The 72,089-nt window shown below is 36.9% G+C and overlaps 4 protein-coding genes and 1 pseudogene across 6 annotated transcripts; 2 read left to right on the top strand and 3 right to left on the bottom strand.

Moving 5' to 3' along the window:
- Window positions 1–3,698: 3,698 nt before the first annotated feature.
- On the bottom strand, window positions 3,699–6,288 carry LOC121795846 (scarecrow-like protein 6). Of its 2 annotated transcripts, none has more exons than XM_042194479.1 (2): window positions 5,366–6,288; window positions 3,699–5,287 (listed from the first exon to the last, which is right to left on the bottom strand). In XM_042194479.1, exons 1-2 carry the CDS (start codon window positions 5,940–5,942, stop codon window positions 3,966–3,968), a joined length of 1,899 nt encoding a protein of 632 aa, XP_042050413.1. In that variant the 5' UTR covers window positions 5,943–6,288; the 3' UTR covers window positions 3,699–3,965. The 2 variants fall into 2 exon arrangements, with proteins under 2 accessions (XP_042050413.1, XP_042050412.1); XM_042194478.1 differs by having other exon boundaries at window positions 3,699–5,950; window positions 6,215–6,274.
- Window positions 6,289–37,098: 30,810 nt separating this feature from the next.
- LOC121795845 lies at window positions 37,099–40,057 on the top strand (annotated as a pseudogene).
- Window positions 40,058–42,712: 2,655 nt separating this feature from the next.
- Window positions 42,713–46,373, bottom strand: LOC121797399 (vesicle-associated protein 1-3-like). Of its 2 annotated transcripts, XM_042196153.1 has the most exons (8): window positions 46,313–46,371; window positions 46,109–46,184; window positions 45,747–45,817; window positions 45,570–45,651; window positions 45,386–45,501; window positions 45,140–45,301; window positions 44,465–44,542; window positions 42,713–43,156 (listed from the first exon to the last, which is right to left on the bottom strand). In XM_042196153.1, the coding sequence occupies exons 2-8, from the start codon at window positions 46,158–46,160 to the stop codon at window positions 43,034–43,036; spliced, it is 684 nt and encodes a 227-aa protein (XP_042052087.1). In that variant the 5' UTR covers window positions 46,161–46,184; window positions 46,313–46,371; the 3' UTR covers window positions 42,713–43,033. The 2 variants fall into 2 exon arrangements, with proteins under 2 accessions (XP_042052087.1, XP_042052086.1); XM_042196152.1 differs by having other exon boundaries at window positions 46,109–46,373.
- Window positions 46,374–47,296: 923 nt separating this feature from the next.
- On the top strand, window positions 47,297–48,730 carry LOC121796940 (protein GRAVITROPIC IN THE LIGHT 1-like). Its single transcript, XM_042195698.1, has one exon. The coding sequence runs from the start codon at window positions 47,297–47,299 to the stop codon at window positions 48,728–48,730; it is 1,434 nt and encodes a 477-aa protein (XP_042051632.1).
- Window positions 48,731–52,060: 3,330 nt separating this feature from the next.
- LOC121793482 (axial regulator YABBY 1-like) lies at window positions 52,061–54,342 on the bottom strand. The gene is made up of 7 exons (XM_042191493.1): window positions 53,952–54,342; window positions 53,701–53,862; window positions 53,518–53,614; window positions 53,092–53,140; window positions 52,940–53,015; window positions 52,425–52,499; window positions 52,061–52,342 (listed from the first exon to the last, which is right to left on the bottom strand). Exons 1-7 carry the CDS (start codon window positions 54,057–54,059, stop codon window positions 52,271–52,273), a joined length of 639 nt encoding a protein of 212 aa, XP_042047427.1. The 5' UTR covers window positions 54,060–54,342; the 3' UTR covers window positions 52,061–52,270.
- Window positions 54,343–72,089: the final 17,747 nt, after the last annotated feature.

The following is a 72,089-nucleotide window of genomic DNA, read 5'->3' as shown; positions in this document are numbered from 1 at the left end:
TCAAATTAATTATGTAAGAAAACTTTTCCTATGAGTATAACATCTTATTAATATTTCTTCCGTCCCACATGAATATACATTCTTTCATTTTTAGTCTATTTAGAAAGATATGAACTTACTAAATTTAAAAACTTTTTTTATCTCTAATAGGGTGGAACAAATTCCCAATCAACAATATTTTAATTATTTTTTCTTTCTTTACCAATTGTATATTAAAATTCCTACCCAAAATACATATCTTACCAGATGGAGGAATAGAACTCTATTTTGTTTTATTATAGAAACTGAAGAAAATATGAATGAGTGGAAAACACTTGAGTGAGATGAGAGACGGGGACTAAATATGACAGTGTATTGTGTGTCAGCAAAGAGTTGTTTAATCATATGACTATGTTTCTTTAACAAAGCTGTGCTCCTTCTTAATCATTATAATTAATGCAGGGCTGTTTTGGACTTTCACCATTAATGGGGATAAGCAAAATTCTTTGGATACCTAGACCTTTCTTGATATCCAATATACTAGCATTATAAAATCATATCGAAAAGATTGCCAAATTTTCCACAATGTCAAATTTTAAGAACACAAAATCCACAGGTTTGTAGTATTATCGTGACATATTTGTGATTTTGTATTTGGTCAAAGTACTGGAAGTGAACAGACCTTTTTTAGCAAAATCTACTTGGATTTATTAACCTTGATTAAGAGCATCCACAGTGGTACGGATATCCCAGCGGACATTCCCGCAGACATACAAAAAACACCTTCTGTCACGTCATAAGGATTTCCCACAGCACTGTTACGTCATAAGGACATCCCACTGAACAATGGCGGACATCCCCAAGGACATCCCGACGGACTTCCCACAATAATAAAAATTCACAAATTCACCAAATTAAACAATTTACGGAATTAAAATTTCGACACAAATACGGAGAAATTGCAACCACTTTATTTAAAAAAAACATACATAGTACAAAAAAAACATACATAATTATTAAAAAAAATTACATAGTTAAAAAAAACCGTCGTCTCACTCCTCGGATTCCCCACCGTCAGTACCCTCATCGTCCCCGCCGGTAGTCCCCTCGTCGCCACTCTCCGCCATGTCTCCCAACCCCAAATCGCGCCGCATACTGTTGATGATATCCTTCAGCGACGACCTGTAATGGCGATCGGTCGATGTCCGTCATTCAACCGTTGCACGTAACATGGTTTCATGTTGCGCGACGCGGGCGAGTGAGGGGAGCTCGGGATCGTTTTGGGTAGGAGCTGCCGACTGGGCCTCGGCGGACCCACTGGCGCTTCCACTCGCCATCCGCGCCGCAGACTTTTGCCCCACCGAGCGACGGCGACGGGCCGACGATGAAGGTGTCGAGAACTTTGCCTCAGCGGGGGGAGTTCGTGGGAACCAGCACTGCTACGGTACTCCCCGGAGGCGCTGATCTTCGGCCAGCCAGATTCAACACCCGCAGTAAACTTGGCCGAAGTCTGCACCACAAGATACACCTCCCAATATTTGAATTCCCTGAAGCCCGCCGCAGCGTCTTTGAACTGATGGTGAGACAGAAGCTTCACATCCTCGGCAGACATGCCGCTGGTTGCCGAGTGGAGGTTGTTTGTATAAATGCCGGCGAATCGGCTGAGCTGCCTCTTCAGCCGCTCCCGCAGGCGAGGTAGTGCCCCGTCCCCTCCCCCTCCCTCTCCTTGTCCCCTCCTCCTCCATGTCGTCGTTGGTGCATCTGTGGGAGAATCCCGGATCGGAGATAGCCCCAACTCCTAAAACGAGAACGTCTCGATGCCAGTGAACTGAGTCTCGAGAGGAGTACTCGGGGGGTTGTCCGTCGACAGTAAATCCATATAGGGGCGATAGACATTGTCCACCGGTGATTGGGAGACTCCCTGCTTACTCCCCCGCAGCGACAGGCGAACCCTGCATCATCCTCGGCATCATCATCCCCGCCATTCCGAACATCGTGGGGGACATTGAGGTACTTCCGCCAACGGGAAAGATCGGTCACTGTGACTCGCTCGTGGCGGGGGAATTAGGACGTCCGCGCGGAAGTCCGTGGAGTCAACGCAATGGCAGACATCCGCAAGGACGTCGCGACGGGCGTCTCGTGAACGCCGCAGAACTCCGGTGTCAACAGCGGACGTCCATATCCGCGTCACCACTGCACAATGACTCTGGTACGCCGGTCGGACGTCCACCAGGTCGGGCGCCATTGTGGATGCTCTAAGTAATTTAGGAAATTAAGATTTGGCAAGATTTTGACTATGATTTGGCATGCTATAAATAGTGCTCACTCATCATTGATAATGACCAAAATTGTAGCCATTTTGATTGGACAAGTTATGTAAATCATTTTTAGAACAGACAAAACGCAAATAAACAAACAATTTTGTAAAGGAAATAAATTCAGATTAAAGAACATTATGGAGTAGGACAGATAACAGTTATCAACAAAATTATTCAATATCGCCTTAAGCAAGATAATAGGGAAAACAAAACAAATAAAACAAAAAAACACATTAACTCCTAATGATCTCCCACAAATAATTAGATTACTCAGAAACACACCATCAAAACTCGACATCAACCACTTTAAAGTAGAGATGCCCAACGTTTAGCGAACCGGCGGTTAATCGTGAGACTGGTTACGGTTCCAAACCGGAACCAGACATTAAAATGAAACCAAAACCGTGACATTTTAATTGAAACCATGAAAAATAAAAGGGCTCAAAACCATTCTTGAAATGAAATACTTCTCTCTCTCTCTCTCTCTCTCTCTCTCTCTCTCACACACACACACACACACACACACACACAAAAGAAGCACTCACAAGGAGGGGGGGGGGCAACATGGCCTTAGATCTTATAAAAATGAGGGTTAGGTTTAATAAAAGAATTGGTGAGATTAAAGAAAGATGGATTAAAGTAAAGTAGAGAGGGTCCAATAGTACAAGTCCCATGTGAGTTGATTAGGACAGGGATTAAAAAATGAGGGATTAGCCTTAACAGCAGCAAGTTCGATGGGGATTAAAATATGAAATGTTAGCATGCAAAGTAACGTGATGGACGACAAAGAGGGCAAAAAACCATAACTGAAACAATTAATTAACACCAAAATCAATACTATAATAACCTCATTATAATTGAAAGCGACATACCAATCATAGAGATGCATGTACTAAATAGAATTTCCAGGCCAACATCCTATTTTGTTCAACACCCCAAATGTCCGCCTCCTCTCTCTCTCTCTCTCTCTAGAGAGATTCATTCAAAGATTGCATAATTTTCTTACAACATCAAAGCTTAATCAACAACATCTAGTACATGGAAACATGTCTGGTTTCTTGCTAGTTTTCATATCAGTAAAATGCAGCTTAGCTTATCCATCTAAATCACATACAAAATCAAAAAAACCATGTAGCATGAAGATGCTTCTTCCATCCAAATGAAACCGAGAAATTCACATTTTCCAGCAATTTAGTACGATCGACTCAACCATATATCTTCATGCACAATAAAAGGAGAATAAAACACATCAAATTCTACAATACAGATCAACATGAACATCTATATGGCCAGACCTCAAATATCATCCAACAAGAATTCCTTTTGACAAGGAATTATATTCCCAATTATGATCATGAATTTTAACCTACCTGTCCAATATCAATGAATGAGTCAAAAAGGTTAAATTCTTTTGATTTTTTTCCTTCCCATTCCTGGTTTTGCAATACTGCCAGTGTATGGTTACAAACATAATAAATCAATCACCAAGATCCACAATTAACATACGGCATCGAATAAGATTTAACTATATTAGAACATCCAGTACTAAAATGTGCCTGGTTCATTCGAAAGTTGGAAACTCAGGCAAGATGAATATTCATAAAAATTTTAAGGCAGTAGTTGAGTTTGCGAAAATTCATGGCACCTTCGAGGAGAATTCCAAGAGCTTCAGCATCTCCAGGCCGTAGCAGAGATGAGTTCCTTCCTTTGCCAACATAAAACGAGAGAAGACTGCCTCTTCTCCACTTGAAAACCTCGAACGGGAGTCCTCTTTATCACACACTCCGCTTGTGATTCTGTGAAGTTGCTAAACGTTACAGGGGAGAACCCTGAAGACAAAAAGAGAGCCCTCCAATGCTGCGTCTTTTCAGGTGAGCGAAGACGGCCAATCACAATCTTCTCAATCCCCGGCTGGAGCAAGAATCTCTCAATCTTCTGCAGAGCGTCCATATTCACATTGACAGCATCAAGAGACTCGAGCAGGTTTGAGTAAGACTGGAGGGCGTGAACTATGTGGTTGGCAAAGGGAAGGTCAGTCCTATCACAGCCTCTGTCGACAGAGACAACAATCCTTGGTGAGAGCTGCTTGACAAAGCGCATTATCAATGGCACGGAGAACTGGTGATTGGCAAGAGAGCCAACAGGGAGATTCACCGCAATTGCCTCGTTCTCTTGCACGTGGAAAGGGAGAGACCACGAAGCAGAATTCAAGGAATCAATACTTATAGCCTCAAACTCGAATGCAATGTTAATCTCAGCGGCAAACTGGATGAGATTCTCTCGTGTGAGGCCGAGCTCGAGCTGATCATGGGTGGAAGTAGAGGCGAGGGCAGTAACCTTGAAGGAGGGGGAGCCCCCTCCGCGCAGTGCAAGCTCCTGCATAAGAGAGGCCCACTGGCCGCCATAGCCAATATCGAAATCGACAATATGAAACTTATCAAAGCCTTGGAGAACCTCAAGAATGGCTTGGTTGCAGGTGAAATTGGCAAATTGGACAAGTGGGGAGATCTCAGAGAAAGATTTGTAAGCACCAATCTTGAAAACGAGGCTAAAAGGTGAGGAGTTGGAGTTGTTGAGCTCATTAGCATTAGCATTAGCATTAGTGTGGAGGAGGAGTTGCAAAGCCTCCTTGCAATAAAAAGCAGCCCTGTTGAAAGGCTTACCAATGGGAGAGAGCTGGTGATTGAGCCGCGCCAATATCCCTTGCGCGAGTACTGGATTTCCCGTCTGGACCAGCTCTGCAGCCTTGAATAGCTGGTCGACTATGGCCTGCTGCTGCTGCTGGTGACCTAATTCCTCCATTTTGGGCTTCTGCTGATGCAGGTAATGAGGGAGCTGACCAGTGTCTCTCGAGATCTGCTCCTCACCGGCGTTGTGCCGCTTCGCCTGAGGAGGCCCGAAGAGGTTCTGCTCTTGCTGCTGCGGGAAGAAGAAGGGGGGCTGCTGATTCATGAGCAGCTGCGGGTTGAAAATTGGAGGCGGCTTCATTTCTGCGCCGAGATTGTTAGGAATTGGAGATGGATTCATCAAATTTGGGGAAAGTTTGAAATTAGGGTTGGGAGCCAAACCAGCGCTGGATCTGTAGTTTGAAATTGCCCCAAATTGGTCCCCGCCGAACCCCTGATCTACAACTCCGAAGCCGCCGCTACCGAAATCGAACTCCGCCGCGCCTCCTCCTCCAATTTGGATGGACTTACTGAGATGAGAGTCCTCCACATCACCCATCACCCAACGGAGGAAGGCCTGCTCCTGGCTGGGCGAGACGGCGGCGGACTCAGACAGCACGCTCTCCCAGTCCTCCATGGCGAATTTCTCCGGGTTAGCGGTGGCTGCTGCTGTTCCGATCTCTAGATTCAGCGGCGGAACGGGGAGGAGGTCGGAGTGAGGTGGTCCGGCATTGGAGCTGGTGGCGGTGGTGGAGTCTTGGTGCCAAGGGGTATTGTCGGAAACAGCCGCCACGCCGGGCGTGTCGCCGAGAGAGGAAGACAGGGTTGAAGAGGAAGTAGGCCTACTCGGAATTCTTGCTGAGTCGAGGACAGATGTTGGCTCACCGAAATCTGAGATGAAATCTTTGTTCTTCACTGCAAAATCAAAGTCTAACACACCCTTCCCCTCAAAATCAAAGGGTAAGGGCATCCCCTTCATCTAAATCCCTAGATTCCGAGAAACGGAAAAGGAACACAAAATCAAAGAGTAAACAGAATGCAGGGAGTTAGTATATACATGCATGTATGTGTGTAGACAATGAAGAATGAGAATAGGTGAAGAAGAAGAAGGGGGAAATGGTGGATTGGTATGTGGGAGGAATTGGTTAATTTTGTATCGTGAAGTCGACCAAGGAGTAGTACTCTGTCTGCCTTGTGTTTTCTGCCATGGATGCGTGCAGGTGCAACGTAAAAAAGTAGAAAAGTGCTTACCCTTCATTCATCTCTTTCTCTCTCTATAGTGTATTGTTTCTTTCTTTTTATTTTCTTTTTTGTTTCTTCACCAGTTTTTTAGCTAATTTATTTATGTGGCTTGTCTACTCTTTCTTGCTTGGGTTTCTCTCCCTCCCCACTAACCCACGCGCGCAAACCTTGAGTCTTCCCCACTTGCGCCATGCTTCCATCCCAAAAATTTTAAAAATTCCTCTATCCGTTTCACAAAACAATCATATTTATAGAATGACCTTGTAATTCTAAAAAATTTATTTTATATATCAAATAAAGAAATATATAATTTTTATATTGTTGAGAGAGATTTTTTTCATAAAATAAATATGATTTTTAATAAGATAAACTAAAAAAGAAAAATGAAATATGTTTTACAGTGATAGTAACATTTAAAGGTTAAGTAGAAAGAGAATAAAGTGTTCTCCATCCAAAAAAAAATATATTCATCATTCTACTCAGTTTGGTTCGTCTAAAAAAATAATTTCATTTAAAAATGGAAACTAATAACTGCTTACATTTTTTTTTTCAATCTCCTATTTAATCTATTCTTTTTCTTTTCATTTTATACTTTTCCCACTTTTTCTTCACGTCTCGATATTTTATAAATTTCTGGTCATAACCTGCACAATCTCCCATATGACTATTTGTTGGTCCATTTATACAAATTAATCTCATTTTTTTTTGTAAATATGTTTTTTACTATACTTTTGCCTTTCATATTTTATCTATTTTTTATATTTTTATATTTTTATATTTTTTTAACTACATATTTGAATTATAAACATCCGCAAAATAAATAATTTTTTAACTACATATCTGTTACTAGCCGGATGTTATGTTTTTATTGAAATATTCTCATGCGATATTCAGTATTTGTTTTTCTATATTCATGTTGCAATCTCATACTCCATAATTTAGCCTTAATACTCCCTCCGACCCATAATAATATACTATTTCCTTTTTAATCCATCCCACAAGAATATGCAATTTCTAATTTTGGAAACTTATTTCTCTCTAATGAGGTGAGACTCATCATCCACTAACAATACTTTAATTACTTTTTTTCTCTATTTCTCTCTCACTTTACTAATTTTGCATTAAAACTTGTGTCGAAATTAAAATGCATATTCTTTCGAAATAGAGGGAGTGCTAAGAGCATCCACAATGGTTTTCGCTCAGCCATAGCTCAGCCACAAACTCCTCCTGCCACATCATCAGCACTAAAAATCCTCCTGCCACATCATCAGGACAAACAAATAGACCAGCAATATCCTAGCCACATCACTCCTAATTATATAAAACAAATAATAATTGACAATCACACAAAATACGGAATTAAATTTACGACACAGATACGGGAAAATTCAATAATATTATTTAAATTAAAAAGAGTACATTAAAAAAATACATTAATTTAAAAAAACAGTACATTAAAATTAATACATTAATTTTTAAAAAATTACATTATTAAAAAAAAAAACCGACCTCCGCCTCACTCCTCGTCTCCGTCGCCACCGTCGCCGCCGCCTTCGTCGCTGCCGGTACCCCCCGTGCCGCGGTGGCCTTCAAATCGTCACGCATGCTCACGAGCAATGCGTGAAGAAAGCTCTTCTCCTCGGGGTCCTCTGCCGCCTTCCAATCGGCTAAGATCTTGACCATCTGAGTACGCGTTTGTTGACGCGCGAAGAATTTGAGATCCTCTGTCGACTGGACCTCCTGGTACCCCTCGGAGCCCCCCCTCGCCTCCCGTTGCGCCCGCCTTTGACCAACCGGGCGAGTTCGGCGAGCGAACGATGGAGTGGACGAGAGCTCCTGAGCATCCTCGGGGAGGTCGTGGGAACCGCCGCTGCTGCCGCTGTAATCACCGGTATAGTTCAGTCGTTGCTTCTTCGGCCAGCCAGCGTCGACACCTGCCCGGAACTTCTCGGAGTCGTTCAGCACCTCATAGCAGTTCCAGTAGGTGAACTCCTTATACAACCCGGGCTGGGGGAAGGCTTTCTCCGCTATCCTCATGCAGTCATCCTCCGCTTTGCCACTGCTCTACATGCGGAGGGCGTTGGCGTACAAGCCCAAAAATCGGGAGACCCCAGCCCTGATTCGGTCCCACGCCTTCCGGCACTCCTCCCGGGTGCGCGGCCTCCCCTCCGGGCAAAATGCCTTGTAGGTTGCTGCTATTTTGGCCCACATGTTGACGATCCTCTGATTGTTCGAAGTGAGGGGATCATCGCAAACACTCACCCACGCCTTGGACAGCGTGACGTTCTCCGCATCCGTCCACTTCCTCCGTACTGAGCAGTCGTCCTCACCCGGCTGCGACGACTCGCCGACCCTCTTGCCCTTCCCCTTGCCCTTCTTCTTTGGGGGGGCCCGACCCCGCCCTACTCCCCCGTTTCAACGGGAGTTTTCGGAACACCGAGAAGATCAAACCCCAACTCCTCTAAGGAGAAAGTCTCATATTGCGTGAACTGCGCCTCCGTTGGGGTCGACGTGTGCGAAGAAGCAGTCGAAAAATCAAAACTGGGGCGATAGACGTTGCCCCCCCGGCGTCCCCTGCATTGCCGGTACCCTCCCCCCCCCCGACTCGTCTGCATCCCGGGTGCCCACCCCGGCATCATCTACATCCCGGGTGCCCACCCCGGCATCGCCGGTAACCCCCAGGCATACTCCCCCCGGCTGCCATCCCGGGCATCATCTGCTGCCACGGGTACATATTGTAGTACCCGGGCATCAGACCCATACACCTCCCACGGGTACCAGGGGAGTTTGAGACCCGCTCGTCATTGGAGTACCTTCGTTATTGTTTTCCATTTCACGTTGTTGATCTTGTACATAAATTAAGATAGAGAGTACTCGTTAAAACAAGTGGTGCGAATGAAAATGACGTGCAAAGCGCGTATATATAGTGTTTCGAAAAAAAAAGAAAAAAATTTCTCTCGCCGGTCCGGAGCCTGCAATGGTGACGAGCGGACTGGCGAGTGCATCGGCCAGCCCTCGTGGATCGGCGTGCGCTCGCCGATTTTTTCACCGAAATGGAGTTCCCCGGTTACAATGGTTCGGCGAGCGAACAGGCGAGCGCCGGATATCGGCTAGCCTGTCCGCTCGCCGCCATTGTGGATGCTCTAAAGTTAAGTACTAGTAGTACTTAGTATTTGTATATTGCAGCTCATAAAATTTAGTACTCCTTACTACTCTATACTTTAAAATTGTACACATTAAACAAAGTAGCTATAACTTAGACAAGGTGACCATTGATGCATTGATGCAGTTTATTCTTCCAACGTACGTACTTGATATGTACCTTAGGAGTATTTGTTTACTTTAAGCATAATATGAATTACTCCTATATCATAATAATCGATACTTTTGGTTAATTTTTCAATCCTCCCTCAATAATTTAAGCAATATAGACTAACAATGAATGCATTTGTCTTAGTGGATATGTTATAGGTTCGTACTATCAATCATAGAACTTTAGCCAGAACTACACTATTTACTTATTGCTATAATTGTTACTCATTAATTGAAAACGTTAATAGCCATTATAGTATCAAGGAGTACTATGTAACTACAAATTTTGTACTCCAATACCTAACCAAATAATTATATGCAAATATTAGTAACAATTTTTAGTCTTTTGCAGTTAGAAAATACTAGTAGTTCGTTTTATAGTATCATACTATGTAACTAAAAATTTTGTACTACAATACCTAACCAAATAATTATATGCAAACATTAGTAACAATTTTTAGTCTTTTGCATTTAGAAAATAGTTTGTGGAGCATGCACTCGGAGAGCATGGATAGAGGTAGTGCTTACAAATTGTGAAGATTGAGTCGTTATCTGGTCAACCCGATATTGACTCAACCTAATCCAAAATCACCGGATTCTTATCGGGTCCCAATCCATTAACTTCGTGCGTGTTCGTGTAGATTATTGTGTCATTAGAAAATTGTCATCCTTACCGATAATAGTATTAAATTACTATACAAATTAGTTTAACATGACACGATAACGACCAAATAATGATGTTACACGATTAAATCTTGATATTGCACTATAGCATATGATATTACATATTTAAAACATGTAATATCATGATTAAAACTTTTTCCCAATTTAAATATAAATAACAAAAAAAATGTTGTGTATATTATATTTAACATTTGTCTTATTTTAGAGTTTTCATAAACGAATGGTCCGACATCTTCTACCATCATAGAGAACAGTAACGATGTCAGTAATGATTACTCCCTTTATCCACGAAATATTGTTCACATTTGACCGACGCTGATTTTTAAAAATATTGTATGAATGAAATTGGGTGAAAAAAAATTAAATGGAGTATAGGTCCCGTTTTTATATATTAGTAGTAATTTTTATAGTGGAATGTGAGCGAAATAATGTAGTTGAGTGCACGATCCACTTACCTAAAATAAAATAAAAAAGTAAATATAGATAATATTTTGTGGGCAACCCCAAATGGATTTGTGGACTGATGGAGAATTAGACCGTTCCTTGCATAAGTAAATTGTTGAGAACCTTAAGATGATGAATGACGTTGGTGTATTATAGCTTCAGAAAAAATTTTACGATGAGATAAATAGGGCTGGGGAAAAATACCGAAATAAATGGTCTTATCGTACCAAAAAAATGCTGAATATACCAAATTTTCGGTATACCTTGATTTTCGGTACGGTATGATACCTTATCGAAAGATTTCGGAAAGGTAACGGTATGAATTTTCATACATCGCGGTATAACGTTGCATACCGAAATTCGGTATATACCGTAATATAAGGTGTATACCGTAAAATATAAATATAATTATATATTAAATATATTTTATAAATTTTTTAATTATAAAATGTATTGTGAAATATATATTTAACATATTTTTTAAATTGTAAAATATAAATAATATTCTAAAAACTCAAATGATCTATTTTCATTGATGATGAAAGTCAGGTATACTGCAAAAGTATGGTATACTGAACTTTGGTATGGTATATCGAAAATGAGGTACGGTATCGGTATGAAATTTCGCCATACCGAAAATAAGGTACATTGAAGTTCGGTATACCAAAAATTTTGGTAAGGTAAATGTATGATTTTTTCGCATACCAATTTATGATAAAGTATACGGTATGGTGGTTTCGGTAAAACATACAGTACCTACTCACCCCTAGAGATAATTACTCTTAAATTGAGTAAATAAAGTATGAGATATCAAATTTTTTAATTCTAATTTACTATCAATGACATTAAGTTTATACAATACTAAGTATACATAGATGTTATTTTTAACGATAGTCACGGTATGTATCTATGGTTTTTATTCACCATTTTAAAATTATTTCCCTCTAATTATCCATCTCTCTCATAATACCTACCGTTTGTGTTATAGTTTGGTTTGGCAACAAAGATACCCAAAACTTAGGCACCTAGGATTTAAATCTTGGCTTTGCCACTGCCAACTGTTATTGTGGTGGCTTGAAAATATTTATAAAGTAGTCTTCCCTACATTCCATATTAATAGAGTCATTTTCTATTTTGGGAAGTTCCAACACAATTGAGTCGTTCCTATTTTTTCAAAAAGTAATCTTCTCTCTTATTTTATTCTCTCTTCATTTCTCTTTCTTTTATTCTCTCTTACTTTATTTACTATCCACCTAACACACTATTCTTAATCTCCATATCAAAAAGAAATGCCTCAATTAACAAGAAACACATGAAGTATTATTTTATCTTTTGGCAAAGTATTCACTGAGTACTCATGTACACAATCTGCAGGTTGAGCTGCGATAAGGTCAAAGCAGTGTTGTTGAGTGTGGGTCTTGCTTCTGTTTTTGTAGAACTCACGGGGTTCATGTCCTTATACATGTACATGTACATATGTAATCATATTCCAGTAATTTCCGTTATGCTAGTAAGCAAGTTTACTTCTATATCTCTTTTAAGACTCCGATGATTGAACAATTGTGTTGATGAAAATCTAGCTCATCATGTCTTTGCCATCGGGTGTACTTTGTTATAAATATCATTATTCGATCTCCCTCAAGTACATGTTCGATCTTCTTGACAAACATGGATTTTGCATGTTCTTAGGGACTAAATTTGACTCGTTTTAAATGGCGATCATGCAAATTATGTTCTTAAATTGCATATGTGAAACTCTCTCCGGAAACTGTGTGTGCTTTTATGCTTGGTCAAGCTTCTCAAACCCAGAGAATCCGCTAGATCACAAGGTCTAGGAACTCAGAGGATCCTGGAAGTCTCGGTCGTCGGACACACAAATTCCGCGTTCAAAACCTTCAACCCTCTATACTATGAATTAGTACAGGGAAGTAGGGATCGATCCCACGAAGACAGATGCGTAAGAATGCATTTAAAAGACTCTGGAAAGGGGGTTGGCTGCTGTCACGCAATTTTGGGGTTGCGAAAATTATAACTAGGCTGGGGAATGAAAATTGGCTGACACTAGACCTAGGAAACAGAGAATATCATGCAAGCTTGGAACATCATCTTAACTTCAATATCTCAACAAACTTCCTTGACCTAGCAAACCGCTACTAATCTAGCTAAACAGGAATCAAACATGCAGTGGGGACCATTTCCCGAAAACAGTAAAGTACGGATGAAAAGCTGCAAATAACTAACAATGAATTTAACCAACAACGTTCTGCATCTCGTCACCTGATTCAAGCTCGAACATGGAGAAAACAAAGTAATAACCCAGATTCAAACAGAACATAATAATTCGGACGTTGGAAACTGGCGATTAATCGAAAACTGAACAGATCTACTTCTACTAGACGAAGTAAACAGAAACACAAAAACGAGTCATCAAAATTCATGCAAAATCAACCAACTCTGTTTCAGATCCACACGTCGAACGCTTAATCCACTCCAGATCCAAGCAATCCGAACCCAACTACGATAAAAAACAACTCCATGAACTCCGAATTAACAAATCCACTCCGATCAACAACAATCCAACCACGATTCAATTCCAATTCACCAGATCAAGTGCGAAAAGCATCCATTCAAGTAAACAACTCCAAACTCAGAATCAAACATCATCAAAACTCAAAATCAACATCATCATGACAGAAAATAGAAATTCCATAGATAGATAAGCAAGGTTCAACAAATAACAAAAGCCGAGCTTCGAACAGCGAAGACTCGGTAGAATTCTGAACGGAAAACGAAATGAAAGCGGATAGATTGTTTCTTCGCCCTACACGAGGACGGTGGTACACAATAGCCAACTGAAAAGGAACCTAACCCCTATAGATTCCCGATCACCCCAAGTGTGTGTAGAAGTGTGTGAAAGTGAGATCAGAGCCAAAAGTATATCCCCCAAAAATCCCCTCCAATTAAAAATCCTCCTCCAAAAAATAATATCCTCCCATGTATGTTGTGTGCTCTCTCTTTTATAGACGTGGAGGCGATCTTCTAGAAGCCTTCTCTTGAATTCTCCGTTCTGCCCTCCAGCTAATGATCTCCTCCGTCTGGCAATTTTTCTTCATTCTGCTCACTTTCTCGCCAATTTCCTTCGCCAGGTGATTATCTTCCTTCCTTCCTGGCAATTTCTTCTACACACCTGGCTTAAAAGATGTGTTAGACCCCATAAATTGTTGAATTTAACCCCATAACCGATACATGAAATTAGCCTTATCAATATGTTATACATTTTGGTATTTTTGATGTGTTTATTGATAAATGATAGAAAAAGACAGAAAAATGTGCAAAAAGGGTGAAGGTACATCAGCCTCAGTTCTTGCCGATTTTCCCATCATGTTTTAAGTCCAATCAGTGATTATATCATACCATTCTCTTCGTCTTCGAAATAACTTCGCGTGGATACCTTGCAAAACTCGATCGGAGTTCTGTGAAAAAAGTTATGACTATTCTACGAACATTGCGCAGTGCAATCAAAGCTGACGGAAATTCAAGGAAGGAATAAATTATTGCCCAAATCTCTCCTTTTAATTGAAGGATTCGAAAATATCATATTTTCAATTAATTGGAGGATACTTTATACCATTCTAAACCTTTTTCTAGCCTATAAATACTCCTATCTTAATTCATAATCTTCATTTCAGAGCCTCCAATCCTTCTCCCCTTTACACATTCTTCCATTCCATCTTCCACAAATAATTCATTCATCTTCCATTGGAGAGGAGCTCTTCAGATCCAGACAAGAGAAGACTAAAGATTGAAGATTCAACCTTGGGTTTTTATCAATTTCTTTCATGTCTAGTACTTTTAATTTTGTCTTTACTACTTGTCTACGATTAGTTAAACATCCTTTGTCGATTTTTTTGGTGAAAACTATTATGAACATGTTTTGATTTATTGAATTGAACTTTTTCCTAGCTCTTGTGATTGTTTTGCTTGTTCTTGTGCTTTTATTGTTCTTTTGTCTGGCCAACTTTAGAACTATGTCCGTCTAACTAGATTAATCGGGAGATAGCTAGTTTTACGTGGTAAAAGGAACGAGTACAACACATAGGTTTATCTGCACCCGAGAGAGGGGACCCTTTGTGAGGGCTTGAGTCTTAAGAACTTAAGGAGTTAGAATCTAATTTATTGGAAGGAGACTTTGATAGTTAGAGTCTAATCTACTAGATAGGTGCACTCGAGAGAGTGCTTATCCTAGAATCGCGACTTTCCTAATAATCCTAGAGACACATAAAGGTAAAGGTTCTATGAGATTAATCATCACTAGGTCGTAGCAGTTGGATCCTAAAACTCTACTTTCTTTAGCCTGCTTTGTATTATTTTGTTTTTATATTTGTTTATATGTATGTCTAGTTTAAAAAACCAAAACCAAAAATACTTTGTGTCTCTAGATAGTATATGACGCTTAGTATATGATAGTCAGTTGCAATCTTATTCCCTGTATTGGATATGCCGGTACTGACCTTTAGTTACACTAGATCTACCCTGCAAACTTGTAGGTATTTTTAGTCATCTCTATCCCGTCTTCTTAATTTCCACTTTTAGTCGTGGTTCATTGAACTTTGATATCCTATTAGTATCTCATTACACAATTTTTCCTACAACGTATTCATGTTCATAGTATGGTATCAAGAGAAACTCGTCACCACCATTTGACCATTGGTTTATGGATGATCAAACACTATTATATTTTTGTGAAACTATGATTCAGAGACTACCAATGAAGAATGCTTCACTCGAACGATTTGTCGAACACAATCGATGCAGCAAGAATTGATGCAAGAAACAAAGAAACACAATGAGTTTACGTGGTTCGGCTCTTTTGAACCTACGTCCACGAGAGAATCACGAATCACTTTTATTTCACACCACTGAATTACAAATACAAAGAATGAAATCAAACTCTCAAACAAGAAGCTATACACTCTAGAATTACTTGGCTCATCTATGAACTCTCGGATCAAAACATGTATGATCTATCTAATTCCTCACAAAGATAGTGTATATCTCTTTCTTGATTGTGTTGAATCTGTTATGAGCTATCAACATAGCTCCAACTCCCTTTTAAAGTCAACTCAACTGAGCTCAACTGCTCTCAACCGAAAGAGCCGTTGTAACCACTTTTTAAATTCATTTTCTTCACTTTGCAATTCATTCCCTGATCTCATATTGAGCTTTCATTTAAGCATCCACACTTAACAAATCTCCACCTTGGATCTTGAATGAAATAGCACTCGATCATCTTCTCTAACCTTGCAAACTTGAGTATCTGACCAACTTCACTAGCTCCAAGCAATGCTTGAGTTGGAACTAGGTATAGCTTTTGTCAACTTGTCTGCCGCATTCTCCTCAGTGGAGACTTTCTCAATTCTCACCTTCCCTTTATTCACCTCATCCCTTATGAAGTGTAGCTTCACATCCACATGTTTAGACCTTTCATGGAATGTTTGATGCTTTGACAAACATATTGCACTGTTACTATAACACATGATTGTCACTGCATCTTGATCTATTCCAAAATCTGATAATATGCCTTTCAACTAGAAGCTCTCCTTTACTGCCTCTGCCATGGCTATATACTTAGCTTCAGTCGTGGAGAGTGCTACTATTGACTGCAAATTTGATTTCTAACTCACTGCCGATCCATTGAGACAAAACACATATCTTGATTGAGATTTCCTTGTATCCTGACTCACTGCAAAATCTGAGTCACAATATCTCATTATAGCTTCACTATGAGAATTCTGACCACCATCAAACAGAATAGCATAATCAGATGAGCCCCAGAGGTACTTCAAAATCCACTTCAAACCATGCCAATGCCCCATACCAGGATCTGCCATGAATCTGCTGGTCACACTGATGGCATGACTAATATCTGGCCTTGAGCACACCATTGTATACATGATACTGCCTACAATGCTAGCATATGGTATTTTCAGCATCTCCTGCCTTTGTTCATCTGTTTTTGGAGATTGATCAACTGACAGCTTACAATGTTGTGCTAGTGGAATAGTTACTGATCTGCTGTCTTTCATTTGGAATCTTTCCAAAAGTTTGATGATGTATTCCTTTTGAGTGAGCCATAATTTCCATTCTTTCCTATTTCTGATGATGTCCATGCCCAAGATCCTCTTTGCATCCTCCAGATCCTTCATGTCAAACTCTGACTCTAGCTGATTCTTGATCTCTTGAATCTCTTGCATTGTTGCTGCTGCAATTACCATATCATCCACATACAACAACAAATAGGCTGTGGATGTCCCCTTGCTCTTCTTAATGAAGACACAACTATCATATAGAGATTTCTCAAAACCTACTCTCTGTATGAATTCATCAAATCTGATGTACCACTGCCTGGAGCTCTGTCTCAGACCATATAAGCTTCTTTTCAACTGACAGACCTTATCTTCTTCTCCCTTCTTCACAAAGCCCTCTGGTTGCTCCATATATATCTTTTCCTCCAATTCTCCATTCAAGAAGACTGTCTTTACATCCATTTGATAAAGCTCCCAATCTTTGTGAGCAACAATGGCTAGTAAAATCCTTATGGAGCTGTGTTTAACCACAGGAGAGAAGATTTCATTATAGTCTATCCCTTCTCTTTGTGTGAAGCCTTTAGCTACCAGCCTCCCCTTATATCTTACCTCATTGTTCTTGAAGGCCTCTATTTTCTTCTTATACACCCACTTGCATCCTATGTATTTCTGATGCTTCGGCCTCAAAACCAATATCCAGGTATGATTCTTATAGAGTGAGTCAATCTCCTCTTGCATTGCTCTAAGCCACTTGTCTTTCTCATGACTCCTCACTGCTTCTTTATAAGTTGAGGGCTCATGGTATTCGATTTCTTCTGCAACTGTGAGTGCATAATAGAGCATGTCATAATCATTGAATCTTGAAGGGAGCTTGATCTGCCTTTTCGGCTTGTCTCTTGCTATGATGTGAGATCTCTGTATCTCACTTGCTTCTTCTGCCTGTGTCATTTGTGGATTCTCTTCATCAGATGCTTCATCATGAGCATTCCCTGTCTAACTGCTAGCAAGCTCCACCTCAAACTGTGTACTATCTGATTTTTGCTGCAAGTATGGCATCTCATCTTCTCTGAATACCACATCCCTACTAATCACCACTTGTCCCATCCCCTTCTTTGTACACCATAGCCTATAGCCCTTTACACCTTTCTGATATCCCAGCATAACACATTTGAGGGTTCTAGGATCTAGCTTTGTTCTTTTAGCATGTGCATATGCCCTGCAGCCAACACTCCTCAGCTTTGTGTAGTCACATGCAGATCCATACCACCTCATATCTGGTGTATCATTATCTATTGAACTGGATGGACATTTATTGATAAGCATCACAGCAGTTGCAGCAACCTCAGCCCAGAAGTGCTTGGACATGCCTGATGAAATAAGCATGCACCTTAGTCTCTCTAAGATTGTTCTGTTAGCTCTCTCGGCCACTCCATTTTGTTGGGGGTTGTGAGGAGCGGTTCTATGCCTCTTGATTCCCTTACTCTTACAGAAACTATCAAACTTTGATGAAAGGAACTCAAGGCCATTGTCTGTCCTAAGACACTTTAAGACACCACCCTTTTCAGTCTCAACCTTATTGCACCATTCTTGAAATTAGGTGAAGGCTTCAGATTTCTCCTTCATCACATAGAGCCAAATTTTTCTAGAGAAATCATCTATTATTGAAACGAAATACCTGCCTCCCCCATGCTAAGAATTGGTAATGGCCCCCAGATATCAGCTTGAGCATACTCCAGTGGCCTTGTTGAGGTGTGCTTGCCAGTAGCATATGACATCTTCTTGCTCTTTCCAAGTATACACTCCTCGCAACATCTGAGTTCTCCCTCTTCTGAATTCCCTTTAAGAGCTATCAAACCTTTCTTGGCCAGTTCTTTCAATCCACCATAGCCCAGATGTCCAAGTCTGTGATGCTAATTAATCAACTTCAATTTAATCACAACATTTATTTGATCTGCATTAAGAGCTTCGGCTCTGAGATAATACAAGTTATTCACTCTTTCAGCCACCATAAGGATGTCAGTGCCTTTCAAAACTTTCATGAAACCATCAGCAAGTATGGTTGTGAAACCCTTTCTTTCCAGCATTCCAAGAGATATCAGATTTATCTTAATTGATGGAATGTATCTGACTTCTGATAGGATTTTCTGAGATCCATCTTCCATTAGCATTCTCACACTCCCTATGCCCTTTACCTTACATACTTGATTATTCCCCAACAACACAGAACCAGTGGCTTCTTGCAGATCCAGAAGCCATCTTTTCTTGGAAGTCATGTGGAAACTACAACCAGAGTCCATTACCCACACATCTGGAGCCTCATCTTCTGTCACATTCATCACCTGAGCAACTTCCACTTCTTGAGTAATATCAGCAGTATCTTGTGCTTCATCACCCTTAGCTTGTTTTCTCTTCCAAGAATAACAATTCTTCTTAATGTGTCCAGGTTTCTTACAATAGTGACTGGATCTTGTTTCTATCTCAGCTCCAGATTTCTCCTTCCATGGCTTTGGCTTCTTTTGGAACTTCTTCTTTCCATTTTTCTTGGGATCGAATCTGACATTCAGGCTTTCATTTGTTGGATCAGTAACTCTCTCAGCCACCTTCTGGAACTCTTTCATTTTGAGTGCAGAATGCACCTCTTCATAAGTGACTTTGGAATCTCTTCCTAGCAGTATTGCATCTTTGAATTGCTCGAAGCTCTTAGGTAAAGAATTGAGGAGCACGAGTGCCTTATCCTCATCCTTGATCACATCTTCTATATTCTCAAGATCATCCACACACTTGGCAAACTCCACAAGCTGTTCTCCAATATTTCTTGACTTTGAAAACTTGAATGTGAACCGCTTCTGCTTGAGCAAGAGCCTGTTGGTGAGAGATTTCGTCATATACAATGACTCTAGCTTAGTCCACACACCAGCCGCGGTCTCTTCCTTTGAAACCTCTCTCAACACCCTATCACTGAGGCTTAGGATCAGGGTGTTGTAGGCTCGATCATGAAGTTCTTGAGCCTTAACATCACCCTTTTCTTCATCCGTATCGCCCTTGCTCTTCAACACATACCATAGACCCTGCTGCATGAGAACGGCCTTCATCTTCAAGCGCCACAGCCCAAAATCATTCTTGCCCGTGAACTTCTCCATATCAAACTTTGCAGTTGTCATCTCATGGATTTACACTTTCCCACAGACGACGCCAATTTGTGAAACTATGATTCAGAGACTGCCAATGAAGAATGCTTCACTCGAATGATTTGTCGAATACAATCGATGCAGCAAGAATTGATGCAAGAAACCGAGAAACACAATGAGTTTACGTGGTTCGGCTCTTTCGAACCTACGTCCACGGGAGAATCACGAATCACTTTTATTTCACTCCACTGAATTACAAATACAAAGAATGAAATCAAACTCTCAAACAAGAAGCTATACACACTAGAATTACTTGGCTCATCTATGAACTCTCGGATCAAAACATGTATGATCTCTAATTCCTCACAAAGATAGTGTATCTCTCTTTCATGATTGTGTTGAATCTGTTATGAGCTATCAACATAGCTCCAACTCCCTTTTAAAGTCAGCTCAAGTGAGCTCAACTGCTCTCAACCGAAAGAGCCGTTGTAACCACTTTTTAAACTCATTTTCTTCACTTTGCAATTCAGTCCTTGATCTCATATTGAGCTTTCATTTAAGCATCCACACTTAACAATTTTCATATATGCAATAACATTAATATACGTAGATGGTAAAGTTTTGTTTTAGTAATTAAGTCGCATACAGTAAAATCAAGTGAAAACATTTGTTTTAAGTTATTTTTATATATTTAAACCATATACTGGTGGAATAAATAATTGATAATTCTCATTTAAATCACGAAATTTAACATAATTTAGAATTTTAATCTAAATCGTTTTTTCATTAACTTGTTTTATAACTAAAACTATTCAAAATTTTCCAACATCTCAAATTTTCAATTCACGTTAAAAAATTTAGGAGAGTTTATTTCTAGTTGAGTTAAAAAACAAGATCCACATTGAATTCGAGTCTGAGTAAGTGTTTTGACAATATTTTCATTAAATAAATTTGAAGATATCAAAATAATAATGGAAGTAAATGAAAAGGGACAGAAGTAAAGCGGTTTGACCAGTTGTCCAGACAAAATGTGTGAAGGAAGAGAGGACATGCTTAGGTTTCAAAACATTAATTATGTTGAATTAGCACAGCCATGATTTGGATTTGGGTTCAATAAAAATCTTAATTTATTACATCCCCCATGTGATGACTTAGAACCTTCTTCCTTCAATGAAGTGGAAAGTGCATCCACTCAACTCAACTCAACTCAACTCAACTCCTCTCTCACACACAGATCCTCTCTCTCTCACATGCACACACAAATGGATACAACACTTCTACGTATTTTTAAAAGGGTGATGATGCAAAACGTACAAAGAAAAAGACTGAAAAGAGAATTAATCAAAGAAACCCTTTCTGTGAAAAATAAAAATAATATTATTAATCAAAGTCTGTCTTTTAAGATCAACAATGAGGTCTTTATATAGGTAAAGAGAAATCCTAAAAATATGGAAAATAAAACTAAAAGAAAAATAACTAAAAGGAAAATAAGCAAAAATGAAAACCTAATTTAGTAAAAGAAAAAATAATTAATATTTTTCCATCTACTAATTCTACTAACTAGAAAATAAATAAAATTAAAATAATAACTTGCTTAACCTCCAACTCATATATTCTATAACTGCATCATGTGATTTCACGTTCTTACTCTCTTCTCAAGGAACCAACTTATCAGCAAACACACATTAATCCAAGGAAGCCATCTTCATATCCAATAGTCTAAATCATTGACACACACAACACTTATATTATGATCTAATAGAAGTATGGTCCGTAGGCACAAACACATCGGATATGATTTCAATGTGTAAACTCTATTTTTCTCAGCTATTATTAGGAGACGCAAAATATTTCCAGCTAAAAGGTTGTCTTATTACAAGACCACCACCACTTCAGTCTTTGAATTATAAAATAAGAAGTAATGCACCTTAACATTATTCATACATGCATGCACATATTTATGGACTATCAATAAATTTAAAGTATGAAGGTCAATATATATTAGTAGTAAACTATATATCTAAATGAATAGAAGTTGAATTAGTGGACAACTGGATATAGACAAAAAAAAAAAACAAATCTTGCAAACTGGGTGACCGCCGCATCCATTTAAGATCATATAATCAATTAATAGTAGCTGCTACGAATTATATATAGCAAAATTGAAGGAACAAACTATGGCAATGAACTTATAGATTAATTTCCGATATTAATACTATATTCTATGGCCAATATAGGTATTAAATCTTCACATGCAATGTATTATCTATATATTAAAATCAATGGGCGGTTTCATTTATTCTTTTATTATTCGTTGATTCAATTTGTTCTTTATATTAACATGCATTTGACCCGAGATAATAATTGTCTGGAATTAAATTATTCAAGTTCGTCTAAATCACGTCCGACTCAGGGAGTTAGTGCAATTATTTTCAAATCATCTACTCCGAGCAATATAAAATCTAGATAAAATAATACTAGCATAAAGTAAACTCTCATTTGCTTTTTATGGATTGCTTAATTTTGATATCGTTTGCTCATCTTATTCTATAAACACCGACGGATCCAATGACTATTCTCTGGGTTGATTTATATGCACTTCAAAGATTGAGATAACTGACCCAAGAATTTCAAACTATTCCATACCAAAAGTAAGTAGGGATTGATCCTTTGACCATTTAGTTAAGAACATTTAAATATTTTTTAATAACAATTAATGTATGCGAAATTACAACCTGGGCCTTGTACCTAATAACAAGAGGCATAGTGAGGCTTCAGAGTTTGAGGCATGGGCCATTAACAGTACATGATAGCTAGGTGTATTCAAACAAATGGGATTGGACTAAGGGCCCATCATGGCTGGTCAATGCAGGCCTTGTCCACATGCTAGCACGTCATCAAACCGCGATCTCAGAATAAATATACAAACTACTCCCTCCATCTCGGAATATGAGTCTCCTATTTAGTTATGGCACGGTTTTATAAAATGTAAAAAAAGTGAATTAAATAAGTTAGTGGAATATGTGTTCCACTTATATATATTAGTTTTATAATAAAATGTGAGTGAATTAAGTTGGTGGAATATGAGTGATAGAGCAGGTTTGTGCAGGTGTCGTTAAAGCAAGGATGTATCCTACTGATCAGTATGGAAGTCCCTGCTAATTCTGAACCTGGTATCAATAATCCTCAACCCACTTCTACTGGCTAGTATAGTGGACGTAAGGGTCGAATCCCACAGAGATGAATGTGTTTTGGGAATTGTGGTGATATTCTGGAAAGGTTTAGTTAGCTACCACGCTTTGGGTTGAGACTTATCTAGGCTGGAATTTAAGGTGGTACTCTACTGACTAGGAGGTGGGAAAGGTGTTGGACAGGCGGCTGTGTACGTGGAAAGTGGGGAACATGGTTTTCAGGAAGTATATGGAAAGTACTAGTTTACTATAAAAGGTTAAACAGAATATCAGAGGAAAAAGAGGTAGTTAGGTGACTAGGCCTACAGGTCTGAAAAGTAACAGCTGAAAAGTAAGGAAAAGTAAAGGACAAAAGCAAAATGTAACTAAAACGTAAATGTGGTCCCAAATTTGGATGTGGACATTGTCTTCTCTAACAAGTCTTAACACTAATCAAACAACTCAGGTTCCATGAACGAGAAATGCAGATTAACAACTTCACAAAAACAGATCTACAATCTAAACTCCAAATCAAAAGATTAAACTAACGAAACTGAAATTACGCTTACTGGGTAACATGCAAGGTGGCAGAATAACGTAAACTCGGATTTCACACTAAGACACTTCTGGAAAATAAATCTAAACAGCCACTGAACTAACAAATTACAGATCGAACAACTCCAAATGAAATCATGCTTCCAACACTTAGAAATTACTGCAACAACTAGATCTAAGCTACCTAGGCAGAATGAAACAGATTTGAACAGAAAGAGATGCATAAAAACAACTTCATTGCATAAAACGTTTGGATCTCAACAAACACTTCAAAGGATGATAAGTATTGATAATGCAGCAGATCCAACGAAAGAAAACAAGTAAAGGTTAACTAAGAAAGCGAATAAAGATTGTTTTGCCACTCCGGGCGATGAAACTGCTACGACTACGGAATAAACTGGCTGGAACGGTGGAAGGCGAATCTCCGGCGGACTTCTGGAACTTCAGGTGACCATGGTTGTGGCGAGGAACGAGAATATGAAAGACTAGGCTGAAGGACTGATCTGCCGAGAGAGAACTACTCTAACTAAGAGTGTTTTTCCTAAAGTTCATCCTCCTTTCTCTCTCTAAGTGGCTTCCTTTTATAGGGAGGCTTGCCCTTGATTTTTAAGGTAGACTCTCTTCACGAAATGACCCTTTTGCCCTTACTTGTGACTGATCTTCCCAACAATCCTTCTTCTCCATCTCGAGCCTTTTTGGCATGCATAATGGCCAGTATAGCAACATTCTGATGTCCTTTTCACCTGAGTTGTCCGAGCCTTTCCATACTGACTAGAACACTTTCCCTGCACACTTTAGCAACTGTTTTGTAGATATATTCCAATTATGCACGTTATACTGACCAGTAACCAAGGCCTAGAATACGACTTATCAATGAGGCTTACTTATCATATACGATAAAAGTGAAATATGACTCTTATTTTAGGATGAACCGAAATTGTAAAATATGACTCTTATTGTGGGACGAGTGATTATTTAATTGTATTTAAACTTCACAGAGATATAGTATGATAATAAGAATTCATGAACAGACGACGATCAGAAAGAATTCATACTTATTATATCATGAGCCAGAACACAGTCGTTAAGCTGCTCAACCAATTTTCACAAATTTATTGTGTTATATAAGGGGTAATGTTATCCACTATTATATAGATTAGATTATATCGTGGGAGAAAATATAAGAAATTTTAAGAGTAGTGATACGAACATGATGAAATTGACCATTAGCTTATTGATTTTGTATACAAGTAGTTGTGTTATGTCAAAATAGTAACTAATTGCATGAGTCATTTAGTAGGCGCATTCATGTATTAATATATTCTCTTTGTTCATAATTAGTAGTCTAGTTTTTCAAATTTGATACTACATCCGTCCATCGCTTAAAAGTAGAAACTCTTTTATTTTTGGTCCATCAAAAAATTGAAATTTTTTGTTTTAAGAATTTCTTTGTCTCTAATAAAGTGAGATCCATTTTCCATTAACACATTTTTCTTTCCATATCTCTCATTAAGGGAAAGGGTGTATGTAGAACTTTTCTCCATCTCTCTAGAAGTGAAAAGCTAGGATTGGAGTTTCTCTCTCTAAAAAACCTTAGAGGGGGCGGCGGTGGCAGAAAATCACTCGCTGCCCCCTAGCCACCCCGTCACCGGAAGCGCACGCTACTCCAACCTTGTGCCTTACTGACAGTACATTCCCACCGCCGTTGCCTGTGGTTCCGAGGGCCCCCACTGCCCCTGAAGGGTTACTTAGAGAAGCTGCGAGTTCTGGTCGCCGCATTGGAGAATCTGTTCTCCGTTCTTATCAACCGGGGCTGCACGTCGGCCCCTCGCCGAGCAACTCCATTTAGCTCTCCACCCAGTAGGATGGCCTCCTCAGTGTCATTAGCCGACGTTTGGTGGGGTGTCTACCGACGCTTTGTTGAGAGGCTCTTTATCTCTCCTGTTCTACACCGGTTTGTTTTCAAGACCGTCCCCTCCTTAGGTTATGGCGACAAGGCGGAGGCTGATACGTTTATTATTTATATATCTTTCATATCTTGCATTATTATTTAGTTGCATTATTTAGTTAGATATTTAGGGATGCATATCTTTTTCATATCTTTTGTCTTGCTCATTAAGTTAGTATCCACTATTATAAATAGTGGACATTGTTATTCATTTCATTCAATCAAGAAATATCAATTATCCTTCTATTTTATTTTCACGCTTTTATTTCAATTCCGTATTGTTCTTGGAGCTGATCCCTGGGAAAGCCCGTGACGTCCACCTTTATCCTTCCGTCGTCGACCGCTCTTCGTCGCCGGAATCTTGTTAAGGGAGTGCATCCTTAACAATTGGTGCTTTCATTGAGATACTCATGGCTCGTTACACTACCGAGGATATCGTTTCCTTATGTGACCGGGTAACGGGTTTCTGCAATAGTTTACACATGAGATTGGATGCGTGGCAGTTGCAGCACGCATACCACGAACAGTCATCCTACTGGCCGGTTACAGCTGCTGCCCTGCAGCTGCCCTTCACCTACACGGATCCCTATAGTCAGCCGCAGTACTACACCGACCCCTACACTAATCCACCACCGCAACACTCTTCCTGCTGGGGTCCGACAAATCACTACCATCAGGGTGTCTATTGCCACGAACAACCTACGGATCTCCTCCAGCTCCATAGCTACGAGCATGAGCACCATCAACACCATCAATGCCAGCAGCAAGTGCAGCTAGTGGACGCTTACTGCCAGAAGCACAATCAATACCAGGAACCCGTGTTCGATCAACAGCCACCAATGCAGCGCCCCCCCCACCGTGCAACCGTGATATCAGGTATGGCTCATTGGAGTTATTGGCCGATGATAATAATGAATCATTCAATTCTGGTAATAGTCGTTACAATGACACCAAAACCAAAATTACTAGCCAACGTGTGGAATGTTATAAGGGTTCATTTACCTTGTGCCATATTGAGTCATCTTCAGAGTTAATTGTGAAGGAGCCAGTTAGTGAAATTAGTAGAAATGGGTTGGATTGCAAGTGGACATATGCTGAAAATACTGGTGAGCAAAGCAAGGTTGGTATTAGTCATCGTACAACGACACTCGACTTCGATGCCCGGTTGATCCCTCCACGCGACGACACGCCGTGTGCAGTTACGGATGGTCACAAATGCCTATTGCATAGAGGGTCTTTGAAGCAGAAGTGCGAAACAACGTTGGATTAAGAAAGTGAGGAGCAAGAGTTGGATCTCACCAATTCTGGAGTGGTCACAAAATACAAGGCCATGGCTGAAACTGTGAACACGGCCTTACAGCTTGTGTTGCCTGAATGCCAACCGAAGGCTAAGATTGTTGACTTTTGTGAAAAAGCATACTCGTTCAGCAAAGAGAAAACATGGTATATGTACAAGAAAGTGAAGAGGAGAGAAAGAGGGGTTACATCCCCAAAAGGCATTTTAGTGACCAGTATAGTGGGAGAAACTTCTCTTGGAAATACTGCGTCGATTTGCCCTAGTCAGTTGAGTGCAAAATAAGGGTCTTGTGCATTTGATCTAGAAGGGAGTACCTTGCAATATTTTGCTTGGGATTGGAAGAAGATTGAAGCATCTATTGGGACGAAAACAACAAAAATTAATGCACAGAAGTATTTGCTTGAAGTTCAGAAGAGGGGAACCCATGGATATCTTCATCCACCTTGGCCACGAAGAAAAGCTAATCATCCATATCCACAAAAAGCTTCTAAAATTGCTCCAACCCTTTCACAAGGGAAACCATACGTCCAAGGCTTAGCAGTTGTTGTTGATAATGGATTTGAAGGGAGATTGTGGATAATCCATGTCATCCATGTTATTCCATTGATAGAGAGTGGAGTCTTGAGGGGTACTGATGACGAGCAGGGTTTCTCGTTTAAGCTTCGAGGGTATGCGAGGGTCAATTTTCACAACTCGTTTACTAATTTTGTTGCCGTTGGAGCTAACTTGGAGTACAATGGTTTGAAGGGAGAGTTTTCTTACAGGGTTCATGATCCTGGTATGGCTATGACTGCAATGGAAAATGTTGAACAACAATGAAGAACTCTTGCAAATTTTCTTATTGTTGGGAAAAATGATTCAGAAAATCAGATGGTAGCGGCTTCTTGGTTCCCACCTTGAGAACAAGGTGGATTTTAACCGCGGGGAGTTGATACGTTTATTATTTATATATCTTTCATATCTTGCATTATTATTTAGTTGCATTATTTAGTTAGATATTTAGGGATGCATATCTTTTTCATATCTTTTGTCTTGCTCATTAAGTTCGTATTCACTATTATAAATAGTGGACATTGTTATTCATTTCATTCAATCAAGAAATATCAATTATCCTTCTATTTTATTTTCACGCTTTTATTTCAATTATGTATTGTTCTTGGAGCTGATCCCGGGGAAAGCCCGTGACGTCCACCTTTATCCTTCCGTCGTCGACCGCTTGTCGTCGCCAGAATCTTGTTAAAGGAGTGCACCCTTAATAATTGGTGCTTTCAATGTCGTACTCATGGCTCGTTACACCACCGAGGATATCGTTTCCCTATGTGACCGGATGACGACTTTCTGCAATAGATTAAACATGAGATTGGACGCGATGGAAGAACATGAGCAGCCCGTATATCATCCCCCGCACCATCCGATCAGAGAGTTCGATCAACAGCCATCATATCCACATCCACAGGATGGGCGACTCCACCCACAACACCATCCCTACCAAGCCCGACAGCCCACTTTCTGGGACCCGCCATGGCTGCGCCAAGAAACTGCGTATCAGCTACCATCGTCCTATGGGCCAGATTTGTACTCGCCACCACGCCCTCTTGTTGGGACCCGCCAAGGTTGTGCACGCAGCAGGGATACTCACCATATGATCAGCCTTATCAACCGCCTCAGCAGCCACACCACACCGCTCTCAGACAACCCACTTGCTGGGATCCGCAGCCTATCCGGCAACAACAGCTCGGATTTCAGCTATACGATCAACCCCAGGCTCAACAGACTTATTGTTGGGAACCACCACTAACAGCAACCATCGCTGCAAACCAGCCCCGCCAAGACTACCAGCAGCCACCACCACTATCGCGATCAGATTGCCCGCCACGACAGCCAAGTCTAGAACCGCCTTTTGAGCTGTCGCCACTGCCAGTGACAGCGCCACCATTGGCCTCTGATCTGCCTCAACAAGCTGCAGTTCCAAGCTCAATAAAGGAGTTAGAAACAAATATGCATGAATGTGAAGAGAGAACGGAGATTCAAGTCCATGTTGATGAGCACAAGGCTGCATCAGAGACAACAAAGCATGAGCTTGAAGTAGGAATAGAAGATAGGAGAAGGTTGTTAACGGATGAGCTTGGAGTAGAATCTGAAGAATTGGTTCATAAAGGAGGTGTTGAACTAGGTGCATTTGTTGGAGATGAAGTTGCATATGTCATTCCAAAAGGTTTGACGAAAATTGTCGTTCTCTATGTAGATTTGCATGTCAGTGATGTTGCAAGTATGAAACATCAATCAACATCGATCGACGCTGATGCATGGTTGATCCCTCCGCGCATTGACACACATTGTTTGAGTATTCTTGAACGCGTTGACATGCTCCCCGTTGTAGCCCTGGAATATCATGACCGGAATATTGCTTCGAAGTCTGTCGTGACTCGTATCCAACACGGTCCTCCATTGGTGATTTTGGAGGGATATGATGAAGGAAGATGCATATTTATTTGGTGTGCGTTTGATCTAGGAGGGGAGAGCTCGCCAAAGCTTATGTTCGCGTCACTCTTCGTTGTGTCATGGTTCTCACCTTGAGGACAAGGTGGATTTTAACCGCGGGGGAGTTGATACGTTTATTATTTATATATCTTTCATATCTTGCATTATTATTTAGTTGCATTATTTAGTTAGATATTTAGGGATGCATATCTTTTTCATATCTTTTGTCTTGCTCATTAAGTTAGTATCCACTATTATAAATAGTGGACATTGTTATTCATTTCATTCAATCAAGAAATATCAATTATCCTTCTATTTTATTTTCACGCTTTTATTTCAATTCCGTATTGTTCTTGGAGCTGATCCCGGGGAAAACCCGTGACGTCCACCTTTATCCTTCCGTCGTCGACCGCTCGTCGTCGCCGGAATCTTGTTAAGGAAGTGCACCTTTAACAGAGGCCACCCGTACAACGAGCGCCATGTGTGCAACCGAAAGTTCTCGTACTCGTCGGCATACACACCCCCGTTCCTTCCAACGGTCCTGACGCCGCCCCAGCCACCCTCTGGAATGGTCCGGTCTTGAGGTCTATTTTTGAAGAATGGGAGTGTCTTCAAACTAACAACACGCACCGTCGTTCCAACAACGGCCCCAACACCGCCCCAACCACCTTGGAGTTACAGCCCATCTGAATTCGTTCATTTCTATGGGAGTCGGTCAATCCTACCTGAGGTGAACACCTAGATCTCAGGGATGTCAAGAAACTCCAATCCCATTGCCAACGGTGAAGAAAGGGAGCTAAGCATCCTCCACAACCAGGTCTAGGTCGGAGTTGTTCCGATCTCAGCCATGTCGGAATCACCATGCACATTGCCGCGGATGACCGTTGGCAAATCCAGCCAACCACCGCCCCTAGCCGCAAAACGACAACTCTGCAACACTGACCGATCCCCTCTGTCGAGATCCGGTCGGCAAGGCTGGGCAATGTCTGTCAACGCCAGTGCAGGATAGGGACAAGACATGGACGTGCAGGCGTGGTGCAGTGCATCCCTGTGGGGACCACAACTGAGAGGGAGATCTCACAGGAAAGAGACAAATTCCTAGCCCGCTCTCCACGAGCCAAGTCAACTGAGGGGAGTTGCGTGCAAGCGCTCACCAGCCCTGCGCTAACCTGGTCACGCACCTGTGTCGGGGACCACACCCGATAGGGATGTCTCGCATGAAAGAGACAAAAGTCCCCTCGCCACACTCTTCACGCGCCAAGATGACTCGGAGGGGTGTTGCGGGTCTCTTGCCTCTCCTTATCCAAGTAGGCTTAGATGACATCATCATGATGGGCGGTGCGAGCCACGCACGCCACGAGTTAAGGTCCGGTCGATGTACCATTAGGACAAGGGTCCGATGACGCCTTGAAGATACCACCATCTCCCTCGGTGTATACATGGTCAGGTGAACGGGGTCACGTGTCAGACGACAACCTTGCCCGGGTTTGAAAGTAAATTGGACAACAAGTGTCGTAGTGGAAGTTAAGGCCAACATTTGGGATCCCCTGTTTGTGTACCAACTGCAGCCAACATCGGAGATGACAAGAAGCCGTCCTCCCCCGAGGCAGCTATCAATACCGTGATGGATGGCTTAAGTTAGGATTTAGGCCTTAGTCTAGTTGACCATGGGCTTGTCCATGCCTATCCCGCACCAAGCCTTCAAGCTTCGGTGTGTGTGTGTTTGAGTTCCCAAGAGGGCTTGGCCCTCATGTAACACTTTTACATGCTTTCTTTATATGTTAATGCATTTAACCATAAAAAGGGAGAGTTAGTATCTCTAATAAAAATTGTCACTTTCATTTTTTGTTAATTTTTTTTTTAAATTGAAGTGTATCTCATTTTCACTAATAATATTCAACCACATTTTTAAGTCTATCTTTTATACTTTATTAATTTTTCTTTAAAATTTATATCGTACATTACTAAGATTATTGATAATAGGTGGAGGAAGTATACATCTGCTTCGACGTAGGGCAATCTACAATGTCGTGATCACGACGTGAGCGGATGTTTCAAATGGAGAGCACGTGTACGTTACATGAATGTGTGTTCTTGAGCACACTTGCACAACACATATTTGTTTGCCAATCTAGATATGACACGTGGCATTTACAATTTTGTTTTATACTTCATCCGTCCCTAAAAAGTATGAACTAGTCCTTTTTAGTCTGTCTCTGAAATGTATGAATTTTTTTTTTCGGAAATCCAACTACACTCCTAATTAGGGATGTCAATCGGGCCGGCCCACCGGGTTTCGGGCCAACCCTACTCGGGTTGCGGGTCAATCGGGTGCGGGCTAATCGGGTTGAGATTTTTTCGGGTTATAAAAGTTCAACCCTAACCCTAAACGCTCGGGTTTCGGGCTGGCCCGGCGGGTTAATCGGGTTGCTACCGATAAAATTCACATGCGATTAATCCAATAAATAATGACGAAAATTAGTTATATTTATAAAATATAAATATTTAGTTATGATAAATTTGAGATTTATACTTAAACTCAAACACAAACATGATAAATACTAATATTTGAGATTTGTGTAAAATAAAACATAAATTTAAATATTTTAAAGCATGTTTTAAAACATGTTTATAAATTTAAATATTTATTAATGAATTAGAAGTTTCTAATTTATTTATTTATTATTATTATATTAATAAAAATTTAATATATAATTTATATGTTTAATATAAAATTGGATGTTATTTTTTTAGTTATCTATATTATAAAAATAATCAATGAAATTGTCCAATTCGGAGTCAAACAAATAGAACAATAGAAAATTTATCGGGTTTTCGGGCCAGCCCATCGGGTTTTCGGGTCTGACCCTAATGGGTTGCGGGTTAATCGGGTGCGGGCTAATCGGGTTGTAATTTTATCGGGCTAGAAATTTTCAACCCTAACCCTATAAATTTGGCGGGTTATTCGGGTCAGCCCACGGGTTGCGGGCTGCATTGACATCCCTACTCCTAATAATGTTGACCCTACTTTCCACTAACGCTATCTCTTTTACTTGATCAATTGTGCATTAAATGCTCAACCAAAGGTTCATATTTTTCAAGGATGGACAGAGTAATATTTTTAATTTGAGAAATCATATTTTGAATAAAAAATTAACTAAATAATCCAACGGTTGATTTTTTTAAAACCTACGACCATATTTTATTTTAATTATTATTTTTCCTATATAAATACTCTTATTCCCCCCCTCCCCCCAAATTTCCCCACATATTTTCATCCCATTCTCATCTTTTATATCCGTATATTCTACAATGGATACAAACTTCCCTTACAAAATCCAACTAGATAATTAACTTGGAAGTATTGAAGTCGATTCTGCCATCCATCCTCATCTTTTAAATTTCAAATTGGTAAATTAATAATTAAAACTATATTGATAGATTATTAGGATAGAATATTAGCTTTTGCTTTCAAATTTTGGTAGGAAGAATGAAAATAATAAATTATTATTTTATTAATATAAATTAAAATAATTTTATACGACGCATAGGTTGATGTAATTTGAAATCCACAAGAAAGAAAAATTATTAAGAAAAGTAGTTAAATTCAAACAAACGTTATGTAATTTGACTTGGAAACGTCCAAAATATAAATTGTTATCGTAATGATTGATAGTGGTAAAATGATGCTGCTGTCTTAGAAAAATGCGTCTCCCTCCAATTCCATGAAAATCGAACCCGGGATTTTGGCATTTTTAGGCGAGATCCCCTTCACGTACTTCTTCCTCAAGGTAGGCATGCACAAACCGAACCGGATCGCCAGTTAACCGGCGGTTTACAAACTAGAACCGGAACCGGCACTGGCGGTTCGAACTGGGTGGCGGTTCGGCAGTTCAAGCAGGCAGGTTCAGGTTCAAAAAAAAGTGTGAACCGTAACCGGGGGTTCAAAACCGCCGGTTCGCCGGTTTGAACCGGCGGTTCAGCGGTTCCAACCGTAGGATTCCGGCTAAGGCGTAGGTTTTCAGGCTGGCAGCGTATAGGTGGCAGTGTATAGGTGGCAGTGTATAGGCCTGAAAATCGGTCAGAAACCGTCGGTTTTCGGGCAGAAACTGTGGACTGAGCTGCCGGTTCAGTTAGAAACCGTCGGTTCAGACGGTAAACCGACCGAAATTTGAAATTTGAAATTTGATTTTTTTATTTCTCCCAATTTTACTCCTATAAATACCCCACTTCCCCCATATTTTTACTCACCCCATTCTTGTATTAACAAGGATTTTCTTCCCAATCTCAATTTCACTATTATCTATCATCATTCTCTCTAATTGCTCAAGTTGTTTACTACTATATTTGTTGTTGTGTTCGTAATTTACCATTTATTCAATACTCCATATTCCATGAATTGCCCAAGATCAAAGTAGTCGTCCCCAAAGATCAAAGCGACCTAGTCGTCGAGAAGTTATAGAAGAGGTTTCCCGAGTGGCGGCTGAACGCATGCAAGTAAGTTCTATAAAATAAAATTATTTTTGCAATTCATAATTTCATAAGATTGAGTTTTTTTAATTTTTTTATGTTCCTAATTAAAACTTCAACTTATATAATATTTATAGATAGAAGAGGATCATAGGACCGCTATGCTACTCGCTGAAATGCATCAAGGTGGGGGGAGGGGCGGTGGTAGTTCCCAACAACAAGATGACGAGTACAACGTATCTATATCGTCGGACTCGGACAACAATGATGATAGATCTCATTCTCGTATCCTGTCTAGCACCGGCGGAAATGAGGACATGCCTCCCCCTCCACCCACTAAAAAAGCATTGAAATATGATATTTTTGTTAACCACTACAAGAAGGTCCCGGTGGTAATTCCAAGTCCTAATGATCCGCCCTCTCAAGAAGAGACATCGGCGTTTCAAGCATATTGTAACTATTGTGATAAAGTTTATAAATTTGCGAGTGGTGGGGGATATGACACCCTCCGTCGTCATTTGGTGACAAAGCATCCGGTAGAATGTGGCACTGGCGCTACCCAAACCCAACTAAACTTCCAACCTGGTGGTTCAGGTTCGCCAGGTACTCAACTTTTTAAATATGATCCTAAAAATTTTGCTAACGTTATAACTAGATGGACTGCAATGAAGCATTTTCCTTTAAATGTTTATGATGACAAAAAATTTGAGGTTACTATTCAAAGTGGTTTGAACGTAGCTGTCAAAAAAGTAGGTCGAATGACCGTCAAATGATCTACCGTTCGACAATGTTTGGAGAAAAAAGTTGAATTATCACGTTATTTACTCAACTTGGGACACAAAGTGAATATTTGCTCAGATGTATGGACTGATTGTTTTAATAGACATTCATACATGGGCATTACAGTTCACTTTGTGGACAATAGTTGGACTTTGAACAAGCGTTTGATTGGTTTTAGAGAATTTGAGACACCACACACTACACCCGAAATTGTTTCTTTAATTATTCATGTTTTGAATGAATTTCAAGTATGCAATAAGATATTTTCTGTTGGTTTTGATAATGCAACTGCTAACACTGCAAGTATTAATGATTTGATTGCGGCTTGTGCTCCGGTTATTGGTGGTAAGTATTTTCATCAAAGATGCATATCTCATATTTTGAATTTATGTGTACAAGATGCGCTTGAATTATGGCAAAAGCATGTTAGTCCTATTAGAACTGCAGTTAGATTATCCATCAAAAGCCGCATATTGGCAAAGCTTGGAAGAAGTATTGCCATCAAAAGAAGGTAAGATATACGAATTTTACCATGGATGTGTCTCATAGATGGAATTCTACATATGATTGTCAGAATTCTACTTTGGCGCATAAAGATTATTTGTGTGATTTTTTTAGAACCTATCCCGTTTCTGATTTATATATGTCGCATAGTTGTTGGGATCATAGCGTGAGTTTATTTAAATTGTTCAAATATTTCAAAAATGCGACTGTTGAATTATAGAGTGTTTATTATTGCATTGTTGTTCGTGTTTTAAAGCATTGCATGTATATATCACTTGGTTTTAAAACTGCGATGAAAAATGCTTGCTCTTCTCCTGAATTGATGTGTGTTTTATATTATATGATTCACAAATGGCTTAAGTATTTCAGTGAGATTCCAACGGTGTTTTTGATTGCAAAGGTCTTGGATCCAAAATGGAAGTTAGCCGGTACCTCCAGGATTTTAGATTTTTATTATAACAATTTGAGTTCTATTGATCTTGGTCCACTTCAAGCATTGCAAGCGGATACCAATGACCAATGGAGAGTAAACCTAACCGAAACATTTCAAATAAACCTCCCGGTTCGGTCAATTGTCCAACAAACCTTCGAGTTTAACTTGCGTCCTCTACACCGAATATGAAACCAAGTATAACAGTACCCACCAAGTCAAAAGACCTACCCCTCCTCAACAACATAATTTTGGCTTCACATTTCAAACTGATTATGATAACCCCGACGCGCAATCCCAATTATCCGACCTATACAGCTACAGCACCGGCGGAAGGTCGACCTCATGTATGGTAAGTGAGTTAGATTTATATTTCGATTCACTCTTTTCCTTTGGCGATGAAGATCCTACTCCTCCCACCCAAATCGACGTCTTCGATTGGTGGGGAACACATGAAAAAGATTTTCCCATACTTGCGTCAATGGCCAAGGAGATTTTTTCGGTTCCGGCTTCCACTGTCGTCGTCGAGTCCGCTTTCAGTGTTGGATGAATCAAGAAGTAAGCTCTCCGCGAAAAATATGGAAGCCGTGATGTTACTTGATGGTTGGGCCAAAGCTGACGTTAGAGAACAAGAAATTATAGGAATGATAGCTAGGAGGAATCACAAGAGGAATTCACCGGGGATGAATGGTAGGCCAACCGTCAACCGCCGGCCAAGCCAAATAGGTAAGTAAGGTAAGAAAACTACTTGAGCTTTGATTCCCTAATGCAAATGAGCATTGGGGATACGTAGACACTTCAACTTAAATTTAAAATTTAAGTTGAGCTCAAGTCCTTTTTCATTTATTTCTTTTTTTTTCATTTGTTTCTACTTTAAAAATATGCAAATACAATTAAATAATTGTATTTGTACATACTCTAGTCGGTTAAGTAGATTTTTCTAAGGCTAAATCTAGGAAACTTTTGACAATTCTACTATAATTGTTAATTGTTAGACTAAACTCAACATTTAAGGTTGAATTGCTAAAGATGTCCTCAATTTAGTTATGTAGAAACATCTCATTCGCCGACTAAGGGTATATATACTTATAAATTTATTGTTTAGAACTTCAAGTCTTTTTTGTAATTTGTAATTAGCTTCGTTGTAGACTAGTAGTGTCGTTGTATTTAAATTTTTTGTTTAACATTTCAAGTTTTTTGTGATTTGTAATTGTTGTAACTTGTAATCTCAATAAAATTGCAATTTTCATCGTGATTTTTTGAATTTTATTTAGCACATTTCATAGATAACTAAATAAGAAAATGCAAAAAAAATAATTACGAACCGCCAAACCGGCTTGGAACCGGCGACTTCAGCAAAAACCGGCGGTTTTGAACCGTCCCATGAACCGGCGGTTTTTTGAACCGGAACCGGAACTGTCGGAACCCTTGGCGCGCTGGTTCCAGTTCATGGTTCCGGCGGTTCCGGTTCCAGTTCATGAAAATGTTGAACCATCCCCGGAACCGGCGGTTTTTGAACTGTGTGCACGTCTACCTCAAGGTATAATTCTCTTTAATTTATTGATTCTAAGGGTTCCTGTTTTTTATAGTGCTGAAATTAATTCACTGCTTATGTTTTTGCCGCTTCAGCTTGAACTTCCAGCTGCATTTCTCCCTTTTTGTTCCCCCGCCCCTCTCTCTAGAGAGAATTTGAGCTGGTTTAGTCTCATTTCCATTGCTTTTTCTATTTGAATTTATTTAATTGAATTTAATTAGTTTCCACCGGAAAATGCTGCACTTTATTTCCATGAATGGATACAATTTTATTGTTCTCTAAATTTGAAATGTTGTTTCAGAGTCTTATCTCTTGCGGTAGGTATAGCTGAATGATTCATTTTGTAGAATATTTTGTTGGAATGGACAGGCACTGCTTAGGTCAAGTGTTTTCGATGTTTTGTTGCACATGTTTTAACTAATAATCTCTAATTTTCTACTAAATCACACCGATAATATCTTCATGCATTGAAGCAGGTTTCTGACAGTTGACACTAGAACATGCTTCAGGATTTGAAAAAAAAAAGATTTTTGTAATCTGTTCCGACTCGGTATCTTTTTTTGAATAACTTATAACATTGAGCAGCTATAAGATTAACAGAGCGCAGCATGGCTGAACCTCTGATGAAAGATTGCAGAAAAGCATCAAAGACATACGAATTCAAGAGATCATCTTCAAGTCCCAAGGATCAAGTTCAGCAATCTAAAAGACCAAGGAAGGGGGAAAACCCTGTGCGAATTCCACTGAATCCCGACCATTGTCTTGATTTGAAATCTTCTAATTTGTGGACATGCAAAAATTCTGTATGCCGAGCCACTCTTTGAATAGATGACACATTTTGCAGGAGGTGCTCTTGCTGCATTTGCCATTTATTTGATGACAACAAGGGCCCCAGTCTTTGGTTGGAGTGTGTATCTGATTCTGGTGTAGGAGACTCTTGTGGTTTGTCGTGCCCCATTGAATGTGCACTCCAACATGGTAAGGTTGGGGTTGTTGACCTGGGGCCAATGATGCAGTTGGATGGAAGCTATTGTTGTGCTTCGTGTGGAAAGGTTTCTGGGGTACTTAAGTAAGTTGTTTGCCTCCACTATTATCCGTTCATTGGCCGACCTCCATATTTATCATTCCTTTTGTCTTACTTTCACGAGTGGTGCTGGTTCTTGACATTTCTAACTTCATTTTTTTTGGCAGATGCTGGGAAAAGCAGCTGAGTATAGCTAAGGATTCTCGTTGTGTTGATGTTCTATGCTATCGGATATATTTGAGTTTCAGGCTCCTGGATGGGACTTCTAGATTCAGTGACAGTGAGCTCCATGAGATTGTTAGAGATGCCAAATCCACATTAGAAACTGAGGTTGGCCCAGTCAATGGAGTTTCAGCAAAAATGGTTCGGGGCATTGTTAGTAGACTCTCTGTAGCTGCTGAGGTGCAGAGGCTCTGCTCCCTTGCTTTTGAAAAAGCTGACAAACTGATGGCCTCAAAGTCTACTGCACCCATCAATTTTGTTGGTAATACTTTAATCTCTTGGTACTTCCTGTGTGAGATCATGTTGCCTACTGCTTACATCATTTTACATCTCCACTTTGGCAGAGGGTTCACTTCCTGCAGCATGCAAATTCCTGTTTGAGGAAGTCACATGTTCTTCAGTGGCACTTCTGTTGATTGAATTATCAACTGCATCAATGAACGCCATTAAGGGATACAAACTCTGGTATTGCAAGAAAAGAGTAGAGGTTTACTCTAAAGAGCCTATTTTTGTTTTTCCAAGAGATCAAAGGAGGATATGGATATCAAATCTGCAGCCTTGCACGGAATACTCGTTCGGATCATATCTTATGCAGAAGATGGTGACTCTGGACCCTCTGAAATGAAGTTCTTTACAAAGAGTGTACAACTTATTCACGAGAACCATTATTCTAGTACTGAAAGACCTGGAGTGGATGCATCGCATGGAGGGAGCTCTAGTTCCAAGAAAAACCACAGGACTGAAGAAATAGAACTAGACTCAGGATTCGAGGTTCGAGATCTTGGAAGAATATTGAAGCTCGCTTGGCTGCAGCATCAAGGCTATTTGGAGTCATTTTATGGTTTACATGTGAATAAATGTGCTAATGATCATGCTGTAGTCAAGCTAGAAACTAAGCAAGCCTGGCCACCTTCTGTTGCTCGTCAACTTGACTTGAATGTTGCTTCCGTGCCTGATCTGAATGAGGAGTTCACACCCCCTGTTGAGTCATACAGAGAAGAAGAAAACGGGTGCACTTTAGGGAAAGCTATTGAGGCAGATGATGCTATTTCTCACGGCATACAGAGAAAATGTGGAGAAGTACCTGCTGATTCGAAGCTGGTTGGTTGCAATAAAAGACAGCATAGCGGTAATAGGGAGACACATGATTCTGATAGAACTCTGACAAACGGATCCCCATTCCCAGTTCAGAATGATCTATGCTTGGATGAGAACTTTGAATACTGTGTAAAGATCATCCGTTGGCTGGAATGCGAGGGCCATATTACAAAGGATTTCAGATTGAAGTTGCTGACGTGGTTCAGTCTAAGATCTAGCGAGCAGGAACGCACAGTGTTAAACACCTTTATACACACTTTAATTGATGATCCGAGTAGTTTGGCAGAACAGCTGGTTGACTCATTTTCATATTTATCCGGCAAAAGGCCACAAAATGGCTCGGCAAAACACCTATATACATTTGTGATTACCATTCTTGTGATAGATTAAAGTTGACCATGATTTTGGATTTTGTTTACAGGTGTTTTTTGCTGAATGAACTCGGAGCAATATGTCCGTATCAATGGTCTATTTAGCTGGCACAGATAAGAAGTAAGAACATCATCCCTGGTTCCTTTTACTGACTGCCTATTGTTTGAGAAAGTTGTGGGACAATTTTTCAATAGCTAAGCCTCCTGATTGCTCATTGATAAGTGAGTGTAGATTCCATTAATACAAGGCATGATTGTTGTTGTAGACATATGCTTATTTTTCTGGTCTTTCAAAATTCTGTTTAATTTTAAAATGTAGGATCATCTGTAATCCCCTCCAGTTATTATTTTAATTTATATAATTGAATGTCTTGCGAGGCCGTTATTCACGGTTTGGGACCCTCATGTTTGTGTGAGCCATGGTTACCTGTCTCTTCTTCCATTTCCCCCTCCTCACTGTATCACTCAATCTCTCTCAAGGTCCGTGTGTGCTTTTTTTGTGTATACATGTATAAAATCTCCGTCCTAACGTAATTGAGTCATTTTTTCAGTGTTACGAAGTAAGTGATTATTTCATCTTTTGACAAAAGAAATGCCTCATATATTGTGGAATGGAGGGAGTAATAAATTGATCCCATTAACCATGGGGCATTGAGCGGCATCTTAGTTGTATAAGGGTGTCCAAATCTTACAACAAAAATGACAGATTTTAAAGTTTTAAAAAAAGTGGTGGTGTTTTTGTGCACACGCCTTTCTCACAACAAAGACAAGTCTTTCTCATCTCCAACAAATTAGTCAGGCTCTTGCTTCATTGTTTCTCCTTGTTCTTTACAACTAGAGCTACTGTCCATATTTCTATGCTTCACCTATTTTTTTTTAATCTTAGTTCATAATGAAAATGGAAGCACTCTTGAATCTTAGTATAAATTATTTATCAAATTATAGCAAGTCAGCTACAGGAAAGTTTGATACTCAACTTGAGGTAGGGCTGTTGGAATAATGCAATCAATCGACCCAGGAAAACAAGGTGATAATTGAGGAAGATCAAAAAGTATTGAGAATTAAATAATACTCCATTGATTGTTATTGATTACTCCTTAGTAGATACTAGCATTTAGTAGTACTATAATTAGCTGTGTATTAGTATTAAATAATTTGAAGCAATAAACACATAAATTTATTAGCATTTAGTACTTTTTAACCGTACGTAGAATTGTGGCAAATATTCTTTACCTCATCTTTTGGGGCTGATTTTTGGGCATGGAGTTCAATTTAGTTTCATCCAATGGAAAATATTGCCTGCGAAGATTAGGTTTTCTTGTTAGTTTCTTACTTTTTCATTACCTAGTTTCTTATCAATTATATTCAATATCATGTCACAAAAAGTTTGGCCCTTGAAGAGCGGAGAATTCTCTTGATCAATACGACGCTAGACAGCATTATAAAAAACCAAAAATAGATCAAAATTTGGGATCAAAAAATATGGGATTAATAGGGAAGGGTTTCACATTGATGTTAGGGGTGATTGGAGGAATATACATTGCACAGAGATACAGATTACCCAATATTACAAAAAATGGAGAAAGCATGTTTATGAAGGGGAGAGTGATAGACCGGAACACCAATATCAAGGCCAAGGATATGCATCAAGATCATCTCTGATCCAATTTCTTTGTATCAACATGTTTTTCTTTTCTTTTCTTATTTTAAAGGTTGTGTGATATCTTTCGAATGGCATTGCCATATTTTCGTTGCAATTATGTAATGAGTTAACACAACTTTGGTTAGTGGTTAATAATAGTACAATTTTCTCTTCTCTGACCTTGCTAGATTTTTTTTGTGTTGATGTATATATTTATATATCACAACGCTGACAATTTTTGATATGGCATAAAAATCCAACACGGAACACACACTAAATTAAATTGGTTTGGGTCAAAACTTGTTGAATTTGTGTCCTTACCATGTTGAACTGTTAGGAATCCGATAATTTTAGGTTGAGTTCAGGTGAATTATTTAATTATATTTATTACTTTAAGTAATTATACTTTAACTTCATTCCCTAGATTTGTGCAAATCAAATTTAAATCACGTAAATTATATTTTTATAGTGTAAATTAGGTTTAATCGTATTATCAGGTTTAATCATATGATGTTAGGTTTTAATCATATAAATCAGGTTTGTGTCGTTATAGTGTCTTATCAACATGTAATATATCGTGTCTTTAACAAGTTCGTGTCGTGTACGGGTCATGTCCGGGTTAATAATTTCTTTTAACAAGTTAGGTTCGGTCTATTAGGTTCAGGTTGGGTCATTATCAGATTTATCCGATAACAACTCAACTCTTAACATGTTGGGAATAGATTAGACCATATTGGACTGAATTTGTTATCAGGTGGACCCAATAGCAATCCAATCTGCACAAATTAACACCCCTAATATATCAAAATTTCAAGCCGATCAACTAATAATGCAACTCCATAAAGAACGCACACGATCTCACTTTAAAAAATTAAATTTAATTAAATTAAAGAAGAATGTATAACTCCCACCCATGACTATATAATCCATATTAGTGTGAATAATAATTCACATTTTAAGAATATGTGTTTCGAAGAAATTGGATAGAATCCGCAATAGAGTGATTGCAATATTTAACACAAGTTTTTGGTTCATGGTATTGCACAGAATTCCCCAAGCCCGACCACATCCAACTCCATCCATGTCTGCCCAATATCTCACTCTGTTTATTTTAAGTAAAGTTTGAATTTCTCCATCATTTATATTTTCATCTTTGCAATTAAGTGTTTTGTGTCTTCAAATTACTCTGTTTTCAACGTTTTAAATGCACTTATTTGTGTTTTTTTTTTCAAGTCATACAAAAAATATTATGAGATTTTTGAGGTACAAATTAAAATCCCAACATGTTCCAACTCGTAAAGAAAACTTGGTTAATAAACTGCAACAATTTTACAAAACTGAAAGTACACATTTAATCAATATTCACAACAATCTTGAGAGGCTACAGCATTTCTGCACAAGAAGGTAGGGGGGAGAAACTGATCTTAAAAAGGCAAATCATGTCGCCTTCACCTATTCCATTAAGGTGAGGTTAATGAACTAACACATTTTGTATGTCCATGTTTCTGAAAGAATCATATTCCAAAATTTCCTACAATCTTCCTGCGAAAAAATAATAAATAATAGTATAACCTAGAGTCTCTACTAGGGACAAGATTGAACAAGATTCTGATGAGTAAATTTATGACATCTGATCAAAAACCGGATGTTACTGCAATGTAGGCACTTCTATCCTGAGAAAGTATCCGATCAATATTCCGAGGACAAGGCCAACTAAAATCACAAAAATGGATCCAATTCTCCCTTGTCCAGTTTGTTTCCTTATGGACTCCTGCGCAGCAAATGCAATGAAGCATGTAAACATAGAAAAACAGGTGCATATATGAAAAGCTAACTACATGTAATGCATGAAATAGGCTGGGGCAGAAAAAAGCTACAGCAATCATGCATCGAGAGAGCAGTCGATGACAAGAGGATAGAAAAATCGTCTCAATTCATAAATTCAGATCCAGTTTAGTACTCCCTCTGTCCCATGGTAGATGTCACACACTTGGGTGATTGTGATGGCATGGGATTTTAGGAAATTTTTTTGTGCGTTAAGTGAACAGAGAAAATATATTTTTATGTACTAATGTGAGATTTTTTCCAAAAAAGCAAATGTGCCATTTTTTGTGGAACAAACTAAAAAGGAAAGTGTGACATATACCTTGGGACATAGGGAGTATGTTTTAGCTTAAGATAGAGGTTTTTGATGATATGCCGTTTGCAAGATTAATTAACTAGATCCAGAGTCGCAAAACAAACAGAAACAAATTAGCAAAGAACCACATGTAAAAGAAGCATATATTACATTTTTCGTAATAATATCAAACCTAACAGATTTCGCCAGATTGAGGAGCACAGAAACTAGCTTAAAATATTGAAAATATGTCTAGAAATAAATGTCATGGATGTGGTTTTAAGTACATTAGTCTTTCTCGAGACTATCGAAAGCAGACAAGGGCATGTAAGCAAATAAAAAAAGGCTCTTAAAAAACTTTCTTATCTTTTAATTTGACTTCAAGTGATTCTATAATCATTTCAAGATCCAATAGTGAAATATCCTTGCAGATGATCAACAACTCCCACATTGACAAGAGTTATAGTATATGTCTAGCATTACAGTCAAATGTGATCCTTAAATTCAAATCATTCCAACTAAGTGTTTGCAGAAACAATAACCATCTGCTCAGGTCAGGCCTATACAAGGACCTACTAGGGTTTTTAAATACAGCAACCACTATCCTTCGACAACAATTAGGATGTCCTTTCAGCGGAGATAACAGTTTTGCACTTCATTAAGAATTAAGATTAGGTAGAGCTTGATGTTTGTCAAAAATAACTAGATCTTTTCAATGTGTCAAATTTTAAAAGGGCTCAGATGAGGTTTCTGTATTATACAGTGAAAATAGACTGTAGACAGTGTAAGATGCATAGCTATTAGTAATGCATAATGTGTTCAAATAATATGTATACAATCTCACATGTCCAGATATAATTCACCAGGTGGCAGTAGTCTATGAAAGTGCGATTCGAATATACTCTTGATATGAGATAGACAGGAATACCACATATGAAGTGCACATAGACCAAAGCATACCAATTCTTCGAGGAGCTTATCATTCTGTTCATCGACAGAATCTTTCTCATCTTTCAACTTTAAGACAGCAGACAGTTCCTGAAGATACAAATTACATTTCAAATAGAACTCCAGTAGTAACATGAAAAGGTAGACACATTTTGATAACAAATTTTACTTTAATTTGTAAAAGAAAGCAGCTACACAAATCATGACAACAAACGAAACGACTGTAAGGAATTGCTCAGCTAAAAAGGTCCCAGATAAACAAAGCAAGTTGAACTTAAAGCTCATATGCAGGCCCAAGTTCCAAATAAAGCACAATATTGTCCTTGATCATAGCTTTTGAACATTTGGCACTTCAACATAAAATGAAAATATAGACACATGTTCCATACTTCCATTAGTATTTATTTATTTGCATATTAATTATTTAGAAAAACATGAAGGATGATAAATCACGTTTTAAAAAGCATTTCTTGACCTGATAATGCATTTGTGGTCCTAAAAGAAAACGGGCTCCTTCAGTTATCATAAACTTCAGAATTCATAATTTTGGATCATTAAATATTAGGTTCTTTTTAATTGCCTGACAGGGGAAAAGTGATCACAAAAAAAGATGCCTTTCTCATTGATTGCTTTAACAATCTGGCTAAGAAAAGCAAATGAAAAAGATTAATGGCTGACTACACTCACAGGTTCAGAAAATGAAGATTTCCTACTTTCATCCTCGGCTGAAGATGCTCCTGGCGAAGTCCCTTCTTCGTCTTCTTCAGGTACTGGGGATGGAGGGTTTGCGGGAATGAAAATGACCTTTAATTTGAACTCATCCACAAACTTCTCACTCTCCCTGTTGAACTATGGAAAAGATTGACGGAAGTAATACAGACATAAGCTCAAAATTCTTTTATGTGATATCACTATAGAGAAAACATCACCCACCATTTCCTGGTTTATATCCTTATTTGTTGTGCCATACGGAACAATGACGCTCTGAACCAGAAACTTATCCCTACATTGCATATCAGTGGGAGCCTCCTTGTGTGCTTGCATAGTGACTACAAATGGCCGAACATAAATATCCCAAACAAGATATCAATTACACCAAAAAAATAGTGCTTTTCACCTGTGATATTGCACACCGAATAGGGCAAAACAACGCCAACATTCGGCCGAACACAATACCTCTTTGGATTGGTTGTCTTAACCTATTTCCATTAGAATTACATCAAAATTAAGTACAACTCATCAAACAAGCAGACAAACTAACTCAATTAACTATGATCATTGTGGAACTTATTACCTTAAATGCAACATATTGATCTGTCTTATTAGCCAACTGCATAGCACATGAACTCTGCTTCCTCACTTCAACTGAATCCACAAATTAGCAATCACATACAAAAATCAACTAATCATGTTCAAATATTTACTAAAAATAAATAAACAAATTCTGAGATTCATGTGAAACCGAAATAAGGTTGAACAGTCATATAAAAGAATTTCAAAATTAAATAAAACCTAAAAACATTAATTAGTGAAAAAGCATCTTAAAAGAGTTAACACAAAGTTAAAAAAAAACAGGATTTATCATTTTCTGTTTTTCCATTCATCGTCGGATATTGAATAAAAAGGTAGGACTATAAATATTCAAAATTCGCTTACATGGGAATTTGAGCTCTGAAGGCTGAATACGGAGAAGCTCTCCCATTGTCATCTTTTCCGATTTTTTTATTTGAATCCGGAAATATAAACGGGAAACAGTCCGTAATTTTGGAGAAATGCGCAATTGAAAGAAAAAAAAGGAAGAAATCCAGAAATCCAAAAGGAAAAATGAGAAATTTTCTTCTGTTGAAATATCAACCCAACCCTTGCAAGATCAAGAATGAGGAGAACGGCCTTTTTCTTTTTTCTTTTTTCCTACTATTTTCCTAAGTATTTACTTATTGTAATTTATCAATTTACAAAAATAAGAATTAAAGTTATAATCATACTATATTCATAATTATATGTGTGTAGCTAGTCTTGATTTTAAATAATGCCCGTTTTAATATGGAAGATATGATCACAAAATCCATTAGAATCATGGTCAAACAAACTTCTCGTAATTTTAATCTACTTGTTATTTCTAATCACTAAACCTATGTGTGAGTCGACAATCTAACGAACATTACATGACAATCTTATTCAAATTATTTTTATATGAAAGAGATTGGAAATCAAAAGGCAAAAATATTCAAAAATCGCAAAATCATCGTTTAGTGGTCATTTCATTTGGTTCACATGGCGCAAAATTAGTAGTGGTAAATTAGGAGTAATATATACGCGAATCACAAAACATAATTTTGTTACTACTACTAATTTATTGTCTATGTTCTCAAAAAACAGTTAGTAGTTGTCATTTTGATTTTTCCACTAAATTTAATTCACTTATATTTTTAAAAACTTTTTTTTTCGAAGGAATAATTTTAAAAACTTTTTCACCGCATATTAGTCTAAGTTTAATTAAACACTTCTCTCAGGAATGGTTGATTAAGCTTATTCGATGTAACATGTTAAGAACTTTTAAGTTATAACAATGTGCGACTAATTAGTTTGAAAGTAGGTACAATCAAAATAACAAGTAACAAACAAACACCAATCTATTTATAGAGTTGAAACTAATAAATTTTCAAGATTTGTTTATGAGAAAAAATAAGTGCAGAAAATGATAAAAGTGGAGATCCCACTAACTGCTCGCAATCATAGTTTGTTCAAGCACGCATTCCTTCCTCTTCATTCAAAGCACAAATTTTGGGGAATTCGCAAGAAAAGAATACATTTTTGCGCCTTCAAATGTATAAATTCCGAGAGATGGAACTCGAGGGAGCTCCGCCGCCGCCGATTTCCGACATGTTTCAGAAATTCGCCCTCGCTTTCAAGACCAAAACCTACGAGCTCTTCGCCGACGAAGACGACTGCACCGCCGTCGACTCCGATTGCGACGTCACGCTCCTCCTCGACTCCGCCGAAGAATTTATCCCCCACCAGAAAGTCGTCGTCATCAAACCAGACTCGGGCTCGGGCCCGGAGAATTCGGATTCGGACTTGATTCGGGCTTTAATCCCCTCTCTCTTCGCCACTCTCTCATCCTTTGAAGCTTCGTATTTGCAGTTTCAAGCGGCGCATGTGCCGGAAATCGACCAGGACGCCCTCGAGCAGGCTGATAAGTCCATAGTTTCGATTCTGCAGAAATTGACCGAGATGAAGAATTTGTACAAGGAATCGAAGCGAAAGGGGCCGGGGTTGAGTGGCGGTTTCGAATTCCCTGCAGCGTCGATTTGGGAATTTCAGGTGCAGGAGAATCAGAGCAAGCTCAGGGTTTTGGAGACGATTGTGAATACGCAGCAGTCGCAGATTGATGTCAAGGATGACGAAGCAATCGAATTGAGGAAAAATTTGGACAGAATTAAGGCTGGAAATTCCGAATTGATGCAGAAATTGGGGTTGAAAGAGGGAGGTGAAGGTTTGGGCTTGGAGGTTATGCTGACTGTTAGGGTTTTCGAGGCAATGCTTCGTGATTCAGTGAAATCTATGCGGTGTTTTGTGAAATTGCTGATTGATCTGATGCGAAGAGCAGGGTGGGATTTGGAAGAAGCAGCCAACTCTGTTTATTCAGGTATGAATTACACCAGAAAGGGCCATTTCCGGTATGCATTTCTCTCTTATGTTTGCTTAGGAATGTTTCAGAATTTCGACAAATCTGATTTTGGATTATGCGATTCTGAGACTATCAGCAATGGTATTGGCACTAAACAAATCGAAAATAGTACTATGATTGATGGTGATTATCTGAGGCAGTTAATAGAGCATGTTGCCAATAATCCGATGGAAATGGCGAGCAAGAATCCAAAGTGCGGGTTTTCTCGGTTTTGTGGGAGGAAGTACGAAGAACTCATTCATCCGACGATGGAGTCATCAATCTTTAGCAACCTAGATAGGAAAGATAAGGTGTTGGATTCGTGGAAGTCGTTGAGTGTGTTCTATGAGTCGTTTGTTAGGACAGCAAGCTCGATATGGCTGCTTCACATGCTGGCGTATTCGTTTAAGCCCGTGGTAGAGATATTTCAGATGGAGAGAGGGGTGGAGTTCTCGATGGTATACATGGAGGATGTCTTGGGTAGGTGTGGTTTGCCGCCCGGGAAGAGTAGGCCGCGTGTAGGGTTCACGGTTGTGCCCGGTTTCAAGGTGGGGAGAACTGTTGTCCAGTCACAAGTTTATCTCTCTGATTTGAAACATGTTGAGTAGTAATCAGTTTTATTATGTGTTGAGGTGTGGTTTTATTGGTTGATCAAGATTTGTGTATGTGCATATTTTGTGTTAGAGGTTTTGGTTTTGGTAATACTTGTATAAAGAAGAAAATATACATCATGTTTTCTCCTTTTGCTTTGTGTTGTTTTAATAGAGAAGAAATGAATCAACTTGTATTTATCTCCTATTGAATCTGCAGTTTGGCTCTTGCTATTTGCATTGTTGAGTTGGTTGGTCAGTATGTATAGGCTATAAGAAGGTGTTGATTTGCTACTTTTTTGTTGATGCATTATTGTATTATCTATTTCTTTTTTTCATTTATATTCCATGAAAATTTTGTGTATTGTTTTTATATTATTCTCTAGTCTGTTGGATTCGTCGGAAATTGTTGATATGGGTGGGCTATGTGTTGACGTTTTAAATGAGGCTTTTGAATAGTGTTGTTCCATTGTTTTGTTGCTCTTCAATGATTTTTGGTTTGGGAATGCCTCTAATTAAACGGATTGAGGTATGGGTTGAGAAAATCTTGAAAGCCAAACAAATCTTAGATACTACTCCTTACTTCCCCCAAAGAGTATGAACTATTTCCTTTTTCGTCCGTCCCTTAATAGTATAAACTTTGTAATTTTAAAAAGTTCAAAGAACATATTATCATTACACATCATTTTATTTATAATTTATATCATTATAATAATACAGACCCAATCTACACAAACATTATTTTGACTACTTTTTTTTCTCTCTCTCCCTCTTACCTTTTCCCTTGTTTATTAAAACCCGTGCAAAATAAATCCATTAGGTGAGGACAGCCCGATCCGAAAATGAGATTTAAAATGGGCTTCAGTTTCTCCAATATCATTCCTATATTTAACAGGTTATAATAATTGGGCCTACCTATAAGGAGTAATATTAATGGTTTGGGCTCTATTGGATCTTGGGAAATATAGATGACATAAGCAATTAAGCCTGTGTTCAAGCACCTTACTTATTTTGTCTCCACGCTTCCTTGAATAGTACTCTAGTAAATGAAACAAGGTTAGCTATATTTTATTTTAAATCACAATGTCTCAATAAAAATACACAAAATTAATTTTATAATCTATATTTTTCAATTCAGTTTTCACGCCGTGGGCTGCAATGGTTTTAACCGGACTCGGTTAGCTACTAATTCAAAACCGTTGGTTATAGCTCATAAATGGCGTCCAACGGTTCAATCTGAACCATGGTATTGGTTACGGCGTCTGATTACGGGTTGGGAAAATGGAACCTGAGTCGGCGGATAACCATTGATACAAAAATAGTATTGGTATCAGGCGATGCGAATTTTAATAAAAAAATTGGAAAAGTAAGAAAGTGATAGAGAGACAAAGAGATCGAATAATTATTTGTAAAAAATAGACTCTTCTTATTAGAACAAAAACTTACCATAAATAGATAGAGTCTAATTTTGATGAACGGATCAAAATAAAATACATGATTTTTTTTTTATATGAAATAGTATTCGCATTAATAGCAAATTTGTCTATTTAAATAAGAAGTGGTTAGATTATTTAAAGAGTAAAAAATGCATTATAGGTTTATAGTATATAAGTGTAAACGTGAAAAAAGGGCGGATGTTGTTGTTGGTGGTCCATTGTTACTAATTAAACACATCCTTGAACGAATTCTTGCAAAAACACATCACTTTTGTGTAATTGGAGCATTTCCATTTCAAGAGCTGAAACAGCAACAGCTCAGGGAATTAATAATCTCTTCTCTTTCAAACCTCAATGCATCCAAAAAATCCGTGTACGATATTCTCTGATAATCAAACAAAAACTCATATAAACAGTAGCTAAACATAGCAATTAGCAAAATTCCGACAAGGACAAATTATATCTTAATTGATAGTATTTGATGGAGTATGTAATAAGATAGATAGTAAGATATTTGTGTGGAGTTAGGCAGAAAATTTTAGGCTGTGAGGGGTCCCAATGGATTATACTTTGTTTTCTTTCATAATGATAGGCAAACAGAGCAGCAACAAGAAATGAGTCTTGCTCTTTTCTCAACTGAATTATATACCTCATTCCAACAAAGATCCTTACCCATGTGATAACACACTCGTCTTCAATTTTCGTGCATGTGCATTTTTTATGGGCAAATGAATATAAATTTGAACACTGGACAACGATGGATTCGAACCCGAGTCTTTTGGCTTGAGACATCCACTCTACCTCTTGTTCAACTCACACACACACATTTTCATGCATGTCCTTGCTAATAAATTAGGAGAGATAAGAGAAAATGTTAATAAAATAGGAGAGTATAAAAATAAAAAGTACTAGTACGGAGTACCAAGTAATAAATTGAAAGTAATAATATTCAAGACGTATGAAAGCGGAAAGATCTGACTATTTTTTGTGGACGAAAGGAGTACTGTTTTACCGTTAATCTAGGTAGGTGTATTATATCGATCCTTTTTGGGAATGTGCATTTGCAAATAATTGTAAGGTGGGAGTTGTAATTTTAATGTATAATGAAAATTGTATTAAGATAATATTGTGGTATTTTTGGCGGACTAGATTGAATGATACATACCGTCTCCGTCCCATAAAAAAGACATTTTTTAAATGACATGATTTTGAATGCACAATTGATTAAGTTGGAGAGAGATCAAAAGAAAAAGTTATTGAAGTAGTGTCAGTCGAGAATGAAGTCCACCTTATCAAAATAGAAGTGGATTATTTTTATGCGACGAACCAAAGTGGAAAGAGTATGTATTATCATGGGACGAAGTATAATTAACTGATGAAACTAAAAGCACGTGGCTTAAAATGATAAATGGAATTATTATTCGTCTTCAATACTAGTATGTGAATTATGGCCAAATAACAACTGCCAAATTGGTAGTCATGGCTGATGTACTGAAATGAATTTGAATAGTATATGCTGCCCTAATTTATTTTTTATGAGATGTTTAATTTCTAAGCTAGCATAGGTATAGTACTCAAATTTCTTTTCCAGAGATCTATTCAATAAATTCGGCATTAATTCCATTTTGTGCTTTATCAGTGTCTCTCTATTTCATCAAATGTATGGATCACCAAAAACTTAATTATTGTAGTGTCATGCGACATTTCATTTGGTAAATGCAGTACCTCTGCAATAATGAAACATGAACACTGCAAACTGCCATTGCAGTGTATATGTTTTTCCAGCTTTACTGAATGCTACACGTACCATGTACCAATCCCTGCCTCTCATTTTGAAAATTCATTTTTTACCAACACAAACCAACTTAATTAACTCCATTGCATTCACATTGTATCAATCATGCTCCCATTATTTAACCCAAATGAAAATCAAATGAAATACCACTACATAAGATATATTTGGAAGAGTTTAATAACTGTTAGGATTAGTACATCAAAATCCTCTCCCTATGCACCAAAGAAAGCTGAAGCTAATTAAACAGCGCGCGTTTGTGAATGACATAGAAAAAACGACATGGAAAAGAAAGGTGCATTGATTGATTGATTTATGTTATAGTATAAGCTAGTAGGGAGACACGCCCACGTTTGCAGCAGTAGAAAGAAACCCATCTTTCATCAAAACATCCTCACCTTCCTACAAAAATCGCCATTCCATTCAATATAGTCAAATCTGAAATCAATTTTTCTAGCTAGGTTTTTTTATTATATGTATATACCTGTTGGCACACATTTTGCTTCTTCACGGGTTGATCAGGCATCAGTCCGAAGTGAATATGAGGAAAGTGGGCCCACTGCCACCAACAAATTTTACACAATTATTCCAATTTCCACCAAACCCTAGTTTTAATAAGTACAGACCAAACAACTAAATTCAACTCAAAAGACTAGTGTGTTAGGAGAGAGAATCCATTTAGTCTACAAACCCCACACCGGTTGCTCTTACGGCCGATGTGGGACATTAAGTCCGTAACAGATATCCCACTCTGAATGACACATTTGTAAATATAGAAACATCACTCTTTCTACTTTTTTTCCTAGCACTTTCTTACTTTATTCTCTATTTTACTTACAAAACAATACTACATAAAATCGTTTGCCAAATTAGAAATGTTCTATTTAGAGTTGAACGGAGGGAGCAATTCAAAGAAAGAGGGAGAAAGAGAAAGAAGCCCTAGCTAGTATTAGGTGATAAGTAGATTAGAGAGAGCTGTGTTTGTTGAATTAATCTTACATTTTTGGCAGCAGCACTGAACGCCTCTCTGTGGCTAATATCAGGGTTTCCAGCTTTGATACGTTGGATCTCGTCCCTGCATTTTTTGTTCATAAATTCCCATCTCATTCAATTATTAAATCAATAGTAAGTAAAGCTGCAGAATTACTTACTTGATGAACCGGTTGTAAGCAGATGGCACTCTCTGTCTTTTCTCCGGGGCTGAAAATATTTCAAAATACAAACAAATAATAAAACAAAAACTACACATTAATTTGGATTTCTACTTCTGTCACCTACCTTTCTTCTCTCTCATAATTACTTCATCATTATCCAATGATTCACTTTTTTCATGATTTCCGGGCGATATATATCTATCTATCTTTCTACCTTCTTTGAAGAGAGAAATAAACAAAAACTCAATAAAAAAACAAAATCTAGGGTTTGGAAAAAGCACAGCTCACGATATAAGGTGACTCAAAACATGGAATAAATTTAAAATTCAAACATAAAAAATCAGAATCATTAATAAGTAAGATAAAATATTTATGATTTGTTGCATGTAAAAATGGAGAGAAATTGGGATTTGATTATCTCACGTCTGTTAGCGACTGGAGGTTTGGGGAGGTCGTGAATCGGAAAAAATGAGTCGTTGGGATTCGGCAGCAGAGTGGAAGGCGAGCTTCGGATCTCCTCCTATATTCATTGAAATAAGAAATTAATTGGAATGTTGATATAGATTTAAAATGATTAAGAACCCTAGGAAAACCCTAATTACGTACGAGAAGATTTTGAGGGGGGAAAAGTGAGTGGCCGAGATGGAGCTGATGATTGGACGGCGGGAGGAGGAGGCCGCGCATATCGACGGTGACGGAGAGGAGGTTGGAGCAGTTGCCGCATCGCACGGTCACAGTCTTGAACAAGCTGGTGCAGGGCACGCCCACCTGAATCAAATCAAAATCAGACAATTTGAGAATGAAAAAGAAGATCGAGGGAAGATGATAATCGAGAGTGGTTAATTAAATAGTAATACCGCAAGGACGGTGTTGCAATAGGTGCAGTGGACGTAGCAGAGCTGCTCGGAGGGAGGGAGATGGTGGTGCTGCTGCTGCTGAACAAAAGCGGCAGATGAAGAGGACATCTTCTTCTTCTTCTTCTTTTAAATTCCTTGTTGTTGTTATTGTTGTTGGTGGTGGTGGTGATGGTTCCACTCTCCTTAATTTGATTGATTTGATTGATTGATAGAATGACTGATCAAGGAATGTATGTATGGAGGTTATTGGGTTTTGACAGATTAGCCACTTTGGATCTGATCTTCTGAATGTTTTCCTTTTTTTTTGAAGACAACAATGAGCTGAGAGAAAGAGAGTATAGGGGTGCCCACGAATTTAACACACTTGAAGAAAAGTTGTAAAGCTTAGTAGTATAATTCTCAACAACATACATACATACATACTTGATAGATGTGCATACTTGGGCAAATGTATGGTTGACATTCCCAATGGATTAGTGTGTGTGGAGATGCAGAGGTGGGGGAGAGGAGTGAGAAAAGGACGTGTGCATGGGGTGATTAGCTTTCTCTCATCACCTGTTGTTTTCATAGTTAAGAGGGGTGTTGTGTATTTCAGTATTTGTATTTGTATTTGTATTTGTATTTATTATTTATGAATATACGAAGGGCTAGTGGTAGGGTTAGTAAGCTTTAAATGGCGGCCACCTATCATCTGCACTTTACTATTATTGCCTTTTTACTTGTTTTCTTATTCTCCTCACTCATTGCAATTTCTCATTTCCCTAATTATATTTATTAAAATTAATTTCCATTGTATATCAAATATATAAAAAGTGTACTACTAGTATAATTTAAGACTTGGATTTGGAATGTTTTAAAATTATCACTAATTTTGTTTATTTCGGATTTTACTATACCCACATCATGTTCTCCATCTTCGTCAATGACTTTATTTAAAACTGTGATATACAAAAAAATTCCATCAATGTAAATTCAGTGTTCTTATAAACAATACTTAGCTACGGGTCAAATTTAAAGCTTTCTTCCATAAACTTCAAAGTTAAAAATAGAATACAATAAGTGAAAATTGTGATCAATTTTGGAAATGACTATCCAAAGTCATCAAATTAACTATACTTATTTCCTATTGTAAAATTATATTGAATCTGATCTAACTCATTAGATCAAGTTTTGAGCTTTATGTAATATGTAAGCTTAAGCCTAGTAATATACTTAGGCTTTAAATTTGGATTAGTATGATAAAAAGTTGGTCCAGTCCAGTCCAATCCAATCAAATTAAAATCCAACTCCTCCAAAGTTCATCTTGAAGAGAAAACTGAAACTAATATATAAATCGTATGGACCACTTCTCTTGTTACTAATTGGTTTGAGATGAAACCTTATGAATTTTTATTAGTCATTTCTATGACTTGACTGTGTAGGCGAACCAACCTTCTCCTCATTTTATGCATAAACAACTTAATTCTTTCTCATGTTTTCCTTCTCCCCTTCTCTATTATTCTCTTTTCTTGTCTTTTTCTTCCCTGTGATTCATTTGATTCAGAAGTATTCCCTTTCACCGTGGCTACCCCATCTCACCATCTTCTCATCATCAAAAGGTACAATTTCAATTTGTTAGTTGTTCTCTTTAAATTTTTTTGTCAATTAATTCACAATATTATTATATTTATTTTGATTTACATAGTTTTCGTAATATGTTTGTGAAATGAATAAAATTTCAGGAAAAGAGTCGATGCATGAGAGAAATTTTACAACATAATTCAATTGTGATTTTATTGATGAATTAGATATGTTAATGGAATTTTATTGTGCAAAATCCATTTAAATGGATGATTCAAAAATTAAATGTCCATATGCACATTACGAGAATAACATATTTCTTTCTAAGGGCACACCAAAATGAACATATTGTGTGGAAGGAGTTTACACTCGAAATTACTATGATAAGAGATTTTATCACGATGTCGGAGTCGCCAATAAAAAGAAGAAGTGCTCAAGACAAATGTTTTAAGTCTATCTCTTACCTTTACCAAATATCCATTTATCTTCTCTCTTATACTTCCTTCGTCCCATAAAAATATAGACATTTAAGATAACACGAAAATTAATGCACAATTAATAAAGTAAAAGAGAGAGAAAAAAATTATAGTATTACTAGTGGAGAATGAGGCCACCTTATTAGAGAGAAAGAAGTAACGAAAAATAGAAGGAGATAATTTTATAGGACATCCCAAAATATAAAATGTCCTTATTTTATGGGACGGATGGAGTATAAACCATGCTCATGCTAGTTTTCCAGCCCTGGCAAGTCCACACTATTTTCCATGTTTTGATGTGTTTATTTAACCATTTAAAATTCTTGAAATTCAAACCAAATTAATTTAGTTTAATTACTTAATTACCCTTCATCTAAACTCACGTTGATTACTTTATTAGGATAATTTTAACAGTTTACATTTTAAACACAAATACTACAAAGTAGTGTACCGAATAAAAATTAATCAATCCCCAACATTTATCTAATACAGCAAACAATCATCAAGATTAAGTTTAACCATCTAAAACAAAGTGGGTTATGAAGCATGTTGAAGAACTACAAAGAACATGTTGAATGAAGTTATGATTGTGGATAGATTATGTTTAATGAGAAATAGAAATAGTTTCTCACAACATAAGTACTTCTCTTTATTTTAATTTTTTATCCTTTTACATTTTGTATGCGTCGATTTACTGCATAGTTTCCCATTATCTTTTCTTTGTATGCGTCGATTTACTGCATAGTTTCCCATTATCTTTTCTTTTTTATTTTGTAGAGTAAGTACTACTCCCTCCGTTCCACCGTAATAGAAGCATTTCATTTTCTGTATTCGTTTTGAAAAAATGATATTAAATAGTTAAAGTGGAGAGAGAGAGTAAAGTGAGAGAGAGAATAATGTAAAAAAAGAGTTATCTACAATATTCTCTCTCTTACTTTACCTTTTCTCCGTTTTAACTATTTATAATTATTTTTTCAAAATGAGTGTGCAAAATTAAATGTCTCTATTACTATGGAACAGAGGGAGTACTTGGTAAGGGTTTGTTGTATGAGCAACGTAATGGCGAGCACCACATTGCTTTGTAAATGTTCTAAATACTACTCCCTCTGTTTCGTAGTAATGAAGCCATTTTGCCATTTTAATACGTTCCATAGTAGTGGTCGTTTCTATTTTTTTAGTAAAAGTCAACACATTTCTTTCCACTTACTTTACTCTCTCTTATTTTGTTCACTCTTCATCTCTCTATCTTTTTCATTTTCTACTTTATTCTTCCTTACTTAACTCACTTAACACATTTTTTCTTAATCTCCGTTGCGGAAAGAAATGTTCCACTACTATGGAACGGAGGAGTAAGTTTTTATAGTTTACCTAGCAAGAATTCATTTTGTCGCATTAGAGAAATGCGCATTTATTTAGTTATGGAGATCTAACAAAAGCTAACTGTACAAATACAATGACCAAACTTGATCTATATATCTAAGTTAAATAAAAAAAAGCCTATACATATATCCCATCCATGAGAAGATAAAATAAGCGATGGTTCATAATTTGGAGAGTAGATAAGCTCTTAATTTGCTTTCCTTTCATAAATTTTGATGGCTCTAAATTATTATCATCACATAAATAATTGTTGGTACAAACTACATACTCAAATGAAATGTTCTAACTTAGTTGGAATTGAAAAAGTACTACTAATATAAATTGCTCCATAAAGAAGCTTAAAAAATTAAACATTAATTATAATACTCCCTCCCGTCCCTAAAATATAGACTAGTTTTATCATTTTGTGCCACCTCCCGAAATTAGACAAAGTCTAAATATAGAAAGTTTTTAACAATTACATACTCCCTCCATCTGCGAATAGGAGTCTGTTTTTCCAATTTAGTCCGTCCGCGAATAAGAGTCCCGATTCATAATTACCATAAATAGTAAAGAGGCCCCACATTCCACCTACTCATTTCACTCACATATCATTTAAAACTAATATATACTACAAGTGAGACTCATATTTCACTAACTTTCTTCCACCCATTTTTCTTAACATTTATTAAAACTCGTGCCGGAATTGAATGAGACTCCTATTCGCAGACGGAGAGAGTATCATTAATAATGTGGACCTCAAAATCCACTAACACTACTTACACTACCTTTCCTTTTCCTTTTTTTTCATTTCTCTTACTTTATCATTTGCACATTAAAACTCGTGTCATATACAAGTTTGTCTATTTTGTAGGGACCGAGGAAGTATAATATTCCAAAAGCACGTTAACAAAAATTAAAAAAATATATATTTTATATTTTGGTTATGATTTGACCGCTCGCACAGGCTTCCTCACACATCTAGATACTTTGTTGTCAGTGAAATCTGAAAACATATCTACAGTTTTTTTTATGTAGCCTTTAATTTGTCCTAACATTATTTTCTGCAACTCGATCGTTTATCTACATTATTTTATGCAATAACCTACTAAACCCATTATTTTTTTTGAATTTTACTTCTCTGGATTTGTCATCTTTTTTGTTTACATATACATACAACACGCACAACAGTTTTTCTTAGGGTACATATATGCACACATCATTGATCTCTTTGTACTCTTGGAATCTAGATTCGCATGAACAAAAGTACTGTAATAAAATTCAAAATATGAAATCAAAGGTTCCTGAAATTTGATGCTTGAATTTTAATTTTAAGCCTCAAATTCAATAATTTAGGCTGAAAAATATGATACAATGTGCCTTAAATTTGATGCATGAATTGAAGAAGCGATCTGAAATATTTAATTATAATTGCATATTAGTATACAGAATTTTATGCGTATTTATTGGTAATGACACATATAGAAAAGTAGGTTGTGAATTAAAAGAAATGTAGATTAATCATAGCCCCTGCTGAAAAAGATGCCACTTTAACATAATTGAAAACTATCACATTCCAATAAAAGTCCAACTGTGTCTTTAAAATAATGAAACAAAATAAAATACTCCGTAGAAATGAAGCATGTTTTACTAGCATACACAGTTACCATTTTTTTACTGTTTTTTTTATGTGGTAGTACATGGTTTTGTGGTCCAGTGGAAGTAGGGAGTGTTATTAATCTAGTACGTCGTGCTTTATTGGGATATTTACGTCTGCTGTAATGAAACTTTAAAAAAGTTGAGTTTTTCACTAACTTTGAAATTAACAAATAATATTACGAACTTTACCCCGAGTTTATTATTTCTCATTAATGAAAAAATTCCGACAAATAATTTAATAATACGGATTTTTTTCGTAATTTCTCGACAACAACTTCGAGAGTTTCAAGATTTTCAATCTTTGAAAATAATTTTTCTTGAAGCACACCCTTCAAATTTGTTCTTTAATCTATTAATATAGCCGGAATTTTTTCACTAGTGGGAAATAACAAACTCGGAGTAAAGTTCGTGATATTATTTGTCAATTTCAAAGTTCGTAGAAAAAACTCAACTTTTTAAAAGTCCCATGACACATTAGGCGCCAATATCCCTAATTTATTCTACTCCATCCTGTATTTACTCTTGGAAAATGTACATTTTCAAGTAGTCAAATTGACATTTTTCTTACTGTTTCCTCTATTTTTTTTCAGGGAAAATTTACATTTTCAAGCACTAAATTGACATCATTTGAAGCTGGCAAGTTGGGATGCCTATTCAGTCAATTAAATTATAAGGGCACCTGTGCCAGGCGAGCCATTTTGCTTGATGAAACGAGAAGGTGGCGAGCCATTTTCACTGCACATTACAATGATAAGGTGAGTTTTACTATTTCAATCACTGAGACCATGTTTATCGGGATGGGTGGGTCGGTTGCCATGTAGGTAATACAATTACAAAAAAAATTAATTCACACACAAGTCTCCCTCTCTCTTCGACCCAAGTCTCCTTCTCTCCTCAAACACACCTTCGGTCTCTCTTCTCATTTAACCACTCAGCCAATGAGATTGTGCCAAATGACACAATTTCATTGGTTGATATTATTATTTTTAATAATTAATATATCTTTAATATATTATATTAAAAAATTATAAAATTTATACCAAAATTCATAATTTTTCTTCCTCTATAAATAGAGACCACATTTGCTATAATTTTGCACACAAAAAATATCATCTTTTCTCCTCCTATAATCCTTATTGTTTAGTAGATTTTCATATTTTTTAGTTTCCCTTGTTGGTAGAGCATATATGTGCAAAATTTTGCAATTACAATTGAATGTGTAGTTTTCATCTTATGTATGAGTACTAATTATGTATTTTCAATTTCGTATTTGAATGAATGTAATTTATGTTTTTTATTTATTTGTTTTTATAATTTTTAGTTTGTCATTTATTACGTTTTCGATAAATTTACAATAATAAGTATTTCATGTAATAATAATAGTATTAAAAAATAATGTAAAAATAAATATATAATAGTGTGGTTGGGTGGTCATTGATAAACCATGAAAATATGTGTGGTTGGGTTGGATGAATATTAATGATGTGGAAGATGGTGTGGAGGAGATAGAAATGAATTAAATATTGAAAAAGTGGATGGTTGGGTTGGGTTTGGGGGTTACTGATAAACATGGTCTGAGTACTACAAATTTTGAACTCATGTCATTCCTCTAAGTCCCTACTTAGGTAATGAAAGGAGTATTTATTACTACACAAAGTTGGCATAGGTTTTATTATCAAAAACTTTAAATAAAGATTTCATCTATCCCATAAAAAAAGATTATTTTTAGTATATTTTATGAGACTCGCTCTCTACAAATAATATTTTTAATCTCTTTTTTTTATTATTATTCAAAATGCTTGAGCCAAGAGAAACGAGCTGCAGAGTGCAAATAGAAACAACACAATGCCAAAACAACCAGAAAGGGAGTAAAAACACTACCCCGGTCCACCCTAATTCAAGCTAGAACAGAAAACCACAACAATAAAATGAGAAATAAAACCACGGCCAATAAGGCTATGATAAGATTACCATCTAGCCTCATGTTGTCAACAACATGCCCACTTCCTAACTTCCTCCAAATTATCTCTTTCATATTTTTTTTATAGTTTACACATGATATAGTAAAACTAATATAATCTAAAATACGTTGTTATTAGTATTATAGAACGGAAAATACTATAACTAAAAATATATAAGTCAACATCTATTGCAAGGTTATGTTATATGTACCGTATATCACTTAATTAAATGCGGCTCTTGTCTGCTTATTTATTACTGATTTTGAATTAGTTCTCAACGTAGCCATTATTGAGAAATACAATAAAATATCCAACTATTTTATTAATCAGGGATTCATCATAGCCACTATTGAGAAATAAAATTAAAATATAATATAAATATCCACTATTTAATCAGGGATTCAGGGTCAGGGGCATAAAAAAATTCAACATGAATGCATTTTGCTATTTTGAATGCGCAATTATTAAATTAATTGACTGAAATTTCATATAGTAGTACTGCAAATTAATGAGGAAATAGGAGATTCAACATAAATTCCATCTACTGCAGTTATTGTGAGTGAATATGAATATTTATTAATTAATTATTTGATTGACTATAATAGTACCGGGTATAATGACAAAATTTGTTGGTCCTTGACAACATCTCTGAATTGAATTGTTTAAATTTAGCCACATTTTTGAATTTCAGTTTTGTTTTGAAGCCTAGCGTATGTGATTCTTCAACATACAAGATCATTAATGATACGTGTCCACTATAATTAATACGACGGCGTATAATGCAATTAATCATGCATATATAGACCAAACGAGTTTAATATTTTTCATATGATTGTCTGTTTCGAGTTCTGCTTGAGTAATGAAAACCTGTACATGTACTATTTATTCTCAGATATTGAAAATATATCTGTATGTATTTCCTCTTTATGACCTCCTGATTAAGTTGTTCTTATTTTACCGTTAACAAAAATATAAATAATGCAAGTTTTTTATTATAACTATGGATTTATATAATTGTGGTGTATTATAGTGTTAACTCCTTCTTAAATTGCTAACTACAATTAAATGATAGGCATTAGATCACTAAATCAAGGTACAAGATCATTCATCCGTGAATATCAATACGAAGTACAAAATATCAATTATGAGTCAATTAACAAAAAGTTAGTTATAACTAACTTTTAAAAAATATCCCAAAACTTTAAATGAGTATAGCCATCTCAATTTAAATTATTTTTTTACACATCATACATCAAAATAAAGATAATTTTATAAGGATTCTAACGAGATCTCACTTACATATGTTTCGATGTCAAAATTTGAATTTTTTTTTGAATTTTCGTATTTTTCAAGTATCAGTTTTACGTCAATATAGCTATCATAAAATGTCAATCTAATAAATATAAAATGTCAATGCTAAATTGTGTTTACATATTCAATGAAACGTATTGATATGTTTAATACACTATATTGACATTTTGATCCAAAACCCTAATTTTGGTAGTTTTCTAATCTTTTTAAATTTAAATAATAATAAAACGAAATTACACATGACAATTTGTAAACCACTAGATCTCTACATATCTTATGGTTTTAAATTAGTTAGAATTAGCAATTAAAAGTTGAGTTAGCAATTGATCACTCCCCTCACATAGTTTTATATACTTTTAATAGATTTTTTAATTTGATTTAACTTACATACTCCTACAAAGGGGAGTGATCAATTGCTAACTCAACCTTTAATTGTTAACTACAACTAATAAGAACCATAAGATTTGTAGAGATTTAGTGGTCTACAAATCGCCATGTGTAAATTCGTTTTATTATTCTTTAAATTTAAAAGGATAAGATAACTATCAAAATTAGGGTTTTGGATCAAAATGTCAATATAGTGTATTAAACATACCAATACTATTGATTGAATATGTAACAAAATTTAGCATTGACATTGTATATGTATTATATTGACATATTATGATAGCTACATTGACATTATGCTGCTTTTGAAAAATACGAAAATTGGAGATTTTTTTTCAAATTTTGACATTGGAACATATGCAAGTGGGATCTCGTTAGAATCCTTATAAAATTATCTTTAATTTGATATAAGTTTTGTAAAAAATTAGTTTAAATTGAGATAGTTATAATCATTTAAAGTTTTTGGATATTTTTTGAAAGTTAGTTATAACTAACTTTTGGTAAATTAACATTAATACCCCTAATTGACATTTTTTGTGTATTGTATTGATATTCATGGATGGTTAATCTTGTCCCTTGATTTCATGATTCAATGTCTATTATTTAGTTGTAGTTAGCAATTTAGGGGTTAGTTAGCAATATAACACACCCCCTCCAATAAAATAGTTTTATATGCTTTTAAGAGATTTTTTTTATTTGATTTAACTTACATACTTCCCCCATTCCATAAAAATATCAACATGTGGGATGACACGAGTTTTAATGTATAATTAATAAAGTAAGAAAAAGATAAAAGAAAAAGTAATAATAATAATAATGTTAGTGGAAAAAAAGAAGTTACCAAAAATAGAAAGAGTTATTTTCATGGGAGGACGACCCAAAATGGAAAAGTCCATATTTTTATGGGACGAAAGGAGTACAAACTTTTCATTTTACGGGACACTCTCCAATATTCACCAAGAATCTTCTTCTTTTTTTTGATAGAAACTACGAAAAAAACACACACTAGCCGAGCGTTGTACAACCCAATAAGGAACGGAGAAATTACACGGAAATAGACTAAAATGAAAATACAATTATCGAAAACTGATACTCTCTCTGTCCGCTATTAGGAGTCTCATTCCTTGGCGGCACTGGTTTATAGAAATGTTAAAAAAAATGGGATGGAAAAGAGTTAGCGGAATATGGGTCTCACTTATATATATTAGTTTTAAATGAAATGTGAGTAGAATGAGTTAGTGGAATGTAGGGCTCTATTACCATTTATGGTAAAAGTGAACCGGGACTCCTATTCGCGGACGTACTAAAATGGAAAAACGGGGCTTCTATTCGCGGACGGGGGAGTACATCGTAAAAGGAGTGAGCCGAGTCGAGGAGTCATCTTTCAGCAAGACGAGATACACCCGATAGTACTCTCGGATTGACGTGTCATCCCCAAAGATTAAACGACTTCGTCTTTGAATAAGTAGAACCGCAAGCAGCAGAGTTCCGACAAACTGAATGATGACGAGTGCTCAGCTTTTGACAGAAAACTATACAGCGAGAGGAAGAGAACTTTGAAATGCTAAGAGTGCAAAAAATAATTTGGTGCATGGAATAAATGGAATGACTAGCTTATTTTAAACAATGCATGCACCCTACGGGACATTCATACTTTTGCGTTAATCACCTCAGAGTTAAATTAATCATGTTAGCCCAAGCATTTAAATTTCCATTCCACGTTCTCTCAAAACAGTCGGCTCATTTATTTAAACAACTCCAACCCCACTAAAATTTAGTTGCAACACATAAAAATTTAATAGGCCCAACTTTAGAAATCCCCCTTATACAAAAGAAAGTACACGCCCCAAATAAAAATTAATTGATCTAGTGTGTCATCAAAATTGAATTCCCAGCCCAAGTAAAATAATTCCCACCCAATAGCAGGCCCCATAAAGAAGTAAATAATAGCGGCCCATGACCAATAACAAGTGGACCACCTTATATATATTACAATTAAAACACTAAAAACATTGTTCAATAAATTTCAATAAACGACATTCTCTTATCTCAATATATCATTGTTTACTTGTTCTCGCTATATTTAATTTTAATGTAATTTTGTTGAAGTAGTTGTTTAGAACAAAAACCCCTCTTTTGATTGTCTGGATAATGTAAACAGTTGGTTTGCAGTACTTAGGATTAGTTCAATGGTCTATGTGGATACGATACACTTACTTGCCTATGACTATACTTGCATAGTACATTGGGGTAGATCTAGTCTAAATTAGGATTAGTTCATATTTTTCTATAATTATACGTAAGTTTTAATTTATAACCGAAATTCGATGAGATTATGTTTCAAATCCAATTTTTCTCCCAATCGACAAATCTTATTAGCAAAGATAACATATGTTACTCACATGAATGCAATATGTGAATATATTAATGTGTGTGACATGAAAAAAAACACAAATAAAATATTGGTGTCCATAAACTCCCTCCATACCTTTAAAACCAAAAATAAATTGGTGGGAGATCATATCATGCCCACATTCACATGCAACCATGTGATGAGGGATGGGATGGTTTTATCATTTTGCCCTTTCTAATTTAACCTTTTAAAATATAATGCCGTTGCACCTCATTTTATTTTCTACATATATTCTTGTTATTATCATAGACATTTAATGTGTATAAAAATATTAAATAATATCTGTATATATAAGAGGTTGGTCCAGCAATTGAGCACGACATGTGATATGTAGGATCAATTACAGCTATTCATATCCTAATTACGCCAATTTCACTCAACCAATGAGATTTAAGATTTTTTGCTAAACAATTTGGTCCCCACTAGGATGCTACTTCTTAAATATTATCAAATGTTGGGGATGCTAATGCCATGATTTTTAATCTATGAGTACGATATATAATTACATAAAAATTATGAGAGTGTACAATTCTACCCCTTGTTCCCATGCGTATATGCTCCTAGTGTTACGATATGATTGGACACTCAAATATGCGATATAGTATTTTATTAATTAATAGAAATTGTACCATAAGATTGAGCCATCCATTTCTTATCACATTAGTGATTAATTTGCATTATGTGGATGTAAATATTGAAAATTGAAAGTATATAGTTGTTACAGGTGGTTATGATGATGAGGTAAGTAGTATAATGTTGATGCATATATATATATATATATATATGCCCCACAAGCTCTCACAATAAAAGCAGACTACATGTGGGGAAAATTGGCCTTGTTTGTGAGTGAACCCTACTTTGCTTCCTCTCCTTCCTCTATAAAGCTGCTTTCTCACACACACACCTTGTGCTATACTGGTCCTTCAATTCTCACTATGTATGGCAATGCCATTTTCATTTTCTTCCCTCTCTTCTTTCCTCCATTTCTGCAAATTATACTACTAGCTAGCTGATGCCTTGAAGAAGCATTACTGTTACTAAGCCCACTTCATGCTTTTCCACAGCTTTCTTGAACTACAAATTGCTTCACTTCTCTCAAGAAATTGGGGTTTTATATAAGTTCAAGAAAGCTGTGGGAAAACATGGTGATTCTGGGTTACTTCTCCCTCCACCACTGCCACAATTCCACATTCTTTTCAGAGGTATATTTTTGATATAGTTTATAACATTTTTTTATATATATAAAATTAGAAAAATTAGTGATGATGGGTGAAAACTAGAGTTTAATTGTGGCAGAGAAGATTCCCTGCAGCTCTTTGTTTCCTCTTTGTCATCAATAATTGATATATACTTGATCTAGTTTGCACTTTTGTTTTTTGGCCCCCTCTCCTATTTCATACATTTCTGTGGAAATAATTAAAAGGCTTCATTTTGTCAGCTACTGCAAAAACATAAATTTTCAATTCTAACCATCATTTATCTCACAGTGAAAAACTAACGTATCATTACACACTGAAACTCACGTAACTATATGCAGAGGAGACGTAAATGCTCCATTGCATTCTCAACTGTCACTGCAACTACACAATTATGACTCTTTTATTTACTCAATCTACCTCTTCTATACTTGCATTGCTTCACAAAATTCATTGAATAAAGTTATGATTATTTTTTCAATTAATTGGCAACTATAATGATTGCTTCATCATAATCTTTTGAGATGAGTTTAGACGATTATAACTTGTAAGTGTTGTAGTGTATTAATTCGTAGTTTGTGGGAAAATGGGTATCATGTATTAGATTTGGGCAATTTGGCTACCAAATATTTAAAGAGGCGTATATTTTCATGCAAATGAGACAGTTTCTTAGTTGAAAATGAGTGACTTGGGTTGAGAAGATCAGACAAAGAGCTATGGCTTTGAATTTGCAAAGGTCAGAAAAATAGTACCCTCAGTCCCCCATTATGTGTTCCAATATTTCATTTTGGCTGGTCGCATGTTAATTGTCCCATTCCATTTTTACCACTTTTGGTAGTAGATCTCACATTCCATTAACTTATTTTTACTCACATTTTATTATAAAACTAATACCACATCCGTCCTAAAGCAGTTGTCCCAATGTAGTTGAATCATTTCCTTTTTTGTCAAAAACTTTATCTTCTCTCGTACTTTACTCTCTCTTCCTCTCACTTATTGTTAAATGACTTGCTCTTGATTACTTTCAGTTCCCACTTGTACCAATCTTGATTATTACATCATTTATTTCACGGCATTATGGACTTGTGTGCTGATTTCTGTTTTTGCAATATTGCACATATATCAGTTGCTAATTACTACTTTAATCTTTGCTTCTTTGTTTGAGTTTTCAAAATGAAGTTGAGTCCATTATAATAATCTGCATCCAATTTTTCTTAATTTTCTATATTATTTCATGAGTTATTGGTAAGATTAAATGTTGTACAATTAAATATATTTCTATGTTTTTACTTTTTAAATGATTCAATGACATATGTTTAATATGTCTGTACATTTTCACCTTTTCTTAGTGCAGAAAATGAGTTGTGGAAGTAATAGTTTAAGTTTCTTCCATTCCATTAAAGTGGTACCTTTGATAGATATATATATGTCTTTGCTGACTATGAAGATATGGTTTGAAATTTTAATTGTCCACCTTTTGTCCATTTATTTTGTATTAATCAGAGGCTTCATTTTGATTGATTGAATAATGAATTATTGTTGTTGATTTTCTGTCACTAAGCTAACAAATTATGTATAATCATATCTTCTCTCGTGAAGATATTAGGTCCTTCAAGTTGTTGCTCACAGTACATGTGTAATTCTTGAAAAGTTAGCTGCGTTATCCGTTGATTCTTTTGTTTTGACTAGTAATAACTGTGTAGATAGTTCATAGATCCTTAAGAAAAACTTTAATTTGTAGTCATATTTTGTCTCAATATGGTATTTTCAAAATTTTGAAAACTACATATGTAGATGTAGTATGGTCCATCACAAGCAAATACTAATATATAGATATAATTAAATTTATGGTGGGTATAATTTTTGTGAGGCTTAATTTGGTGAATGACTACAAGTTGAATGGATGAGTAGGTGTGACAATCATGACTGTATGCTATCGTTCCAAACCCATTGGGCCGGAATTAGTCGGCATAATCCCACGTCGTTTTCCACTCAAATTAATTTGCCACTTTTTGTTACACTTATCATTTTAATTATGTGTGAAAACTAGCCAAGCTAATAGTGAATCAAGTTGTACATTATTATCATACGGAATAATTAAATTATATTAACTTGATCTTAGGTTGTATGCATTCATAATACCAATAGATCAAAGAGAATTTAGATGTATATATACAAGCTGTCAAAATTTGTATTTATTGCTCACTTTATGTAAGAAAGAAGTGAAATTGGAAAGCTCTATGGCTTTATTTGGTGGTTGCCTTGCTAGGTTTGTATTTAGATGAAATGCAAGTACATATTGTTGAGATCTCAGAAGTAGTGAGCACATTTTGCTAGTTGTGGGAATGTATATTCTCAATGTTTGTGTTAACCGAGACCTGATGACTTCCACATAGCTACATTTGATGTATGAATGGCTGTGTTTATGATCTATCTATCGATTTGTTTGGCTTCTTTCAACTGTTTATGCTCACGTTTGTTAGTCTCTTAGTTTGCAAAGGTATAGATTTTAGTAAAAATTTATTATGGAAGGATCTTTGAGCGTTGCTGGCAATTTAGTTTGAGGGTTTCAAAAACTTTCAAAGACACATACGCATCTCAAGACTTATTCCATCCATTTTGTTACTTTACTCGTGATTTTTTTTCAATTTTTTCTCGATTTCTTCGCATATTGGATTTTGTTTAAGATTTTAGTCAAGGTACACCCGGTTGATGATGGGGCAGCCGGAGCCCTTCTCCGCGGCGGAGTAGGCAAAAATAACGAAGAACATGGCCCACAGGTAGACGTACGTGGGGAAGGTGTTGGGGTAGCAGGCGCAGACAACACCACCATGACAGCGATGCCGATCAGGATGAGCGGCCACGGGAGGAACTTCATGCACTTGGTGCTGCTCAGCCATACGCCACCGCCTATGATCGGAGGAAACTCGGAATATTGATGAGTCCGATTAGGTTGTTGTTGTTGTTGTTGACTTGTTGTCCTTTCCTATTATTTTCTTTTCATTTTTTTTGGTCGATGTATTTTGCAAGTTTAGTTTATGAAGATATATAAGGCATATATATGGTTAAGTAGGCCAATAATATATTGCAGTTTTTGCACTAGATGTCGTCATTTCGACTAATTTTAATTAACGACTCTTTTTTTTTATGCATAACAATTTGATATTATATACATTTTGAGGTAAATGCAACGGATCGTGCATCCAACGAGGGAGATGGGAGATACTAGTTTAAATTAAAATTCCAACTAATTACGGAGTAAACAATGATTTTGGATGACTAACACAAAATAGTTAGACATCACACTCCAACTCATTAAAAGGGCTTGGTTCGATAAATTTCCACTTACTTTAGAGTGAAAAGGGAAACTAAATATCTTCTTCAAAAGCAAAACTATTAGGTACTATACTATCATTTTCACGCTTTAATAATTAAGCCAAAACACATCTCTAAATTTTATACGCCCATTATTAAAGAGATTAGCAATCTATCATAATAAAACAATGGAAATAATCAATGATAATTCAAACCAGGATTTCTTTTAAAGTTGTAATCTTTATAAAGATTCCTCTTTATCTAACCTTTTTTTCTTTATTAATTAAAAAATATTGGTATCGTTTTCAGATAGGTTTTAGATAGTGATTGCGTGGAAATATTATAAAGCAGAATTTGGACCGTTGGCCTCATTTTCAATATACAAATCGGCCCACTACCTACAAAACCGGGCCCACCACTCTTAAAAAATACTTACAACAACTAATAGAACTAACTACAAATAATCGGATTATACCGTACTTGAAAGTAGAGTACTGCATGTACGGATATTTGGCTGCTCTTCATACGCTGAAAGGGTTTTGCCCCCTTCTGCTCCTGTATATATAAATAATTGGAAGTAAAAAGTAAGAAGTGATATCATTTTATATTCAATATAATTATATAATAATGATGCTTTCCTAATAAATGAGATTAATGTTCTAGGGCACACAATGATTATTCTATACTCCCTCTTTCCCACCCATTTGTTTTTCGACATAAAATTTTGTATAGTGGTGTTCTATGAATTAAGAGTAAAAAAAAATAAGAGAAAAAGAAAAATAGAGAGAGTGATATCCATATATTAGAAATATACTCCCTCCTTTCCTTGTTTAATAGGCATTTCTTTTCGACATGAAGTTTAAGAATAATGTGTAAAATGAATTGTAAAAAAAGTAAGAGAGAAAAAAGTAATAGAGATGAAGAGAGAATAAAGTAAAAGGGGATACTTTTTGCCGAAAATAGAAATGACTCAATTAACTTGGAACTTCCCAAAATAAATAAATAACTCTACTAACATGGAACGGAGGGAGTACTCATTTAGCTGAGATATTTCAAAAGAAAAAATTTGTCACTTAAAATGAGATTGAGGGAATATTTCATACTAACAAAATACATATTTGAAAATTGTACGAATAATACACCTACTAAGCTAGCGGACTGATCCAAGCCCCTTAGCTCAAGTGGTTGAGAAGGGGGCAAGGATACCGCGCCATCCTAGAGGTCACGTGTTCGACCCCTGGGAGGCGCATCTTGGGGATTTATTTTCCCTGGGGGGTGATGAGTTCACTGGCCTGAATCTAGGAGCAGGGGGAGATAGGTTAACTGGTCAGGCCCATAATTGGGAAGATAGGTTAACTGGTCTGGACCCGTGATTGGAGGGAAGGTAGGTGGACCCGTTGGTCCCCTACAAGACAACGAAGCGCAGCTCGGTGGTAAGACGCTTCACCTCCGACCGTTAGGCCGGGGGTCCGAGTCACTTCGGGGGGTAGATGGGGAACCATCGTTGATCCTCCCTTAAAATAAAAGCTAGCAGACAATTTCTAGTATCCAAATTTAGGGCATGGATCCCCTGCTGTGGCAAAATGCACAATAGGAGGTGTTGTGCTCATCCATACCATACATAGTGTAAATAAATGAAAATAATTTAAGTGTACAAAAATTAATGGAGGGTGTAGTGACTCAACTTTATTTTACCCAAATAATACCTGCAAGTGTACGGGGTTATCGTAGCAAATAGCAAGCAAGAGTATATCGTATCCCACAGAGACAATTAAGTGTAAACCTAAGTACTACGAACAAATTTCAACTATTATTCAGACGATCAAGAATTTTGGTTTTGAAACTAATAACTACTAAAGCATATAAGTTCAAAGATTGAAATAAAGCACTTAAACAAGAAAGCAATTAAGCAAGTTGTAGAAAATGATAGAGAAATATGCCGAATTCAAGGATCGATGCACAACTCATAGCCAAACCCAATTGAAACCGATTTACCATTTAAAATCTCAAGAATTGTTGAATCAATCACAATTGTAGATTAAACCCCCCTCCCCCCCCCCGATGTGAGAAATCCGTAGATTAGATGTAATAATTGAAGCCCACTTCTAATTCTTAGACCTAACTTCCAAAAGTTTGATTAGATTAAAGATCCACTCAAAATCGCAACTCTCCCGAGTTTTATTGAATTAAGGTGTGAATTATTCCTCTTTCAAGATTAAATATTTCATCTCTCGATTACTCTAAGAAACCCTAACACTCCCAATTGGTGATCAAGCAATTGATAGGAAAAAGCACAAGAATAATTCAAACAATTGCAAGAGCGAGATAAAACAAAGTCAATTGGATTAAAACTATAAATCAATGCATCTTCACCAAGAATTCTACATGAAAAGTTTAGCTACTCATGTTCATGGTAGAAAACAAAAAGAAACTAAGAAAAACAATAGAAATCATGATACGGATTACAATTGGCGGAGGAATTGAAGCTTGAGTCTTCAATC

This window comes from Salvia splendens, chromosome 3 (assembly GCF_004379255.2).
Source record: "Salvia splendens isolate huo1 chromosome 3, SspV2, whole genome shotgun sequence".
In the NCBI taxonomy this organism is placed as follows: domain Eukaryota; kingdom Viridiplantae; phylum Streptophyta; class Magnoliopsida; order Lamiales; family Lamiaceae; genus Salvia; species Salvia splendens.
Note: the sequence above shows the minus strand (reverse complement) of the source record. Positions and strands in the feature narration are given on the sequence as shown.

What these genes read in the sequence shown, in the direction of transcription:
- LOC121795846 (XM_042194478.1), bottom strand. Translation starts at nt 5,942, where the DNA reads ATGAAGGGGATGCCCTTACCCTTTGATTTTGAGGGGAAGGGTGTGTTA.
- LOC121797399 (XM_042196152.1), bottom strand. Translation starts at nt 46,160, where the DNA reads ATGACAATGGGAGAGCTTCTCCGTATTCAGCCTTCAGAGCTCAAATTC. An exon ending in TTCGGTGTGCAATATCACAG is followed by an intron (nt 45,502 to 45,569) that starts GTGAAAAGCACT and finishes GGCCATTTGTAG; the next exon opens with TCACTATGCAAGCACACAAG. An exon ending in AGGATATAAACCAGGAAATG is followed by an intron (nt 45,302 to 45,385) that starts GTGGGTGATGTT and finishes TCTTTTCCATAG; the next exon opens with TTCAACAGGGAGAGTGAGAA.
- LOC121796940 (XM_042195698.1), top strand. Translation starts at nt 47,297, where the DNA reads ATGGAACTCGAGGGAGCTCCGCCGCCGCCGATTTCCGACATGTTTCAG.
- LOC121793482 (XM_042191493.1), bottom strand. Translation starts at nt 54,059, where the DNA reads ATGTCCTCTTCATCTGCCGCTTTTGTTCAGCAGCAGCAGCACCACCAT. An exon ending in GCTTACAACCGGTTCATCAA is followed by an intron (nt 53,016 to 53,091) that starts GTAAGTAATTCT and finishes CAAAAAATGCAG; the next exon opens with GGACGAGATCCAACGTATCA. An exon ending in AGCAAAATGTGTGCCAACAG is followed by an intron (nt 52,343 to 52,424) that starts GTATATACATAT and finishes CGATTTTTGTAG; the next exon opens with GAAGGTGAGGATGTTTTGAT.